General features: G+C 43.0%; 3 protein-coding genes across 3 annotated transcripts; 2 read left to right on the top strand and 1 right to left on the bottom strand.

Moving 5' to 3' along the window:
* The first annotated feature begins 10,766 nt into the window (after window positions 1-10,766).
* Window positions 10,767-22,921, top strand: LOC123241379 (membrane frizzled-related protein). Its single transcript, XM_044669035.1, has 13 exons — window positions 10,767-10,820; window positions 10,984-11,083; window positions 11,615-11,728; window positions 11,919-12,047; window positions 12,589-12,820; window positions 13,420-13,550; window positions 14,163-14,288; window positions 14,542-14,618; window positions 15,461-15,609; window positions 21,791-21,921; window positions 22,090-22,215; window positions 22,375-22,496; window positions 22,697-22,921. The coding sequence occupies exons 1-13, from the start codon at window positions 10,767-10,769 to the stop codon at window positions 22,919-22,921; spliced, it is 1,716 nt and encodes a 571-aa protein (XP_044524970.1).
* Window positions 22,922-23,661: 740 nt separating this feature from the next.
* Window positions 23,662-26,516, top strand: C1QTNF5 (C1q and TNF related 5). Its single transcript, XM_044666390.1, has 3 exons — window positions 23,662-23,774; window positions 24,237-24,517; window positions 25,556-26,516. Exons 2-3 carry the CDS (start codon window positions 24,304-24,306, stop codon window positions 26,071-26,073), a joined length of 732 nt encoding a protein of 243 aa, XP_044522325.1. The 5' UTR covers window positions 23,662-23,774; window positions 24,237-24,303; the 3' UTR covers window positions 26,074-26,516.
* Window positions 26,517-28,959: 2,443 nt separating this feature from the next.
* RNF26 (ring finger protein 26) lies at window positions 28,960-31,925 on the bottom strand. The gene has a single exon (XM_044666389.1). The coding sequence runs from the start codon at window positions 31,535-31,537 to the stop codon at window positions 30,218-30,220; it is 1,320 nt and encodes a 439-aa protein (XP_044522324.1). The 5' UTR covers window positions 31,538-31,925; the 3' UTR covers window positions 28,960-30,217.
* Between the last annotated feature and the right edge of the window lie 34,420 nt (window positions 31,926-66,345).

Here is a 66,345-nt window from a genome sequence, read left to right as displayed (position 1 = left end):
GGAAGGAAGGAAGGAAGGAAGGAAGGAAGGAAGGAAGGAAGGAAGGAAGGAAGGAAGGAAGGAAGGAAGGAAGGAAGGAAGAAACCTATGGGTACAAAAATATTTATAGTAGCTCTTTTTGTGGGGACAAAAAATTGGAAACAGAATTTTTCATCAAATGGGAAATGGCTAAACAAGTCATGGTATCTGATTGTGATGGAATACTATTGTGCTGTAAGAAGGGACAAACAAGATGCTTTCAGAAAAACCTGGAAAGATTTACATGAACTGATGCAAAGTGAAGTGAAAAGACTCTGGAGACTATAGTACAATGATCAACTGTGAATAGCTTAGTTATTCTCAGCAACAGAATGATCCAAGACTATTTATTCCAAAGGATTTATGATGAAAATGCTATCTTATCTCCTAAGAAAGAACTGATAGAATCTGAATACAGATTGAAGTATACTATTTTTTAACTTTCTTTACTTTTGTGGGGATTTTTTTGGTCTGTGTTTTCTTTCACAACATGACTAATATGGAAATATGTTTTGCATGACTGCACATGTATAATCTGTTTCAAATTGCTTGCCGACTCAGGGATGAGGGAAGGAAAGGGGAAAGGGAGAGAATTTGGAACTCAAAAACTTAAAAAATAAATGTTAAAAATTGTTTTTACATGTAATTGGAAGATAAAATATTTTAACTGAACCACAACTTGAAACGCCCCCAATGCCCAGCCTTCTTGTTCTCTAAGCCTGTAGAGTGCTGCCTGGGCTAAAAAAATCAGATGCTCTTAATTTCATATTTACCTTTTTTCCTTCTTCTTCAATCTAACAACATATTTTAGCGCCAGTTTCAGCACTTATGCTATTTTCCCTGCATTAAGTAAGACAATCTGGGGAATCCCAATTTCCCAACCAACTAAATAATATTAAAACTATGGGGTATGGAACTATTTGAATGACAGCTTGTTGATTTGCATAGTAATGCTTTACTGATTGGGCCTCAGAACATTACCTCTGGATAATTCCTTGACTGAGATTCATTCAAGATGGACTTTAATCACTGGAACTGCTTTTTTTATGGTATGGAAGAGAGAACTATGAAATATTTTACTCCTTTCCCCTTCTTTTTGTTATCTTTCTCTCTCTGGAACTTTCAGACTGCAGTGTACCAAGAGAGATAAAGGGAGAGGATCTCCCTCTCCCCACTCCAAGAATCAAAAATGGTGACTTAGGGGGCAGCTGGGTAGCTCAGTGGATTGAGAGTCAGGCCTAGAGAAAGGAGGTCCTGGGTTCAAATCTGAACTCAGACACTTCCTAGCTGTGTGACCCTGGGCAAGTCTCTTAACCCCATTGCCTAGCCTTTACTGCTCTTCTGCCTTGAAATCAATACACAGTATTGATTCTAAGAAGGAAGGTAAAGGTTTAAAAAATATTTTTTTAATGGTAACTTAACAGGAGAAGCACATGACAAGTGGCCTGGATTTAGAAAAATTCCCCCACCTCCAGTTCTCAGGTATTTTACCCTGCCTTTCTGTTTCCTTTTCCAAGAAGTCAGAGACATTGCAAAGGGATCAATTCAGTTTTGATATAAGAAATATTTTCCTAGTAATTACAGATATCCCAAAGTGCCTCAGGAGATTATAGTTGTGCCATGACTGGAAGACTTCCAAAAAAACGTGATAACTACTTTTTGCTTATGTTGTAGGGAATGAGCTAGAATTCTTGTTCAATTTATACAGATTAGGTTAAATGCCCTTTAAGGTCTCTTCTGGAAAAGAAAAAAAAAAAAAAGGCAAAGACTATGAAACCTGAAAATAGCCATTTTCAGCCTTGGCAGTTATCTTATAGATGTATGGAGTGCTCCCAGAAGACTAGCCATCTGGTGGGAGAGCTTGTCCCCAGGCCCTTTTCAGAGCTGCTCATCTACCTTTGGTGCCCGCCTGTCACCCAACTCTCAACTGTGGCTCCAAGAAGCTCTAAGATGGGGTCGCACCTAGTTAAAACTGTTTCAGCAGACAAGTTAAACCAGGTTAAGGATAACCAACAGGCGTCAGCCTGTCAGTGACTTAGGGGGATGTCTACCCCACGCATGTGAAGACTTCCCCCGGCAGAGGGGCAGAAGTGAAAAAAACTTGTCCCAGTGGCCATGAAGGTGGCCATGAAGGTGGCCGAAGCAGGTGCTGTGGAGTGCTTAGGGCTTGGCGTTGGACATTGAAGAAGCCCAAGTCATCCGCTACATCCTGGGCCATCGTTGTCTTGGTTTTTGTCTTGCTGCTGGTCTTGGATGACTCTGGAAGAAAGAGGGAGGCTGAGGACTTTGTGCAACTCTGCCTCAAGTCCAATTCACCCACAAGTTAAGACATCACCCTGTGATGTCATTGGTTCTCTCCCAAATGAAGGACAAATAGTAAATAATCTTAAAATCAAGAGCCCTAGACATGAGCCATACATCAACTCTATTTGGGTATGCCCAGAGTTTTTATGTGAGGCAGGGCAATGAGCCAAAGAGAAATACTGATGTGATGATTAAAATTCTCTGGAGACCACATCTTAATTTATAATTATTTATTAAACAATAAAAAGCAGGCCAGAGAAAGAAAGCCCCAGCCATGTGTGGCCAGCCCCTCTCTTAGCTATTTTCTTCCTAAAGCTGGCTATGCCAGCCTAAACCAGACCACGAGTCTCCTCAGTCAGCAATTCTAGCCCGGGAAGAGGGCAATTTCCTCCCCTTCCACCAATTTATGATCTTTATGACTTTCCTTTCCCAAGTCTCTTTGATTGGAAAACTCTGACCTCAGTCCAGACAAGAGGTCATCTTCTGGATGCCAGGAGTCACAACCACTCTATAAAGATAGTGCCCGCACAGCACAAAAGTGCACTATTCTTCTCCACCTGGCTCGGCCCAGCTCATTTAATTGCTTCCTCACTCAAGAGGCTTGTTTATAGATAAACAAAGACCTTTTTTCCACCCTGCTTCAGCAAGATTGGGGAGAAGCAAGTTCATAGCTTCATTCTCAAGATCAAACTTTTTTCTTTAAAATCCAAAAGTTGAGGGACAGCTAGGTGGCTCAGTGGGTTGAGAGCCAGGTCTAAAGACAGGAGGTCCTAGGTTCAAATTTAGCCTTGAGCACTTCCTAGCAGTGTGACCCTGGGCAAGCCACTTAACCCCTATTGCCTAGTCCTTGCTATTCTTCTGCCTTGGAACCAATACACAGTATTGATTCTAAGACAGAAGGTAAGAGTTTTTTAAAAAATAAAATAAAATCTGAAGGTTGTCGTGGGTGCCAAAAAGAGGGTCAGATTAATATTAATTTTCCAAACTGATCCTCTTGGAGGTTAGCCCCCAAGCCTGGAATCAGATCCATATGAGCCAAGATTCCTTGGGGAATCTCTGGGCCAGGAGTGACATCATCTTACCCTTGCTGCCACATACTCGATAGACTGGTGAAAACATATTCTGTATCATTCATAAGATCATAGTTCTAGAGTTGGAAGGGACCTCAGAGGCCAGCTAATCCAACTTCTTCATTTTATAGATGAGGAAACTGAGGCACAGAGAGGTTAAGTGAATTGCCCAGGGTCATATCTGTATTCACCATCAGAGGTAAAGCTTGAATCTTAGTCTTCTGACTTCAGAGCTTTTATTCTTTCCACTGTTCCATGAGTACAATATTCTACATTTTCCAATGGATTTGTGATCTTCTTGCTTTGGGTTCATCAGTAAGGGCCTAACCCTTCCAATCAGCCTGTTTCAATACAAAAAAGGATTCATTAAGTGCCTACACTTAAAAAAACGAGACACCATGTGAGCTTTGGGGAATACAAAGACAAAATGAAAAATTGTGTGCCTTCAAGGATCTAAAGTATACTGGAGGGGTATAATATGCCAACATGACAATTTGGGGAGAAAAGAGAAAGCACCAGCAACTGAGTCAAGAAAGGCTTCTCAGCCCATCCATGACTGTCCATCCTATACAACTCTCATCTACATCTTCCCATAAATTTACCACCAAGGACCTCTCCCATGTGCACCATTCTCTTCATATAATGTCTGGTTACCAATGGAGCTTATATTCTATACATCGGTTCTCAGTCTCTCTGTCTCTGTCTCTCCCTCCCTCTTCCCCTCCCTCTCTCTCTCTCTCTCCCTTCCTCTTCCTCTGTCTCTCTTTCTCCTCTTGCCCCCTCTCCCCTATCTCACTGGCCCATCATTTTTCTCCAATCACACAGCTCTCTGGAGATATCCTTTACACTGTTCCTTTGTAATGTTGTGTCCTAATCACACTCATCTGCCCCTACATAGATAAACATGTTAATCAGTGTAGAGAATAATGTAAAAGATTCTCTACAGCACAGGCTGGATGGTATCCAAGCCAACTAATAATGTATAATTTTTAGCTAAAGTTCCCCAAGCCTTCCAGGCCTCCTCTGGTTCATGATTCTCTTGGCCTGGAACCCTCACCACTTAGCCAGCAATGGCTAAGTGTACCAGGAGCCCACCACGCATACACACACACACACACACACACACACACACACACACACACACACACACACACACACACAGACCATCTCTAGGACTCCTCTTATTCCTCCCCTTACACACAAACCATCCCAGAATTCTGGAACTAGGTCCATCCCTTCTAAGATCCCAGGATCCCTCTGTGCCAATCAGGAAAGCTCAGGGTTGCTGGCCAGCTTTGGACGTTCCACCCACATTCCTGCTTAATCACTGGCTAACAAAACGTCTCTAATTCCTCCCTCATTCCCTAGGGCGACTAGGGGAAGCAGAAGAAAAAGTACCACATAGAACTGCAGTTTTTTCCCAGGATGAAGAAAAGAGAACTGTTCAGTGCAACAGCCATGAAGTTCATGACCGACAATTGCTTTCATTATAGCCCTCCTTCCCAGAATCACAAGTTTCCTGGACTTTATATGTGTAACTTCAGACGCAAAGGTTGGGAGGAGATGGGATGAAAGAGAAAAGGGCAGACGGGAGGCAAGAAAAATTCTTTCTGACCTCTGGAAACTGAAAAAAAAAAACAACCTATTTAAAAAAACAAATAAACAAACAAAAAACTCTTACCTGGTGTCTTGGAATCAGTTGATATTGTGTATTGATTCCAAGGCAGAAGAGGGGTAAAGGCTAGGCAGTGGGGTTGAGTGACTTGCCCAGGGTCACACAGCTAGGAAATGTCTGAGGCCAGATTTGAGCCCAGGACCTCCTCTGGCTCTCAATCCACTGAACCACTCAGCTGCCTTGCAAAAAAAAGAACAACTTTGAAGCAGGCTCTCCAGTGATGTGGGGACCTCAGTCAGTGGTGACCTCCATAAACTCAATTCTTCTCCATTTATAGACAGAGAACATGATTCTATATATCCCTGGATGCAAGATAGAGTGATGGATTTGGAATCAAAAGTCCTAGATTCGTGTTCTAGTTCTGTGTAACTTTAGGTAGGCCATTTAACTTCTCTAGACCCTTGGGTTCCTCATTTAGAAAAGAGGGAGGAGTTTGCTCTGGGGGTCCGGAGGGTGATCTGAGCAGCTTGTGAGGCTGATCTTTAGGATTGGAGATCATGGGGTTCTGTGAGAAAGGTTCTGTTCAAGGACAGTGTTCCCTGGCCAAGACAGTCAGTTGGTCTGACCCCAAGGATCCCCAGTGAAGAAGGAAGGAAGGAAGGGAAAGAGAAGATGGAGTAGAACAGTAAGGCCCCTTCCAGTCATTTAAGTAACTGAGCCTCTAAGCTTTACAGACAAGGTTAGTTGATGCCTTTGTCAACTTTATTTTTGGAACTCCAAGTTTGCCCCTGTCCCTTGGGAACTTACCTTAAGGGAGTCCCAGACTGACCTTGTCTCAGACTGAATAAACCTTAAATTGCTTAATGATCCCAGTTCATAATCAAACCTTAAGTATTCTTTTTATCTTAAAAGGATTTCCCATTGCCTCCAGATCTCTCCCAGGTAATCCAGCCCTGGACTCCTCATTTCCTTGTAGCCACTGTAAAGCTAATCAATCATACTTTCCTGTCCTTGGTTCCCCAAAAGGCATATAAGACCCCTATTTCTGTTATTCTTTGGACAATCATCTTTGGCAGTGTGTTCTCCCAGGGACCCTGTCCTCAGAGCCTCAGAGCTTTGTGGTGTTTAGCACTACTTGGCTCTGTGTGGCAGCTAGTTATTAAGGGCTTTGTCTCTTATCCTGATTAAAGATTTTGTTTTTATGACTACTTTAGTGGTTCTGTGTTTTTCTAAGTTGATACCTTCAAGGTAGAGTAGATAAAGAAAAGGCATTATTTTACAGTCTAATCTGGTGAAGGAGTATCGGTGAATGGCATTTCAAAAGGACTTCTGGGACCACAAAGCTACAGTCATTAACATGTCATTCAACTCACATTTCCCTCACAAGTGGAGCTTCCTGGGCCCCTTCTCCCCAGATACAGGGAGAATACAAATAGGGAGCATTCATTTACATGTCAAGGGTTCCTGCTATAAAATAGGGCTTCCCACAGCTTCCCTCCCTCCTTCTTCTTCCAACCATGCTTCTGGAGAGGAAAAAGGAGAAAAATAAACAGAAACAAAAACTGCCCATGGGATCATTTAACATTTTTCTGGCAGCTGAGGGAGGGGAAACTTTTCTAAATTCATAGTTTGAAGAATTCTCCCAACCCAAGCTATTTTCATAGACCAAACTAGTCCCTTCACCTCCAACAGTTGGTTTGACTCATTAAATGGAGGGAGCCCCCAATTTTGCTGGTTTTAGATTGTCCCACCCACCCATGACAACCCCAGGCTTCTGGCTTCTCCCAGAGTCTGGGTCAGCACCTGTGAATTTCTTTTCTTTTCTTTTTTTTTAAACCCTTCCAAATCCACTACTGGGGTATGTGTGTCTATGTATTGTGTTATTTAGAATTTCTGGGGTTCTATTTAGAAGTATTAAGCCTCAATATATGTAGATATATGACAACTTCCTGTGGACATGTGGGGGACTTTGAAACTACATTTTCCATGGTCCAACAGGTTTCCTGTTTTGGATGATGTCTTCAAGGTAAAGCCCAGCTTTAAATATTGGGAAGTCAGTTTTGACTTCCTCTTTGCTACCTGAGCATGCGCCTTGGGGGACATAGAGGAGTAGGGAAGGTATAGAAGGTAATGGCTGAGGCAGCGATTTAAATTTTTTACAGGTGCATGGTCGACATGGGCCTAAATAAAATATTAGTTTTCCTCATAATATCAGCCTTCAGCATTTTAAAAAATAACAGTATGTATATCTGTCTGTGTGTCTCTGTGTGTCTCTATGTGTGTATATCTGTGTGTAACCAACTTTTGCCTTTGACCTCATTTTATAGAACCCCAAAATTTACCTTTTTCCCTCAGGAACTTGCCTTCAAGGAATCCCAGACTGGCCTTTGTCTAAGACTGAACAATGGACCATCAAGTATCCATTCAGCACCAAGAATAGGAGTGACAGAGATACTCCCATCTTAAATACCCTTTTTAGCCTCTATTAAGCCACTCCCTGGTACCTCAGCCTTGGGCTACAGCCTCTTTGCCAAGCCTGCCAGTAACCAGTCCATATATATTTCCTTTCCTTCATTGTCTAGAGCAGTGATGATGAACCTTAGGCACATGTGCCAAAGACACACTCTCTGTGAGGACATAGCAGTCCCCTACCCCCCCCCCCCCAGTTAGTTCTAGAAAGGCAGAAGGACTTGGGCAGAGCTGCTCCCCTCCCCCTCTCACATATGCCCAGCAGCCAATGGGAGCACACAGGAGGTAAGGTGGATGGCTCACAGGTGGCAGAGCTGGAGGGGAGCAGAGCACTTAGGTGACTCCCCTCCCCCTCTCTACACTCACTGAGGACATTCCTTACTTCACCCACCCCTCTGCCTAGCAGCCCAATGGGAGTAACTCTGTCCTCCCCATGTGGGTGGGCAGAGCACTGGGTGGGGTGGGGTATGGGCACAGCACTTGGTCTGGGGATGGGGTGGGGGTGGGGCCCAACACTCCATCTCTAAAAGGTTAGCCATCCTCTGGGAGGGGGAGGGAGAAAGGGAAGGAAAGAACATGAACCAAAACCATGGAAAAATATTCTTGTTTGGCCCGGTTCTGATTTCCCAAATTAGAAGGCACACCAGATAATGTAAAAGCAAGACATACTGTTTCATTGCAAGCTCGAGCTTGGGTCCCACAGCCTCCAAGGCAAATGGAACCCTGAATGAGAGGCTCAGTTAGCTTATATAGTTTGAGCAGGAACTTGGTGGGGTTGGATGTTTATTCAACAAATGATTCCATTCAACAGATGTTACCTGTTGTGGGTTTTCCTTTCATTCATTAGGTGTTGCTGTTTTGGGGTTTTCCTGTTATTCAGTAAGTGTTGCTGTATTTATCAGCTCTCATACTCAGTCGGCTTCCCTGGCCTAACATTCTAAATCAATCAATCAATTAATTTTTAAAAAATAAATTAAAGGTTTGCTATCACTGGCCTAGAGTATATACAGGACCCCAAGTTTTTCAGTTCATTGGAAAATCCCTTTTGGAAGTGTGTTTTCCCTAAAACATTGTTCCCAGAGTCCCAGAGCTTGTCTGTGTAGTAGCTTGTGCCTGACTTGGTCCTTAGAGCATTGTCCCCCTCCTTGGGATTAAACACTTGTTCTTTCTGACTACTTTGGTGTGTTTTCAAGGTTGACACCCTCATGATGACTGGTCTCAGGAGCATCTCTGGATATATTCCTTATACTTGAGGGTCAGAGGATCAGAGAGCTAGACATGGGCCCTCATTTCAGAAAGGAGGAAACTAAGGCCCAACTAGGTTGAATGATTTTCCCCAGGTCATGCAGAAATGGTCAACTCTTTTTTTTTTTTTTTAAATATATGTAAGTTTACAAACTTACATTTTTTAGAGCTTACTATGTTGCTTTGGAATGGAGAAATGAGAGTTCAAGGAACAGTTAATAGTTCAGTTTGGCTGGGCAAGTGAGAATAATATGAACTAAGTCTGAAAAGGTTGCTTAGAGCCAGATCTTGGAGGGCCTTAAGTCCTGGGCCAAGGGGTTTGTATTTTTAACCAAGCAGCAATAACATTTTTAAAAAATCTTGAAGGTTTTCAGACCTAGAAGTAACAGGATCAGAACTCTACCACAGAAAGATCCTTCTGGCAGCAATTTGAAGGATTTATTGGGAGAGGTGCTTACCATAAGCCAAAGAAAAAAACAAAACCAATCTTTGCCCACAAGGAATATTCTAATGAATAGATAACATAAATCAGGACATTCAATTCAACTATTTTAATAGCCGGGGAGTAGAAATGGGGAGGATCTGAGAGATTCTCTGGAAGCAAAATGACAGATAAAAATACAAAGGCAAATGGGAGGGGTTCTCTGGGCCCACACAGCTGGAGGTGGGACTAGAATTCCAATAAAGATATCCTGCCCAGCTCATTTTCCCACTCTCTGCAGCTGTCTATTAAAAAACTCTGCTTCCCTTTCAGGTGTAGAGCAAGACAATCCTGTCTGTCTACATCTCTCCATTCTAGGGAAGTCTCCAATTTGTTCACTCTATCCAACTTGGTGGCAGCAAGGCAATTCAATGGATAACAGTGCCAGACCTGGAGTTTGGAAGACATGAGTTCAAATGTGACCTCAGATACTCACTAGCTGTGTGACCCTAGGCAAGTCACTTAATCTTATTTGCCTGTTTCCTCTTCTCTAAAATGAGCTGGAGAAGGAAATGGCAAAGCACCTCTTTGCCACAAAAAGTCTGACCCACTAAAACAAACAACTAGAGAAAAGTTGGCAGGGTTTAGAATGAAAAAGGCCTTCAATTCCGACTTTGAGTAGCATCAACTTGGAAAAACATAGAACCACTAGAGTAGTCATAAAACCAAATCTTTCATCAGGAAAGAGACAAGTCCTTAACATTCAGCCACCACACACTCTTCTATGAGAAAGCTCATATCCCCACATGACTTGTTTCTCCTTTTCTCTGGAATGCCTTCCTACAGCTTCTAATACCTTCTCAAACCTTCTTTTGCTGGTCTGGTTTTAGAATCTCCTGTTTATACCTCCTTTGAGACCCTTAAGATGCAGAACAAAACCGGTGGGATCCAAGGGTCTTCTTGAGATTGTTCCAAGCTGTCACAGAACCATTTCTGGTCCATAGGCACCTGGCCAAGTGCCAGCTTTTTCCTAGAACTATCTTTTTCCTGCTTGCTGCCCAAGGAACTAGGACCTGGGTTGAGTTTCTCACCGAACCCCCTTGAAGTCCTCAGTTCACCACTGTCGGTCTTCTTCAGGATATTAGATACTGGACTCAGCTTCTGGACTTTGACTTTCCTGGTCTTTCCAGCTCAGAAGGCTCCCTTTTCTGAGAGCAACATTCCACTTTTAGTAGCTATTTTTTCAGTGGCTTCTACTTGGCTATTTTTCATACCACAGCTAAAAGCCTCTGCAGGTGTTCCCAACCAGGTCACTGCCCCTTTAAGAACTGCTTGGATTGTTCCAGAGCCCTGGCCTCAGCATCCTCAGCTGAATTGGATTAAAGAGAGATTTGGTGCTTTTGCACATTCCTTGTGGGCTGTTGCCCCCTCTCCCCACCCAGAACCCCATAGCTAGTCAGTGCCTGGACTCCATCTGCTGAGGTCAGCCTGGGAGAAGAGTGAAGGAAAGAAGTCTTCCATTAAAGAGGATACCAGCTGCCTCCTGAACCTGACCCTCTGTCATCTCAGGGGGCCAGAGCACAAGGCTGCAGGGCACCAAGGGAGCTATGAGGGACACTGGGCCATGAAAGACTACGCAGATATTGCCCTCTGTGCCGAGACAGCAAAATGGAGCAAGGTAGGGGCAAGAGAACCTCTTAGCAAGAAGCCTCGGCTCAAGTTCAAAGATCCGTCTTGAGAGTGGGTAGCACCCGGGGGGAAACTTGTGCCAAGCAGCAGTGAATAGCACCGCCTTGGAGACATCAGCCTCACCTTTTGGTGTTTGCTTCTCTCCTCTGCAGCCTGAATTCTGTAATCCAGCTTTTGAACCTGAGGCTGGATTGCCTACCCTATCTCCAGTCCATCGGGAATCCAGGAGCAGCCCTAGAGCTCACTGCCATGGTAATAGAGCCAGAGGCAGGGTGGGAAACAACAGCTACAGGGTCCTGTAAAGAGCATTCAATTTGTGATTCGAGAAATGTAGGTTTAAATCCTGGCCCTATTAATTAACTATTCATTTCCTTACTGTCTTGGGCAAGTCACCTCTCCTCTCTGTGACTCAGTTTCCTCATCTGTAAAATGCAGGGGTTAGACTAGATGATTTCTAAGATTATAGAATCATTGAAGAGAGCTAGAAGGGATTTTTTTTTCCATCACTCAGCCCAATTCCCTCATTTTATAGATAAAGAAATGAATCTCTAAGCAGTTGAAATGACCTATCCATGATCAGTGACAGGAGTGTAAGCACTGGGGAGGCATTTTGATATAGTTCCTCTGGCACTTTCCAGCCTATTACACTATCACTCTCCCTGCAGGTCTGCATCTTATGCTCTTCTGGAGAAGGGGGAATTAGAATAAGCTAACGGGAAAAGCAGCAGAAGGGTCAATCACTCGTACCTTCCAGCTTTGCCCACTCCTGACTTCACCCCACAGGTGGTATGGCCTGGAGGTACCAGACAGACTGCCAGTTCTCCTGGCTGTGTGCGGCCCTTCTCTCTACCCTGCTGCTTTTGCTTCTGGGACTTCTCACCATCATCATCCTTACCCGTGAGTGTCTTCGGCTAGAAAGCAGAACAAGGGGCACGAGGCCTGCTCAGAATAGGGAGCAGAGAGATCGGACCTCGAACTCAGTGATCATAACCCCTCCCTTTGATCATTCTCCCTAATGTAAAGTACCTCCGGCTTCCTCAGGTGTGCAGATCCTCCATCACACCTTTCTCTGACTTCCTATTCCCAGAGCTAAAGCCTACTTCTCCACCTGAGACACCTCCCAGCCTTCTATCCCCTCAAGGACCCAGTAATGCCACAAATACCATCAGCCCTGGCATCCAAGGAGAGCCAGCCTCCAACCTTACCCCAGAACCCAGTGAGTGCCATTTTTCTTTTCCCTTGATTGTAAGATTCCCCTAGAAATCAGGCTGTCATGGCAAAGGTATAAACTTTAGAGCTAGGAGCCTGTAGGATGGGCCACTTGAAACAGAACAGAGCCCTCTAGAAAGAGGGAAAAAGTTCAGGATTACAGGCTCTTGGTGGCCATTTAATCCAACTTCTACTAGAAACAAAAATCTTTGACAAATAGTCACTTGGCTTCTGCTCAAACCACCAGTCCCCAGATGCTCACTACCCCAGAAGATGTCCATTGCATTTTTTTAGATAGCTCCAATTGTTAAAACACCCTTCTGTTTACTAAACTGAAATCTGCTTTCCTCTAATTCTCACCCATTGGTCTTAGGTTTGCCCTTTGGAGTTGTACAAAATAAGTCTAACTCCACTTCACAGGATAATCCTGTCTAAAGTTAGAGCAGAAGCTCTCTTCCCCGCCCCCTCGCCCCCTCACCCCCCTGTCCTCTGATACCCATCTTTGACCCCTGATCTCTCACCTGTGATTATCTGCCTACCATCTTCAGCCTGTGGGGGGCTCCTGCTTGGTCCAGAGGGCTCCTTCGCCTCTCCCAACTACCCAGACCCATACCCACCCAATGCCTACTGCACGTGGCATATCCAGGTGGCACCTGACCAGGTAGTACAACTCAGAATAGAGGCATTCAGCATGGATGATGTGGCCTCCTGCCTGTTTGATTGGCTAGAGATCTCCCTAGAACCAGAAGAACAAGGCAACCTGGGAAGTTCCATGGTCAGGTATATTCTCTCACCCTACGCTACCCTCTCAAAACATTTCCTCTTCTCCTATAATTGGACTGTGAGCTCTTTGAGAGCAGACTGTCTTTTGCCTTTCTTTGAAATCCCAGCACTTTAGCATATTGCCTGGCACATAGTAGGTGCTTAATAAATGATCATTGATTCACTTAATTGAAGTAGGGAACTAAGGAATAGAGGGAGGGCAGATCCACTATGGGACTTACTGGGGGAAAAAAAAAAACAATTACAAAGCAGCCAACAAGGAATGAGGAAGTCTAGGCTTGAGTCTTTACCACTAACCAGCTATGTGGCCTTCAGCAAGTCACTTAACTGTCCTGAGGTTCAATTTCCTCATTTGTTAAAAAACAAAACAAAACAAAACAAAAAAAAACAACTGTCCTGCCTTGCCTATCTCTCAAACTTGTTATATGGATAAAATGAGAGAAAAGTTATCCGCGTGATTTGAAAAAAGATAAAACATATCCAGGTTGGAGACCTTGCTGTCTTTATTCATGGCAGTCTAGAGTCAAAGATTAGCATCTCTGTTTTGGTCCTTCCCGTTCCTTTCCCCTCTGACCCTTTCGCCTGGCTCGCTACAGGGTTTGTGGGAAAGTGCCACCAGCCATACTCACCATCAATGCCAGCCGCCTCCGAGTCTCCTTCGTCTCTGACAGTAGTGTAGGCGGGATTGGATTCCATGCCTGGTACCAGGCTGTGACCCCTAGAGAGGGTGAGTGTTTTTCCTCTCTCCATAGAATTGGCAACAAAATGATTCATTCCATTCGTGGAGCAAGGTCAGTTTGTCTGTCCCCAACATTTTCAATAATTCTTAGCAGTGTTAGAATTACCCCTCTGTGTCTTTTCCCTCTACTAGATCGTGAATTCTATGAGGACAGAGCCTGTGTCTTATCCAACTATGTAGCTCTTCTAGCAGCTAGTATATTACCCTATACCCAGTAGGCACTTAATAAAAGTTTGACCATAGGGGGCAGCTGGGTGGCTCAGTGGATTGAGAACCAGGCCTAGAGATGGGAGGTCCTGGGTTCAAATGTGCTCTCAGATACTTCCTAGCTGTGTGACCCTGCGCAATTCACTTAATCCCCATTGCCTAGCCCTTACCACTCTTCTGCCTTGGAGCCAATACACAATATTGACTCCAAGACGGAAGGTAGTTAGGGTTTAAAAATAAATAAACATAAAATAAAAATAAAAGTCTGACCATATGGGCTGGGATAGTAAAAATTTAGATAGAGCAGAGGGCATTTCAGACAGGGAACTGGTATAACCAAAAAGGGGGAGGCAAGGAATGGTAGTCTCTGATCAAGGAATGTCCCTCTGGTAGGGGGATGCAATGAGGATGAGTTTCCCTGTGACCATCTCTTCTGCTTACTGCCCGATGTCGTGTGTGATGGTTTCACCAATTGCAAGGACTCCAGGGACGAAGCCAACTGCAGCAGGAAAAATCCAGGTTTAGGCAGCAGAGGGGAGGGCGAGCGGAGGCCTGGGAAGTTCTTGTGTCTGCTGAGCCCAGGCTCCTGCCCCTTGGTCACCTTCCACTCTCCCCTTCCCCAAAGACTCAGAGATGATGGCAAATAGCACCTCTCTGCCTGTCATGGCCCCGCTCCCCCACGCATTCCCAACTCCCTGGTTTGGGTAGACAATGAATAGTGTCTGAAGGCAGACAGTAACAACGCCTTGTGCTCTCTCCCTCCCTGCTGCAGACTGTGGAGGGTCTCTGAATGGACTCCAGGGCACCTTTTCCACCCCAAACTACCCAAAGCCCTACCCTCATCAGCAGGTGAGTCTGGAGCCAGATGGCCAAGGAGTCTGTAGGAAAAAAAAGAGAGAGAGAGAAGGCAACAGCTAAATGGAAAAGGAGAAGGTTGGGGAGGTTGGAGAGGCGATTCCCGACACGGAGGGGAGGTTGACTTGGTCAACCCTTAAATTTCTTTTCAACTCTGCCTCTAAAGAAGTGTTCCGGGGCAGCTGGGTAGCTCAGTGGATTGAGAGTCAGGCCTAGAGACGGGAGGTCCTGGGTTCAAATATGGCCTCAGACACTTCCCAGCTGTGTGACCCTGGGCAAGTCACTTGACCCCCATTGCCCACCCTTACCACTCTTCCACCTATGAGACAATACACAGAAGTTAAGGGTTTAAACAAAAAATAAATAAATAAAAATAAAGAAGTGTTCCTTGGGGGCAGCTGGGTGGCTCAATGGATAGAGAGCCAGGCCTAGAGACAGAAAGTCCTGGGTTCAAATCTGACCTCAGACACTTCCTAGCTGTGTGACCCTGGACAAGTCACTTAACCCCTGTTGCCTAGTCTTTATGGCTCTTTTTCGTTGAAAATCAGTATTGATTTTAAAATGAAAAGCAAGGGTTTTTTAAAAAAAATAAAGAAGTGTTCCTATTCCTACTAACACTAGACTGCTAATAATGATACTAAGGCTAGACAAGAACAAAGGATTCTTAAAGAGACCTCAGCTTTGATAAGGAAAGAGGAACCAGAAGCTTCTTGGGTGGTGTTCATGGTCCCTTGGCTTGGGATGCTCCCTAGGAGCTGCCCAGTCTAGATCCGAGGGAAGATGCCCCTGGCCTGGAGGTGGGGAATTCTTTAGTGCTTGGTGACTCCTTCCTACAGTTTTGCCTGTGGCAGATCTCTGTCCCCCCTGGACTTGGCATTGAGCTGCGCTTCCACAACTTCAGCCTGGAGGCCCATCAAGACTGCGGATTTGACTATGTGGAAGTCCATGAGAGCACGGACACGGGAGCCCTCAACCTGGTGGAAAGGTACAGGGAGAAGCCTAGGAGACAGAGTGGAAGCGTGGGTCTGCTAACAAAAACACCAACAAACATGGCGTGCCTACTATGGGCCAAGAGCCAGGCTAGGGCTTCCTGGTGGCCAAGAGGGAAACCCTGGGCAGCAAGGGAGGCCAAGGGGCAGATCTCATGCCATTCCCGTGCTTCAAAATTTTCACTAGCTATTACCAGCATCCTAGCATTTACACAACACGTTAAGGTTTACAAGGCACTTTACGAATATCATCTCATTCAATCCTCACCCTGGGAGGAAGGCGCTCTTCTTATCATCCCTATTTTGCAGATGAGCAAACTGAGGCACACAGAGCTTAAGTGACTTGTCCAGGGTCACTGAGTAACTGAGATCCCATTTGAAGTCTTCCTGATTCCAAGCCTAGTGCTTTATCCTTTGTGCCACCTAGCTGCCTCTTTTTGGAAAAGTAGGTTTGGATTGGGCTTTGAAGGACTTTCCATGGTAAAGAGAAGATTTTGTTTTTGACTCTAAAAATAATAGTGAGTTATTCAGTGATTGAATTGAAATGTATCTGCTGAGGAAATCTGCCTGAAGTCTCTGAGAGTTAGGAAGCTCATTTGGAAAGACTCTTAGAAGTGATTATAAATAATAATAGAGATAAGGGATGGGTAATTGTGATTTCATTTGCTCACTCACCTTTGGATGAAGAACCAGATGAAATTAATATAGGGAAATAGTTGACAAAAAAAAATAAAAATGCAATAGAACATTGATCATATTAAAATGTAGTTTTCTAAAGCAATATGCCAGTGGGGCAGCTGGGTAACTCAGTGGATGGAGTGTCAGGCCCAGAGGTGGGAGGTCCTGGGTTCAAATCTGGCCTCAGACACATCCTAGCAGTATGACCCTAGGTAAATCACTTAACCCTCATTGCCTAGCCCTTACCACACTCATGCCTTAGAACTAATACACAGTATTGATTCTAAGATGGAAGGTAAGGGATAAAGAAAAAAAGTATGTGTGGATAAAGCAATATGCTAGCAGCCCACAGGGATCTTTCTATAAGGTCTAGTGGCCTCTGTTTCTTTTTTTTTTTTAAACCCTTACCTTCTGGCTTAGTATCAATTCTAAAACAGAAGAATAACAAGAGTTAGGGTAATCAGGGTTAAGTGACTTGCCCAGGGTTGCACAGCTAGGAAGTATCTGAGGCTAGATTTGTTTTTTTGTTTTTTTTTTTAAACCCTTGTACTTCTGTGTATTGTCTCATAGGTGGAAGATTGGTAAGGGTGGGCAATGGGGGTCAAGTGACTTTCCCAGGGTCACACAGCTGGGAAATGTCTGAGGCCGGATTTGAACCTAGGACCTCCTTTCTCTAGGCCTGACTCTCACTCCAGTGAGCTACCCAGCTGCCCCCTTCTGAGGCTAGATTTGAACCCAGATCCTCCTGACTACAGGCCTGGCGCTCAATCCAGGTGCTCCCACTATGGGCTCTGTTTCTATTTGAATTTGATACCACAGATCTAGAACAAGGCAAGATTTGAACCCAGGTTTTCTTGGCTCCTAGACCTGCTTTCTACCCACTATGCAAAACCCTCTATAGTAATATCTACCATTTATATAGATCTTTAAGGTTTACCCAGGGCATATTGTTATGGCTCTCTTTTGAGCCTTACAATCCTATGAAATAATGACGCTAAGTAGCTAGATTTCACAGTAGATAAAGCACTGGGCTTGGAGTCAGATCTGAGATCAAATCTGGCCTTAGACGCTTTTTAAAAATTTTAACCCTTACCTTCTGTTTTAGAATCAACACTGTGTATTGGTTCCAAGGCAGAAGAGAGGTAAAGGCAAAATGGGGGTTAAGTGACTTGCCCAGGGTCACACAGCTAGGAAGTGTCTGAGGTCACATTTGAACCCAGGACCTCCTTCCTGTCTCTAGGCCCAGTTCACTACCCAGCTGCCCCCCTCAGTATCTCTTATATTTTCTCATGCAGCTTTGGGTACATAGTAGGTGTTAATAAACCCTTGATTAAGTGAATGATCAATATTTTTAAGCACTTGCTGTAAGATGCTATTTGGTTACTGTCTAGTTATAAAAATGGATGGCCTTGCTGATGGCATTAGCAGATATCTGATTTGGGATGGAGCTGCCCTCATCTCTAAGGGAAGTTGTGATTTCTGGGCATCAGGAGGCCAACTCTGGCTCCTTCCTTTGCTCATCTCCAGGAGGGATATTGGGCTAGAATTCTATTTTTCTCCCCTATCTCAAATACTGAGAGTTTCTGGCTAGGATGCTTTGGAGCTCAGTCAAGGCTGTTTTTCCTGATCACTCTCCAGGGGGAAGACATTGAGCTCAATCTCCCTCCCTCCAAAGCTGTTTATATAAACCACCATCACAAATGGGCAGTAAAGCTTTTTACTCTTAAAGTAGGGTAATGATGAGGTAGGCATAGGCAATGAGCAGACACTGGAGAAATTATACAGATGAGGGTAGATCACAAGGAAAATGAGCTCTTGGGTTGGAAACAGGATAAGGTCTCAGATCAGGCAAGGAGAGATCCCTCCTGGATGTGGTGGATGCTCTTAGTAACCTTGGATTGCAAGCTTCGGCAGGCATGAGTTGGTTAGGAGTCCAGGGAGAAGGGACCGCAAACAAGGCCTTTCCCACATGTCTGCCCCTCCAGGGAGACCTTCTGTCCAGCACTCACTCGGGAGTCATCCCTTTCATGACCTCCTCTTTCCATTTCTGACTCTCTGAAGTCACCTTTCCCATGTAGCACTGCACAGACACAAGGTGGAGGGGTTAGAGGTGTGCCAGGAGCAGTACGAGATGCTGGGGATTGGAGCCCCCCAGATAAAATGAGTCAGGATAATTCTATCAAAGGAAAAAACAGGGACATACATCATAATCACTATCATGGAATTCTGGCAGACCCAATCAATCTGCTCAAATGAAAATTAAAATCCACATCAGAATTCTAAGTAATAATAGTTGTCATTTTGTAGTGCTTTAAAATTTGTAAAGTGCTTTTCATATGCTGCCTCCTTTAGCACTTAACAACAGCTCTGTGAAGTGAGTGCCATTATTTCCCCATTTTAAAGATGAGAAAATTGAGGTTCACAGAAGGAACTTACTCAGGGTCACACAAATAGTATGTGTGAGAGGCAGGATTTGAATTCTAAAACTAGCACTTTGTCTACTTTGCTACCTTGCTGCTTATTGTTGTTCAGTCATTCTTCAGTCATGTCTAACTCTTCATGGACCCATTTGGTTGTTTTTTTTTTATATTTTATTTAATTGATTAATTAAGAAAATATTTCCATAGTTCCATGTTCATGTTCTTTCCCTCCTTTCCTCCCATTCCCCTCCCATAGCCAACACGCAATTCCGCTGAATTTTACATGTGTCATTGATCAAGACCTATTTCCATATTAATATTTGCACTAGAGTGATCATTTAGATTCTACATCCCCAAACATATCCCCATTGATCCATGTGATCAAGCAGTTATTTATCTTCTGTGTTTCTGCTCCCACAGTTCTTCCTCTGGATGTGGATAGCGTTCTTTCTCATAAGTTCCTCAGAATTGTCCTGGATCATTGCATTGCTGCTAGATTACAGTGGATTTTACCACAGTGCATCCATCTCTGTGTATAATGTTCTGGTTCTGCTCCTTTCACTCTGCATCAATTCCTGGAGGACATTCCAGTTCACATGGAATTCCTCCAGTTCGTTATTCCTTTGAGCACAATAGTATTCCATCACCAACAGATACCACGATTTGTTCAGCCATTCCCCAATCGAAGGACATCCCCTCATTTTCCAATTTTTTGCCACCACAAAAAGGGTGGCTATAACTATTTTTGTACAAGTCTTTTTCCTTATTATCTCTTTCAGGTACAAACCCAGCAATGTTATGGCTGGATCAAAGGGCAAGCAATCTTTTAGCACTCTTTGGGCATAGTTCCAAATTGCCATCCAGAATGGTTGGATCAATTCACAACTCCACCAGCAGGGCATTAATGTCCCATTTGGGGTTTTCTTGACAGAAATACTGGAGTGGTTTGCTATTTCCTTCTCTAGCTCATTTGACAGATGAGGAAACAGAGGCAAATAGGGTCAAGTGACTTACCCAGGGTCCCAGAGTCTCCACATTTGAACTCAGGTCTTCCTGACTCCAATCCTGTCACTCTATCCATGCGCCACCTAGCGCTCACCTAATCACTTACATATAAGTATATATAAAAGGGAGGGTGGATATTAGCTCTAGGTGGTCTGAGGAAAGATACAATGTAGAAGGGGGACAGTTGGGTGGCTTGGTGGATTGAGAGCCAGGCCCAGAGATGGGAAGTCTTGGATTCCAATGTGACCACAGACACTTCCTAGCTGTGTGACCCTGGGCAAGTCACTTAACCCCCTTACCACTAGCCCTTACCACTTCTGCTTTGGAGCCAATACACAATATTGATTATTGATTCTAAGACAGAAGGTGAGAGAGAGAGAGAGAGAGAGAGAGAGAATGAGAGAGAGAGAGAATGAGAGAGAGAATGAGAATGAGAGAGAATGAGAATGAATTGGCTCCTAAATGGACCTTTTTTTTTTAAACCCTTACCTTCTGTTTTAGAATCAATACTATTGGTTAGTATACTAACTAACTAACAAGGCAGAAGATTGGGAGGTAAGGAGTGACTTGCCCCAGAGTCACCCAGCTAGGAAGTATCTGAGGCCATTTTTGAACCCAGAACTCCCCATCTCTGGGCCTGGCTCTCAATCCACTGAGCCACCGAGCTGCCCCCCTTAGCAGAAAGTAGGAATTAGTTTTTTTTTTGTTTGTTTGTTTTAAGTTTAGCTATTTAGTTAATTAATTTAGAATATCTTTCCATGGTTACATGATCCATGTTCCTTCCCTCCCCTCCTCCCTCTCCCCTCCTGTAGCCATCGAGCAATTCCAATGGGTTTTACATGTGTAATATAGGTCAAGACCTATTTCCATATTATTAATATTTGCACTAGGGTAATGGTTTAGAGCAGTGATGGGCAAACCACAGCCTGCGGGCCAGATTGGGGGGGGGGGGGAGGGAAAGGGCCTGAAATGTTCTATCCAGCCTTGAGACATTATTCCTAATCTGATGAATACAATGAGTAGGTTACAATACAATGAAACTTCCAAAGAGTTGCCATAGAAACAGACTGACAGATGAGCATTTCCTTTTCTTTGGCCCTCACTTTAAAAAGTTTGCCCATCACTGGTTTGGAGTCTACATCCCCAATCATTGACCCATGTGATCAAGCAGTTGTTTTTCTTCTGTGTTTCTGCTCCCACAGTTCTTTCTCTGGATGTGGACAGCATTCTTTCTCATAAGTCCCTCAGAGTTGTCTTGGATCATTGCATTGTTGCTAGTACAGAAGTCTATTACATTCGATTTTACCACAGTGTATCCATCTCTGTGTATAATGTTCTTCTGGCTCTGCTCCTTTCACTCTACATCAATTCCTGGAGGTCGTTCCAGTTCACATGGAATTCCTCCAGTTTATTATTCCTTTGAGCACAACAGTATTCCATCACCAACAGATACCACTTTGTTCAGTCATTCCCCAATCGAAGGGCATACCCTCATTTTCCAGTTTTTTGCCACCACGAAGAATGCAGCTATAAATATTTTTGTACAAGCCTGAGAAAGTAGGCATTGTTGATCAATGATACACGTAAAACCCAGTGGAATTGTGTGTCGGCTATGGGGGGGGGAGGTTGGGGAGAGGGAAACAACATGAAACATGTAACATATAACTATGGGAAAATATTCAAAATAAAAAATTTAAATTAAAAAATAACAAAAACATAAAAAAAGAAATAAAACACTTGCAGATTAACTTAAAAAAAAAAAAAGAAAGAAAGTAGGCATTGCAAGAGGAGGAGAAACAGGGGAAGACATTTCCGGCTTGGGTCCAGAGATGTTATGCGCGTGTGCATGTGTGTGTGTGTGAAGTAATAAGATGAGCATGAAGTGGGGTGGAGAGAGTAAATGTCATAAACCTGAAAATGTCAATTTGGGCCAAGCTATGGAGGACTAGGGGCCAAAGGGGGTGCTTGTTTGATCCCAGAAGCAATGGGGAGCCCTTTGTTTACATAACTGAGTTGTATGTTCTGGAGAAAGCAGAGGTCCCCTCCACCCTCAGCTTCCACCTTGTCTGGGCAGGTTCTGCGGCAAGCAGCTGCCCCCACCCCTCATTTCCTCACATCATGAACTGACTGTGGTATTTGTGACGGATTACCAGATCAGCAGCACAGGATTTTCGGCAACCTACCAGGCCTTCAATACAACTGACAGTAGGTGTCACCTGGGCACAAGAGAGATGGGGGAGTCGAGGGGGCAGAGGTGAATGCTCTTAGGGGGCCAGTAGAAAGGTCTGTGCCCTGGCCTCATGGGTACAGGATAGGCATTGGGCAAGTTCTATGCTCAGGGTTGCTGGCTTTCCACAGTGTCCTTCCTCACAGATCTCTGTGGGCCTGGGAAGTTCTCCTGCCAGGATGGAGAGTGCAAGAACCTTCACTGGATGTGTGAAAACTGGAGGAACTGCAGTGACAAATTCAACTGCAGCAGCCTCCCCCAGCTGACCTTTGGTGAGGATGTTAGTAGGGCCAAGGCACCAAGGAAAGGCTGAGAAAAAGGACCTCTAAGCAGGGGATGGCCATCCCCTGGGCCACTGTGCCTGAGATGATGCCTGGAGCAGCAGTGATGTTAAGCTGCTTGCTTTTGACCCCTCTCCTCTGCAGAGCCAGTTTGCGAACCCATCTGGGTGGAAATGTGCCAGGGCCTCAGCTACAACAGCACAGCCTTCCCCAATACTTTGATGACTCTGGAGAGTCAACAGGAAGTGGAAGAGATGTTGAAAGGATACAAGGTGTCAAAGAGTCGGTCTTGGGGGTGAGGAGGGAGGGAAGAAGCTAGAACAAGAGTGGGAGCCCAAGCAAGCCCGGAATGGCTTAAAGTCAGCAGTTCTGAAACAGACATTTTGAAGGGGAGGCCAGCTGAGGGAGAAGGGGGAGAACCTGGAGTTGGGACGCTCAGCCTTGGTAACTTCCTTTAATTTATAAACTACAGACTCTGACAGACCTGCCCTGTTACCAACCTTTCCGGAGACTCTTGTGCGGGTTGCTCCTGCCTCACTGCACCCCCTCAGGAGGCATCCTGCCGCCCTGTCGCCCTGTCTGCCTAGAAGCAGAGCAACACTGCCAGCCTGATCTGGAGCCGCTGGGCATCTCCTGGTCCTTCAACTGTAAAAGTCTTCCCGATGCCTCTGACCCAGCAGGGTGCACCTGGCCCTGAGCCAGGGAGAAGGCCTCTCCCATCCCCACTACCCCCTCACCTTCACCTTTGATTTTCACCATTACCAAGTCTGGGAACCCAAGGATCTGGCCGTGCCAACCCCTTCTATAGTGTAGGGAAGCTAAGGGAGCGGGAAGATCCAGGGCAAGGGAATGCTGGGCAATCCTCTTTCCTTCTTTTCACGCCTCCCCTAAGGAGTCTCTCCTGGGCCGATATTCCACCTTCTTTCCCTAAAGCCCCACCCCCACCCCCAGCTATTTTATTACTCTTTCCTCCAGGGTGTTTTCCTGCTCTTTTGTTTATTTCTCCTCTTCTCTCCTTTTTTTAGGTCTGATCCTTGGCTATCTCCTGACTTTTCTTCTTCCTCCATGGGTTGCATTCCTCTTTCTTGGTGGCTCTCTTCCTATCTCTCTCTCGGTTTCGCTCTCCCCGCATCTCCCTCTCAAGCTTCCTGTTTCTCATTTCCATTACACAAAACGGATTAATTCCACACCTACCGTGCACTGGCTGTGGTCCAGAGCTCCATGCCTTTAGACTCCGTCCCTCTCTTCTTCCTTCCTTGTCACTCCATCTCTGGCTCTCTCTAGATCTCTTGCTCGTCCCTCCTTCCCTCCTCTGCTCTCCACCTCCCCCCCACCCCATCCCCACCCCAATCCTCTGCCCCGGAGCCCTGGAGACATAGCGAGTTATTTGCCAGTTATTTCCTAGCCCGTCTCTCTTGGCTGTCTGGACTGCTGGTTTCCTCTCCCAGTTTGGGAGGAGCGGCCGGGACTAGGGGTACGAGAGCCGGTGACCCGGAGGGGAGAAAGGGGCTACCGTGGGGTGGAAAGCACCGCCAGAGAGGGGAGAATAGGTGAGTTTGAGGGTCGAGGGAGGCCAGCCCCCCGAGGAGGCAGCAGAGAGAGCCAGCCTGTTTCAGGGGTAGAGAGGGGTGAGTCAGGGCAGAGGGTGGCAGTGGGACCGTAGGGGATTATAAAGGAGGGGCAGCGGTATCTAGGGATGGGGAGGAACTATGAGAAAAATCGGCTTGGGGCAGGGAGAGAAACGGCCTGGAAGAGAAGGAGAAATATGGCCCAAAGGGGAGTTTCAGTGGGAAGAGAGGGACAACATTCTGCTTTCCCTTCCTTTCTCTTTGGGCTGGGCTCCGGGATCTCTTAGGTCCTGCAGAAGAATTCCCCCCATAGTCCTAGGACAGCTCTCAATTCTCCGTTGTAGCCTGAAAGGCAGAGAGGGGCCAGGATTGGGAGAGAAGAGAGGCAGGACCCTAGATCAGGGGTCCTGACTCCCAGCCTGCACCTATTCCCCCTCCCCGTAGGCTGTGGGACTCAGTCAGCCCCTCCTCTAGGAGGGACCCAGCTGTCCTGGCGCCCAGCCCCAGTGCCATGAGGCCACTCCTGTCCCTCCTGCTGTTGGCCCTGGTAGCTGGCTCACCCCCATTGGAAGACAACAAGATCCCCAGTTTGTGCTCTGGGCATCCTGGCGTCCCGGGAACCCCTGGGCATCATGGCAACCAAGGCTTGCCTGGCCGAGATGGGCGCGATGGGCGAGATGGGACGCCTGGGACTCCGGGAGAGAAGGGTGTTGGCGGGCACCCTGGTAAGAAGACCTCACTCCATCGTTTACTCTTCTTTCTCCCTTCTCTGATGTCCCTCCCCATGATTCCTTTTCTTCCCCCATTCTCCTCCTCTCACTTTTCCTATCCCTTTCTCCCTCTCCCCACCCACTGGCTCATTGGCCCTAGCACAGCCCTTTAGAGGGTTGATGCTGGTTCCAGTATCCCTTGCCACAGCAGAGGGCGCAGGAATCCTTTAGCTTAACTCTGGGTTTTCTTCAGGGCTTACCCCCATCAACCCGAGTCCAACAGATCCCTTGAACTCTACTGGTCCTTGTGGAACTTTGACCCACTGCGGGGACTGGAGCCCAACCTATAGGTGATGACAAATTGGCTGGAAAAATATGATAGAGGGACCGAAAAGAGAAAAGATGCCAGGTGACCTGTCCCACAGATTCACAAAAAAAAAAAAAAAAAAAAAAAAAAAACTGGGAAAAATCTTGGAGATCATCTAGCCCAGTACTCTTTCCTCCCCTCATTTTACACATGAAAAAAAACAGAATTGCTTCACTTTTTGAGGTCTCAGCCTCTTATGTAAAATGAAGATTGGACTAGATCAGTGGTTCCCACTTTTTTGGCCTACCGTCCCCTTTCCAGAAAAAATATTACTTAGCCCCCTGGAAATTAATTTTTTAAAATTTTAATAGCAATTAATAGGAAAGATAAATGTACCTGTGGCCATCACCGCCTCCCTGGATCGCTGCAGCACCCACCAGGGGGTGGTGGCACCCACTTTGGGAATCACTGGACTAGATAAATACCCAAGGTTCCCTCTATGTCTAAACCCTGAAATTCTTAAGTAACATGCCCAAACTCAAGCAATTAGAAGAGGTAAGATTTGAACTCTGGTTCTCAGTGCCCATTCCATCACAGCATATCTCCTATTACTTCTCAGTCACATTTCCTGAGGATACCATGCCTGGTGAGGCATGGAGGAGATAGAGTTTAACTTGTGAAGGTCCTTCTGCCTTCACAGCAGTGACCACCATGCCCACTTCTAATACTGTCTTTTCCCCCCACAGGGCTGCCTGGGCCTCGGGGAGACCCAGGACCACCAGGAGAGTCAGGGCCAATGGGAGCAGCAGGGCCAGCGGGTGAGTGTGCAGTGCCTCCTCGGTCAGCCTTCAGTGCCAAACGCTCAGAAAGCAGGGTGCCTCCGCCTACTGACACACCGTTGCCATTCGACCGGGTACTGGTGAATGAGCAGGGGCACTATGATCCTGCCACGGGCAAGTTTACCTGCCAGGTGCCTGGCCTATACTACTTTGCTGTCCATGCCACCGTCTACCGCGCTAGTCTGCAGTTCGACCTTGTGAAGAATGGAGAGTCGGTGGCTTCTTTCTTCCAGTTCTTTGGAGGGTGGCCAAAGCCAGCCTCACTCTCTGGGGGAGCTCTAGTAAGGCTGGAGCCTGAGGACCAAGTCTGGGTACAAGTGGGTGTGGGTGACTACATTGGCATCTATGCCAGTGTCAAGACAGACAGTACCTTCTCTGGCTTCCTAGTTTATTCTGACTGGCACAGTTCCCCTGTCTTTGCCTGATGTTTCCCCCTCTCCAGGAAGGTTGCTCACTTCTTTCTTCCTGGGATGCTATAACCTCTTTTCTAAGAAGGGTGTCATTGCCCCCAGCTACATCTGCTCTGAGGAGGGCTGGCTCCCCCTGGTGTGGGTGAGTAGGGAGCTGGAGAAACAAGATCTCAGTCTTGCTGTTAGTAGGGATGGGAGGGCATTATTGACAGGAAAGAGACATAGTGAGGAAGTGGCCAGATTTCTCCCCAGAAGAAAGGGATATGAACTGCTCCTGGCAATCAGGTCTTAAGGGCACTGGTATTTTGGTTCCCTGGTCCTCAGGGCCCCTGGCTCCATTGGTAGTGGTGGGGAGACCCTCAACCTTTCTCCTCTGGGCACCTTCCCTTTGTAATCCCTAACCCCAGGACCAGGGTCTTATGCTTAGATATCACTCAATAAATTACAAAATCCTCCTAGTTCCAGCCTCTGATTGATTATCTGGGGAGTTCATCTGTTTTCAGTCTGTGTCTGACTCTTCATGGCCCCATTTGAGGTTTTCTTGGTAAAGAAACTAAAATTGTTTTCCATTTCCTTCTCTATCTCATTTTATAGATAAGAAACTGAGGTAAACAGGTTTAAGTAACTTGCCCAAGGTCACACAATAAGTGTAAGAGGCCAGATTTGAAGAGGAGTCTTCTTGACTCCAGACCTGGCACTCTATCCATTGTGCCACCTAGTCACCCATCTGAGGAGTAAGAATACTCTATATAGTTGGATGGCAGTGGGAGGCAAGCCAAAGAAAAGGAAATGGGATGGAATGGAAAGCTTCTAATTTCCTTCAGAACATAAGATGTAAGGTATAGTTGTAGAGTCAAAATAGATGGAAGGTAATCTTAGAGGTGAAATACTTGAGGAGGGAAGGCCTCTTGCAGGTGGCACTTGAACTAAGATTTGAAGGGAGGGAAAAAACCAAGGTGTGTGGTGGGGAGGGTGGGCAGAGAGCATTGTAAGCATGGGGTGTCACACCAGAGGCAGAGCAAGAAGGCCAATGTAACTAAAGCATAGATGTGGGAGAAAGTAAGAACTTTAAATGTCAGAGTACTTTATATCTGATCCTGGGGGTAATTTGGGGAGCCATTGGAGTTTACTGGGAGTGAAGGGGAGACGTGGTTAGAACTGTACTTTTGGAAAATCAGTTTAACAGCTGAGTGGATAAACTGAAGCTGGGAGATTCAGGAGGCAAGCAAACCAACCAGAAGGTCATTGTAATAGTCCAGAAGAGAGGTGATAAGGACTTGAACGTGGGTGCCAACTATGAGTTGAGAGATGGCACATATAGATCCTGGATCCATGAGAGAACCATCTCCCCTTCATCTTCTATTTCTGTGCAAAAAAGAATTCAGGAACTAGAATGTAACCCAGAATTCCCATTCCCAGTTAGTCATGGGTGGTTGGAAGATATTTATCTTTCTATCTGGGATGACAGCTTACCCATTTTTTTTTTGTACCACGCTATGGTAAGGAATGGGGTATTTTGCCCATTCAAATCATGTTGTCAAGAGAACCCAAAGTGAACAGAAGTAGAGGCTAACAGGATCCAGAGCTCAAAAAACAGCTGGTATAGGGAATAGTTTGCTGGGCAAGTCAGGAAGATCTGGGATTAGATCCTAACTCAAAACTGATCCTAGGCAAACCTCCTTCTTCCTGCAAAATGGGGATAATAACATTTAATTATAATAGTATAAATTAACCACCTACCTCACATGGTTGTTGTGAGAAGAGATAATCCATAGAAAGTAGGTTAAAAACTATACAGATATAAGCTATTAATATTAGTTATAGGAATACGGCACTAATTGCCTCCAGGATAGCACAGTGAACACAAGGACAGATGAGGTCTTCTCCTTTTCTTAGCCCAGAGCCAGAGCATGTATGGCTCTGAGGAGAGGAATGACAATACATCAGAGACAGAGCCATTATTAGACCCAGCCACCCAAGTTAAGTGTCCTGGGGTGTGTTCAGGATAGGGGGAAAATAGTGGAAGGGTCAGAGAACAAAATGAGGATTTTGTCTCCTATGTTGAATTTAAAGGACAATGACTGTACTTAAAAACCTTTAGGACTATGAGTTGAGCTCTTCTACCTGTTATCACTGCATATTCCCTGCAGTGGCCTCACTCTGGTATCCCAGGTTTTCTGTCTCCTGACATTCGGTTGGAATGATATCCCAACCCACCCACACTAAATCCCTCCTTAGGATTCTGGTTTTGGGCACAAAGCCCAGCAGTCCAGAAGCTGAAAGGATTTAAAAAGGGTCTTAGCTTCACACTCAGCTAGTTTATCTACTCCCATAAATATTTATCCTAAGATTAAACAAAAACTGGAGGGAAACCAGGCATCCCTCCCACCAGCAACCCCTCCCCTTCCCCAGGCTCCTTAAGTTCATCTTTGCCCAGGAATTAAGTTCCAGAAAAGACTAACTTCAATCTTAGAAGTACTATGCAGTGGGATAGGAATACTTCCCCTCCCTTAGCCAACCTCCTAGCGTTGCAGGTGGAGCCTGAATGCTCTCTTCTGCTCCCCTAACTCCCTCCCACCCACCTTTTCATTAATTATCAGTGGCTGAAATCCAGCTTTTCTCAAAATCCTCCAGACATTCTGGGAGGAAAATTAAAAGTCATGACAGTGATCTGGTTTTCCAGAGATACCCACAGGTCCCCTCCTTCTCCCTGTTCCAGGTGAGAGGAGTATCTCCCATCAACACGGTAAAAGGTGAGGACCAATTCTAAAGATTTAGAAGAAAGGAGTTTTCAAAACTTCTGGGAGAAAAGTAGAAGAGACTAATCAGTCAAGAGACTGGATTAAAGTAAAAAAGGGATCTTGGAATTTCTGTTCCTTGTAAAGTTTATTCTAAGCCAGATCAAAGACAATTTCCCAAAACTATTAAGGAAATAGGAATTTTTGTGGAAACAAGGAACAGATGCTATACCATGTCATACATGGGGTTTGAGGATGAGGGGGGAAAAAAAGGCTAGAAACCACAATCTAAGCCTAATTGCCCATCAGCCACTCTCTTCCAGCTCCAGGAGAAAAGTGCCAAAGGTGGAAGTTTCCAGTGCCAACAGAAACATCTTCACAATCTTAGCCACAAACAGAGGCAGAGGGGCTGTGGAACAAACTTTATTCACGAATAAACTGTAACAGTGTAAATGTTCAGGGAATATGCTATCAGCCCCTCCCTCCTTAAGTGCCTGGACCCAGAACTCAAGTGGAATGTGCAACCTGTGCTCCCCAGAAAGGGGAGAGAGGACTGGTGTGGGAATGTCATTTTCATAAGTGGAGTTAAGGGAATGGGCATGGGGACATAGGAGCTCTGACTGCTCCCCTCTGGACTCCCAATGGGGATGGGGTGCAAGAGGGACCAAAAGACACACATCAAAGGAATCTAGGATTATCCTCATCCTCTTTCTCCTTCCCCAGAGGATCATTGGTCTCAAGTTAGCTTTTGGACGTTGAAGAGGCCTTACTGAGAAAGCAGGGACAACTCTCTGCCATAGAGAGCAAATGAAAGAACCATGCCATATTTCCCCACTCTTGAATCTCCAGGAAGGCAGGAAATTGGTTGGTAACATAGGTCAAAGACCAACAAAAGTCAAAGATCTTCCCAATGACTTTCAGCTGCCAGGTAAATAGCAAGCAGATCTGCTCTGGCAGGAGGACCTAGGCAGGGGAGTAAGATAGGCCAAGATAACAGGCCCAAAAGGGAAAACCAGAAGGTCAGGGCCTCTTTGGCCCCATCACAAAAGCTGGCATCTGGGCAGGAGCCTCTAGGGTTCTAGCCTCAGGGGCACTTGCATAGGTGATTTAGATGCTCCAGTCCTCACCACCCTCAAATTTCCTGATCTTAGATGGCATAATCTATGCCATCATTCCCCACCAGACCCCTTCTTCCTGGCCTTGCTGAAGACTAACTGCTTCTCTGTTCCCTTAAACCTAAGGTGAAGGGGGAATCTTTGTGTCCTTATGGCTTCAAAGGCTTGGAATGTGAGCCCAGATGGCCTCTGGATCAATAGGGCTATAGAGGTACCCACCTGATCAGAGAAGGGCAGTGGGAAAGGCAGAATGAATCCCCAAGGGAAAAAACCATGGTGAGGGGAGCAGGGATGGGCACAGAGCCCTCAGAGGTAGACGTTGAGGGTCTGCAGGATACCCTGGCGGCACAGTGGGCAATTTCGCTGATAGGCTGGCTGGCGTAGCAGAATCTCTGTGCAGGCTTGGCACAGGCAAAGGTGCCGACATGGTAGCAAAAGCACAGTTTTGCTTTGGTCCTGACAGATGACACATTTCTTTCTTTCCTCTTGTTCCTTCAGTAGCTGCCATGGGTCATGCCCTGGCAGAGACTCCTCCTCATTGAGTCTTTCCCGGCCCCTGATAGCTGCCACCCGAGCTGCTGCTGCTCCTGCCCCTGCCCCTTCCTCTGGCCGAAAAATAAGCCTGGGCACTGGGTTAGGAGGCTGTTCATGTCCCCGGATTCTGACAGATGGCCCCCTCCTTTGCCCGCCTTGGGGAGCCCCAGGAGCTCCTCCTCCTCCAGTAGGCCAGCTTGCCAGCTGCAGGCTCCGGCTCCGTACCCTACGCCAAGACTGAGAACCCAGTGCCAAGCGATAAAGTCGTACCACATCCCCACAGACCCGGTGGTAAGAAGGCAGGGCATGAAGCTGTTCAGTTGCCCGGACTGCCAGCCGAATGGCAAGATGTGGGTGCAGAAGGGTTATAGTCACTGCCAATACTATCACCAGCAACACCAAGCCAAAGAGATTAGCTAGCATGAAACCAGCCAGAACCCTCATGGCAGAGGCTATTAACTCCAGTACCAATTGGCAGGGGGTCCAGAGGAGAATTGCCATGGCAACAGCACTGCTAGACACATGGGCAAAAAAAGCTCCTAACACATCAGTCACCCTCCACAGCGGACCCATCACTGAGTCCCAGAGGGCCAGTCCAAGGGCAAAGAGGTTCTGAGTCCCAATTAGGCAGATGTTAACCAGGCTGTTGACCACATAGGCGGCCAAGCTCATGGCGATGGCACAGACATCACAGGCCTGTCGCAGCAGGGCATGGCTGGAGGAGACCATGCTCAGGACTCCCCGATGAACTAGTTCCCGGCCCCTCGTGGCCACGTGCAAGGCTAGGTGCCCCACCACCTTCAGGCTCTCCAGACCGGGCCAGCAGCCCCGAAACAGGGCCCCCACTGCCTGTAAACCCCCCAGAAGCAGGCGGGTCAGGCCCTCCGCGGCAGCCACGAGGGAAAGCAGCGCCCCTCGGCCCAGGTGCAGGAGACTGGCCAGAACAGTGTGCGGGAGGTTGTAGATGAAGGTCACCATCCAGGTCAGGGCAGCCAGCAAGGAGGATACGAGGAGGAAGTTGAGGTCCAGCACAAAACTCAGTACATCCAAGGCCAGACTGATCCCGTTCAACACCAGGTACACCGTCTCCATGGCCGGCCAGGGGCGCCCCCGAAGGTCGTTGTTGGGGCCGGGGAGCAGAGTCGTGATTTCGGGGGCGCTGGGAGGCCCCAGGCAGGCAGGACTCGCAAAGACAGACGGGAGGTGGGGAGGATCGGGGAGGGCCGGGGCCCGGGGCGACTCGGCGAGAGGGAAGGCGGGGGGTCCCCGGGCCCCGAGGCTGGGAAGGGAAGGGTAGCCGAGCGCGAGGCGGCCGCAGAGAGGCTCCTGTCCCCGCCCGGCCCCCTTCCTCCGGGTTCGCGACCTCGCGGGAGGCAGGGGGGGATGGGCGGGGAGGGAGGAGGAGGAAAGGCGAGGAGACCTCTCTCTCAGACGGCCCCTGCTGATACCGCCACCGTGGCCGCCGCTGTAGCCGTCGCCGCCGCCGCCGCGGCCTCGGCTCCGCTGGGCGCCGCCATATTGGACCGGGGGAGGGGCCGGAGGCGTGGTACGTAGGTCACAGGAAAAGAAGAAACCCGGCTAATCGGGGCGGCCCAATCCCGGCGGTGGCCGAGAATTGATTGGCTTATTTGAACGGCGCTGGATCGTGTTTACATTCCAAAGGACAGGGCTGGGCCAAGACGAGGCTAGCTCCACCTCCTCCGGAAGCTGATTGGTTAAATCGTCTAGAGGGCGGTACAGTTCAGTTGGGGGCGACCTACAAAGACCCAGATTCAGACTTTAAAGGGAAGGAGCAAGCGTGCAGTTCTTCCACCACTGAGTGTCAGCCCTTCACGAGCTGTCTGTGTCTCTGAAAGTACCCCAAGTGCCTCCTCCCCAGCCAAAATCACCTCCTCCGACTCTTCCTAGCTCTCCTCTCCAGGTGTCCCCTTTTCTCTGCGTTCTTTGTGCAACATTTCATCAAAGACTTTTCTCTGCATCTGTTATAAAGTAATGTGGTTTAGAATGTCCACTCATTACAAACAGATTATTGCATTTTTTTGTCTTCCCATGTCTTATTTTTTTGTAAAGATATTTTCCAATTACGTATAATAATTTCCCTCGTAATTTTTCTGAAGTTATATGTTCCACATTGTCTCCTTCCCTTCCCTTCTCTTCCCCCTACCCAGAGATGGTAAGCAATTTTATCTGGATTATATATGTATCATCATGCAAAACGTTTCCGTATTGTTCGTTTTTGTAAGAATAATGACATAAAACTAAAACTCCAAAATAAAACCCCAAATAAACTATTAGGAAAAATACTATGCTTTGATCTGTATTCTGACTAAAAAAGTTCTTGCTCTTGAGGTGAATAGCATTCTTTATAAGTCCTTCAGAATTGTGTTTTGGATCATTGAGTAATTTTAATTGTATTTCTCTAATCCAGAATGATTTAAAACATTTTTATTATGATTATCAATAGCTTTGATTTCTTCATCTGAAAGCTGTTCATATCCTTTTATTTCAGTTGGGAAATGGCTTGTATTCTTATCAATTTGACTTTCCTTTCTATATATTTGAGAAATGAGTCCTTTATCAGAGAAATTTGTTAATAATTTTCCCCCCAATTTGTTGTTTCCCTTCTAATCTTGGCTTACATTGGTTTTTTTTGTACAAAACCTTTTTTAATTTAATATAGTCAAAATTGTTTATTTTACATCTTATAATGTTCTCTGGCTCTTGTTTGGTCATAAATTCTTCCCTTTTCTGTAGATCTGACAGGTAAACTATTCTATATTCCCCAAATTTACTTATGATATCACCCTTTATGACTAAATCATATACCCATTTTGACTTTATTTTGGTACAGGGTGTGAAATATTGGTCCTGTCAGTTTGGAATCTGGAGACCCCAAGTTTAGTCACCTTGAAAGCTGGAAACCCCAAGTTTGTCCTTTTCTGACTTGGCTATTTTCAGATTGAATAATAGACTTTAAGATACTTAGCAGATCTAAATCAAATGCTACCCTTTTTAGTCTTGGACCCCATTGTTATCAGAGATCTGTTCCCAAGAAGACCCACACCTGTGCATACTTTAAGCATATATTGTAGAGTAAACCACTCCCTCACACCTTAGCTTCCAACTATGGTTCCTTTCCCAAGCCTGACTGTATCTTGTCAGTATAGTTTGGGCACTCCCATTTCCTTGTAGCCATGGTAATATCAATCAATCATATTTCCCTGTCCTCAGTTCCCCAAAAGATATATGTTCCCCAAATTCTATCGTTCCTGGGAGCTATCATCTCGCACAGTGATTCTTCCCAGGGATACTGTTGCCAGAGTGCCAGAGACTTCAGCTCTCTGTGGTTTGGGGGCGTTTGACTCTGTGTGGAGACCTAAATATTGAACACTATCCCTCTCCTGATTAAAGACTTGGTTTTTCTGACTATTTAATAGTTATGTATTTTTTTCTAAGTTAACAATCTATACCTAATTTCTGTCATACTCTTTTCCAGTTTTCCCAGCAGTTTTTTGTCAAGTGTTGAGTTTTTATTCCAAAACCTGGGTTCTTTGGGTTTATCAAATCTAGATTGCTAAAAGTCTTTTACCCCTAATCTAGTTCACTAATCCATGATTCTATTTCTTAGTCAGTACCAGTTGTTTTGAGATCTTTATATTCTTTGTATTTGTATCTCAGGCACCCAACACAAAGTGAACACACAACAAATGCTCTTTTAAAATTGATTTTCATATTAATGTGATTACATTAATTATTTTCCTATTGTTGAACCATCCTTGCTTTTCTGGTTTCAAGCAACCACTCGAATATCTTTGCCAAGAAAACCCCAAATGGGGTCAGAAAGAGTCAGATATTACTGAACAGCAATGTCAACCTGAAAAAATACAACTACTTATGCAGTTATATCAGACAAGGAGATTATAACTTTGGAAATTACCTAGAGTCACATCAATTGTGTTCTCACTGAACTACAGTAAAAGGGTGATGATTAAATAGATTTTCAGAAATGGGAGGCTAAATACAGCCAGGTTACTGGGAGTTCACAAGACAATTGGGAAAAAGAACCAGAGGCCAAGGTAACTAGAGGCTTCTTTACCTTTAATTGTCCTTTTTTACTTCTGTCTTCAGATTCCTGGGAAAGAAGCAAGATCATTTCATGTTATTTCAATCATTACATCTGTCTTTTATATTATTTATTTTAACACTCTGGGAAAGAGTCAGTCTGGAGATTCTCTGAAGACAATATCTTCAGCAACTACATATGAATTTGTATTGGTGGGGGATGTGAGCGAAAAATATTTTTAAAACTCTTAGCAGTTGTCAACTTGGAAAAACACACAAGTGCTAAAGTAGTAATAAAACCAAATCTTTAATCAGGAAAAGAGTCTGTAGCCTGTAGATAAAAGCTAGGATTTCAGAGAGTGGCCTAACTTATAATGGATACCAAAAAGATGGTTCCTGCCTGGTGTTGGTCTTCTTGGGAATGGATCTCTGATACAGTGGGGGAAACTTCTAAGACAAAAAGGATGAGTGAGGATTTGAGCATTTCTATCACTCCTATTCAGGACACTTGATGGACTATTGTGATCCCTTGTTCACTCTAAGACTAGGTCAGTTTGGGACTTCCCCTAAAGTCAAGTTCCCAAGAGGCAAAGGCAAACTTGGGGCTCCCAAAAACTCAGTTGACACAGTATTAATATGTTTTCATCATTTTTTATTAGTACCTTGCCCTAGCTCTGCATTCCTCAGTTTTCCCCATATATACTTTTCTGTCAGTCAATCTCTTCCCTTCATGGAAAATGTTTTCTATCAACTCTAGAAGCTTTTTGAAGATTATCCTTCATTATCTGTCTTGACTCCAGCGACATCCACATTTCTTTTCAGAAAGACTTCTGGCTTTGACTTTACAGGCTGCAGTGTTCAGAAAGCCAGTTTCTTTCTTGTGCATTAGAAGGAATGAGTAGATTTCCAAATACTTGTCAATCAATCAACAAACATTTTTTAAGTGCCTATTATGTGCCAGGTACAATACTAAGAGCCAGGGATATCAAAAGATGTAAATGATGGTCCCTGCCTACAAGAGTTTATAATCTAATGGGGAAGTCAACATGCAAACAAATCTATATGAAGCAAGTTATATACAAGATGAATAGAAAATAAGGATCCCTAGGAAGGGACAGGAATTGAAAGAGATTAAAGAAAGCTTCCTATAGAAAGTGAGGTTTTAGTTGGAACTTTAAGAAAGCCAGGGAGGTTAGTAATCAGAGCAGAGAATGGAGAGCATTGGGAAACAACCAGAGAAAATGCCTAGAACTGAGAGATGATCTTCTTCCGGGGAACTGCCAGACAGCCAGTGTCAATGGATTGGAAGAATAGGTTTTGGGGTGTAAGGTGTAACAGTGGTAGGGGGGTTAGGTTTGAAGGGCTTTGAATGTCAGACTGAGCATTTTGTATTTTCTCCTGGAGACAATAGTAAACCACTGGAGTTTTTTTTTTTTTTGACTAGGGGAATGATATGATCAGACTTGCACTTTAGGAAAAACACTTTAGTGCTCTTGCCTACCTGATGAAACCTCAAGCTTATTTTGTTCCTAGTCTTGTTTTATCCCCCAACCTATCCAATGTTCCTTAATCTCTTTCTTTTTATTTGTGTTCCTCAATCCCCCATCTCTGTGTCCCTCAGGCTTCCCCTATCCAACCCCATGTCCTTTAGTCTCTCCTATCTCCTCATCTCCCTCAGTGTCCTCACCAATTCTGTGTACCTCACTCCCCACTTTTCTGTGTCTTCTCTCTGTTCCTCAGTTTTCCCCCTCACCTTGTATCTTTTTTTTTTAAACCCTTAACTTCTGTGTATTGGCTCTTAGGTGGAAGAGTGGTAAGGGTGGGCAATGGGGGTCAAGAGACTTGCCCAGAGTCACACAACTGGGAAGTGTCTGAGGTCAGATTTGAACCTAGGACCTCCTGTCTCTAGGCCTGGCTCTCAATCCACTGAGCTACCCAGCTGCCTCCTCACCTAGTATCTTTTATTGTCTCTATTTCTTTCCCTTCCTTTCCTTCCATATTCACTTCCTTCATTTTCTTATTCTTTTTTGTAAATCCCTCTTTCTCATTACTTTCCCAATTTACCCCATCTATCTTCGTATCTCTCCTCCCTTTTTCTTTCCTCTCTTCAAAAGCATTATAGGATGCTAGCTGGAAATCTAGTTTAGCTCCATTTTACAGATAAAGAAACGGAGGCCCAGAATGACTTGTTCAGGAAATGAATTGTCTCAGGCCACATTGGTAGTGATAGTGGGCTTGGATTAGTGTTAAGGAATCCAGAGGATTCCTTGTTTCTTCACTTCAATTCCTTTCTTCCTTTGCTACAATTCTATATCTCTACTACGGTACATTTTGGAGAGGAGTGAAGAAAATGAATATTATGCTGTATCAATTATTAATATTACCCTGTAATCCATCCTTTTCCCCATTTTGTCAGACCCCATTTATCAGTCTAACTCATGATAGTGGAGGAGTAATGTGATCCTCCCCGGCCCCCAGGCTCTCAATAACTAACCAGTTTAAGTCAAACCTTCACCCCTATTTATTTATTTTATCTATTGAGTGTTGGGAGTCTTAAGTTTCCTACTCGACAAGCTGGAATTGTATCAAGGTGCGCAGCACATGAGATAACCACTAGGGGGTGACAAAGAGCCAGCAAGGACTAAAGTGGTAAGCAGAAACTTCTTTGCTTCTTGCCACTTTCTTGCTCTAGAACCTACAATGACTCCCCCTTTTCCTTCCTATTGCATCAAGTTCAAACTTGCAAGCATTTAAAGTCCGTCTATAACCTGACCCTGTTCTACTCGTCCAACCTTATCTCCCACAGTTCCAACATTCAACTTTTGCTCTCAACAAGCCAGTTCTTGACTATCACATAATGTTGTTCATCCTTTGTTTTGAAGAGGACCTTCATCATCTTATGGGGGGATCAAGGGATGATGTCTTAACTCGCGAGTGAATCGGATTGAAGTGAGGCAGTTGTACAGAATCTTCCGCCTCACTCTCTCTTCCAGAGTCATCCAAGTCCAAGCAAGACAAAAAGTCAAGGAGACTGGTGATGGCTCTGGATGCAGTGGATGACCTTGGCTTCCATGTCTGACCAAGGTCTAGGTGCTCTATAGCACCTGCTTCACTCGTTTTCATGGCTTTGGGGAACAAACCATTCTCATTCACCCATTTCTCCCAGGGAAGTCTTCACATGCTTAGGAGAGACATTTCCCCAACTTACCATGGCTTTAAGTCCTGTTGGTTTCCCTCAATCTGCTGATTGTACATGCTATGGCTTCTTGGAGCCATCAGTGAAAGTTGGATGACAGGTGAACACCAAAAGGGAATGCTTAAGCAGCGCTGAAAAGAGCCAGTAAGCCCTCACTCCAGAGGGGCTAGTCCTTCCTGAATACCCCATATACCCCAAATACGAATAAGAAAATACAGTCCCTGTGGCATGGGGGTTGTAACTCCAAAACCATAGAAGTGTTTCAGGCAAACTATAAGGAGGGAAATTCCTTTGCTGCCTCCTATCCTTGTGACTCCTAACCCCAAAACATCTAACTCCTATAAGACCCTGAGAGGATTTTCCTCCTTGGATCATCCTTTAGATTCCAGAAGGACAGAGAGATACACCTCCAGGCTATGCCATCAGGTTGTATCTAAGACATCTATCTGTTATGTCCCCTAAACTATGAGGGTCACCCCCCATGTCTTCAGGCAGGCCCCGATCAGATGGCCAACCCCTCCCCCCATGCCTCAGTGCATATCACTCTAAAGTCACATCTTCAGCATGGTACAAAGTCACATCTTCACTGTTGTAAAGAGGATAAAGACCCCAGAAATCATGTCATCTGGGAACAGCTTTCCATCTATGCTGTCCCCCTAGGAGGCAGCCTACCTGGCCAGATTTAACATTACCTTGTAAACTAATAAATTTCTCTTTTATTTTTAAGCTAAGTTTTGGAGTATTGTATCCTTGCAAAAGGTACCCTTCCCAAACCTGGGAGTTCACCTCAAACCCCCCACAACACCTGCTCTCAGGGAGCTCACATAATCTAATAGGGAAAGATAACACTGAAGAAGCTGGAAAATAGTGGAAGTGGGATGACAACTTTGTTTCAGGAACTCCAAATACCCTTGACCAATGGGAACTTGCCTTCAAGAAACTCCCAGACTGACTTTTGTCCCCTTGAACAATAACCATCGAGTACCATTGAGCAGCCTGGAGAAGAGTGACAAATATAGTCAAACCTCATGTATGCTTTTTGTCTTCTTAGTTACTCTTATTGTATCTAGGCTGCTTCTAGGTACTCTAGCTTCAGTCTACAACCTCTTTCCCAAGCCTCTATGTAACCAGTCAGTTGTCCTTCCTTTCATATATTCCCTGAGGTATAACCTTGAGTTTTTTAGTTCTATGGAAACTCCCATTATTGGTGTTTTTCTGGGAGACCCGTTCCCAGAGGCCCAGAGCCAGACTCTGTATGGTGGCCATGAGAGCATTGTCTCCCTTGTCCTAAGCAGACATGTTCTGTTAACCACTTGGTAGTGCTGTGTTTTTCCAGGTTGACAGGTAGTCAACACTTTGGGGGCATCCTGTTCCCTGAAGGTGAAACTAAGCAGGGCTTGCAGATACAAAGCAGAGTGATCTAGAAAGTCCAATTTCTGCCACCTATAATAGAAAGCTTTGGGTGGAGTTGAGTATCCTATCCTCTGGCCATCCAATCTGAGAGCAGAAGAAGCTAAGGGAGTTGGAAAGTGATGAGTACAAGTTGAGTTAAACAGCTTGATGAGGAGATTTCTGACGATCAGTGTAACCTGGAAGAGACATTTTGTTCCTTGGGGCTGAGACTATGCTATGCTGCAAAGGTAAAGTGACATCAGTGTTGTATTATTTAGTTTTGCCAAACTGCTTTTTTTTTCTCTTTATTTCTTTGTTACAAAGGATGATTTTCTGGGCAGGGGCAAGTAGTATATTCAGAAGCAAAGGTGACATAAAAATAAATGGCATCCATAAGAACAGTTTTTTTAATCTGATCTGTAAATTCATCCGTGTAGGGGCTCCTAGTCAGGAACATACTCAAAGTACCTTTTCTAAAATGGCTATCTTAAAGAGTAAACTGTCTGGGGGCACTGAGAGGTTTAAGTGAATTTCCTAGAGTCCTAGAGCCAATATTTCAGAAAAGGTACTTGAATCCCAGTGCAATAAGACCAGGGTTCCCCCTAGTCCCAGCAACAGAAGTCTGTTTTCCCTAAAAAAGCAACAAAGCTATTCCTGGGACCTAATTGGTTCCTCACTTCCTTAATGAAGCTTCCTTAATGGCTTCCTAATGAAATCACTCAGTCTACAAAAGTTGCTCATTTGTGGAATCTATGTGGAGTCCACCCTCAAACTTGGTGGATGTCTAATGACCACATGAGTCAGTGCACCATACCTACTATCCTGGTGAACAGAAAGATAAGTTTCCACATTGAGGAAAGAGTGGCATAAATACCAAAGCTAAATACCCCTGTATCCTTGTGGGTTTCTTTCCTATGTTGGAGCTAAGTAAATCTTTTATCAACTATTCAATGACTTGCAAGCTCTTTATTTAGTTCCAAAATCTAATATGAAGTAGCAGAACACCAGTGTGAGTCCAGTCCCTACGATTGGGCATAGTCCGTAATTTGGTTGAAATGAGATGAGAAGGCCTCATGGCTCACAATCAAGACTGAGTTGGCAAGGGCACTGCAAATATGGAGGGTGAGGCAATCAGAGAATGGTATCACCAACTGGTGAAATTTGAACAGGCAATAGGGACAGTCAGTGGTTTAGGGAAATACTGATATCATTGTGAATGACTGTGAACTCTGCTATTGTGAATAGCATTGTGCCTATTTGTTAAGTGGGCAAAGGAGAATGACATCATCTCCTGGAGGGAATTTTGGGGGTTGCTCCCCCAAAATGGAGTTGATAGGAAATTAATTGATGGCTAATCTATCCAACTGCTAGTAAAATTGATAACACCAGAGCAATAACCCCTGAGCCTCACCAAAGCCCAAGACATTCTCTAAGGAACCTGCCCAATTTGGACTTTTCAGGGAAGGCTACAGAAACCAGACCATGAAGGGAAGAGATGTTATGGGTGCTTGGTAGTCATTTTCTGTGCATGGTTAGGGAGAGAGCATTCACCAGCAGAGAAGGCCTCTTGATTTCAAGGTCCACCTGTAGTGAGGGCTTTTGTGTGGCCCAAAGGGAGGGAGAATAAACATCTCTATCCCTATTTTCCCCTCACCCTTTCCACAGGAGACTTTCATTCCTGCCAGGAATTGGGGCCCTGAGGACTCAACTCTACTTTCCTCAAAGAGAAGGGATACTGGCCTATGATTACGTCTATCTGCTCCTTAAAATATTGTTAATCTAGTGGAGATGATATAGAGGTTTTCTCTAACTTCTCTTCACTTTGACATCATTGTTGGGGGAGGTGGACCCCAAGCTTTATATCTAAAGCTTGACCCTTTCCCCAACTAATACTAATTCCACAATGAACACACATATCAAATAGTAAAGGAAGCCATTTATCTAAATTGTAGTGTGAAGAGTGAATCAAACTCTCTTTGTCTATCAATCAGCATTTTTAAGTTAATCAATCAAAACTTAAGTACCCCTACTTATTACTGTCCTGAGGAAGAGATAATTAGAGTAAGAGAGATGAAGGTTTGCAGAGGACAGATACATGAGACCTGAAGATGAAAGATCTTGGAATGCTGAAAGGAAACGTTAAGCTGGAACTCGGGGGCTGTTAGCTCTCTCTCAGGATGTGAACCTGGAGGGAGTGACTGCCAGGTCCTGAGGTTTGGGATCCTGTCCTTGTTGCTGTGGCCTGTGTTTCCTTGAAAGAAGATCCTGTGAACCTAATGCTAGCCTGAACCAACACCCAGCTATCGGCACTGTCTGTAAGCAGAGATCTGGGTCCATTTGGATCTGGGACCTTCCCTTGGGTCTCTGTCTAATCTGCCACAGACCAGCACCTCTATTAATAATCAAGAGAGGTTTGGATAGTTCAGGTTAGCTAGAATAGGGTCTGGGTTGCGTTTCAGGTTAGAGAGGAGAGGGTGAAAAGTGCAGAACATCAAAATCTCTGAAGACTCTTCTTGCAAAGGTTTACTTTGGGGGGTTATTAGTTAGTGAACTAGTGACAGGGAATCCCCTTCCCTCCAAACCTCTCTGTGGAAATAAACTACACCTTCCATTGACTTTACCTGCTCTGTGACTGAGTAATCTGTGTGCTGAACCCAGATCAGGCTCTAGCCTGGTCAGGGCTAACTGCTGGGCACCTTCAACCCCACAGTATGTAAAACCCTAGTATTGGTCCAAATAATCAGTTAGTCACTTATCTGACTTTGCCCCCAAACTGGGTGAGTAGCTGGCCTTCTTTTCCTGGCTTTTGGAGAGATTGGTTCCTGAGATCCCTGCCTTGGCTTTGGAGGAGGCTGCATTGGTGGAACCCTGGCTGAAGACACTACCAGGACTTCTGGCTAAGCATTACCAGGAAAATCCACATGGAGACAAAGTCTTGGGGAAGCCCTACTGGGGCTGAGCCTGGCTTCTCAGGAGAAGGGCTGGTAGGCTTATTAGAATTGGTCTCTTTATCTACATTTTTCCACTTTCACTCTTTCCACCTTTTTGTAAATAAAGCTGCTAAAAGTCAATTTGACTTAAGTTGTAATATTTTTAAATTGGTGACTACAATATTACTTTAGAATTCTCATATTTAGCATAAAACCTAATTTTAAATTCTTACAGTAGCAAAACAGAAATTGGAAAAGATAAACATAGGAGAATATATAACAGATAATACAGAGTGAAAGAGCTCTTCTATGGGGAGAAAAGTAAGCTCAGCTAGGAGGGGGTCCTTGATCTTAGTCAAGGGAAACTCCCTGGAGTCTCTAAAGGAATTAGCTAGATAGGGACAGGATGGAGACTGACAGCTCCTCCCATATTTTCCCAGGCTTTTTTTCTTCAGCAACCTAAAGTGGAATCTTCCTGCTTGCTAAGTGGGCAAAGGAGAATGACATCATCTCCTGGAGGGAATTTTGGGGGTTGCTCCCCCAAAATAGAGTTGATAAGAAAGCAATTGTTGGCTATAATCACATCTATCTGTTCCTTAAAATATTGTTAATCTTCTCTTTTAAAGCTAGAAGCCAGAAGCACCTAAATTGACCAACTTCTTGGAGAGTCCCCAAGAAGACTTGAAACTTGAAGAATTCCATATGAAGGAAAGTGAAAAGGGTGAGGGTTTTACACAGTAACAATAGTATATGAAAATCAACTATGAATGACTTAACGGATATCAACAATGTGCAGGAAAACACCAAAGGACTCAGGATGGAAAAGGCTATAGATATCCATATCCATATATATATCCATCTATATATCCATTGCTATAGAAGGAGTCTGAAAGCAAATAGAAGCATACCATTCTTTATTTCCTCTATGAATTTTTCTCTAATGCAAGCAATATTTGTCTTGTTTCACAACATGCTGAACAAAGAAACATGTATTATATGATAACCTATACCTATACAACCTATACCAGTGATGGTGACCCTTTGGCACAGGTGCCAAAAGGAACATGCAAAGCCCTCTCTGTAGGTACACCTGCCATTGCCCACCAGAGTTCTTTACTAGAAAGCCAGAGAGACTCCAGGTGGAGCTGTTCCCCTCCCCATTTCCATGTGCCTGAGGACATTCCTCATTTCCCCCTCCCCTCTGCCCAGCAGCCCAATGGGAGTACTTCTTCCCTCCCCTATCTGGAGTAAGATGGGAAGGGGGCTGAGAAATGAGGGTAGGGAGGCACTCAGTTCAGGGGTTGGTGTGGAGGGGGGCCCAATACTAGAGTGGTCCAACCCTCTCTAAATGGCTTACCATCACTGACATATTACCTGCTATCTTGGGGAGGTGGGGGAAGGAGGGAGAGAACACAGGTATATTATTAAATATATTTATAATATAAATTAAAATAAATTATAATATAAATTAAAATATATTATTATTAAAATTTTTAAATTGTATTGACATGTAACCTGGGGAAATTTTTTAATTTAAAATAGAAATAAAGAAACTTGAAGAGCCTTAAAGAGGACTAACCTTGAACTGAAAGGTTCTCACCTCTCACCAACTCTGCCCCTCCCTTCAGACAGGGCAAGGAGTCCATCTCCCCCAATAAGAAGAGAATCCCATTTCAATGGGTCTTGAGATAAGGTCTGATGAAAACCCTTAGCCATAGAATCCAACCCATCCTTGAATAGGAGTCTTTGCCTTGAAAATCTCTGAAAAGTGGTCATTCAACTTGGGCTTGAAGACATACAGGGAAATCTACCTTCTAATATCATCCATTCCAATTCTACCTTTCATGAGTAGTTACTTCTGCCCTCTGGGACCAGCAAAATAAGTCTAATCCCCTTCCTATGTAACTGTGGAAAATTAATATTGAATTGTAATGATTTTTATGTGAAGCCTTTCTTAAACCTCAGGTTTTCAAGGTCAACCAGCTTCCATGTAATTTACTCCCAGGCTTCTAGGCATCTCACCAGGTTGGCTTTTGTTACTGGCAGGGTGGAGACCTGCTGCTTATTTATCTGAAAACAAGAACTCTATTGGGTAATGTGAAGATGGGGTTAACTCTCCCATGCCCATTTTTTAGATTTAATCACTAGAAGTGTATACACCCCACTTAACCTTAAGTGGGAGAGGTCTGACCCACATTTGTGATAGTGGGTGATGAATCAGAATCAAATGACTGCCCCCTGAGCAGTCCTAAGCAAAGCTTTAGCTGTAATTGGTCCACGTAAAGTGGAAGGAAGGCACAGGAAGTGACTAAAGGAGTGGTCTTTAAAAGTAGCAAGAACTTCCTGTGAGGAGGTCTTTCACCTTCAACTTGATCTTGAAGGAGCTTGGCTGGGGATCTCAGACTGTTCTTGAATTTTCCTTAGAACTTCCATGTGGGTGAGTGAAAAAGGCTGACTTCCTTTTCCTGGTTTTACTGGAGGTACTAGCCTCCCAAGAGGCCTCTCATCTTGGAGGAGGCCTTGTGGCTAAAACCCTTGTTTAATTTACCTCTGGGTCCCCTTTGCTGGGGCCTCTTAAGCCCTGCCTGGTTTGGACCAGGCCATAGTAAATATCTACTCTCTCTGATTTTCTTACTTTCATTCTTTCTCCTTTTATAAATAAATTACCATAAAAAGTCATTTGGAATGGAGTCATAATTCCAGGTGACCACACTCTTATAAATTTAGTCCAACCCTTTCATTCTGGCTCTTATAGAGAAAAAGTTGGCAAGTTCTAGACACTAAATTGTCCTTCAGTGGCCCAGCCATGTGGCCAAGAGGAAAGAACTTTCTTGGCATCCTTAAGAACTGCCTCTTCCTGTGATGTAGTAGTGAGGGATGAGTTGGGGGAGGGGGGTTTCAAAGTCCACCTCCTCAGTGGCCATTTACCAATTAGAGATGCTATGGGATGTCCAAGGGAAGACTGAGTGATAAGGTCAAAAAAGTTATATATTGTCATGCCCAGGAAGTTTCTGCTCTCTTATCTGGCCACTTCGGCTCTTTTGCCCCACTTTTTTGGGTCCCCACTCCTTTTTTACGTTTTTTGCTCTCTTTGGCACTGTTCCTATTGACCAGGTTAGGTTGTTTTGAGTGGTCCATTAATAAATTAACTAGAGCAATGGTAGAAATTACAGACAGGCAGATTTAGACTGGACACAAAGAAAACCTTTCCAATGATTGGAGGCATCCAAAAGTTGCCTTTTAAGGCATCACTAGTGGTCTTCAAGCAAAAGCTGGATAACTACTTGTTAGGTATGTTGTAGAGGGGATTCTCACGTAGGTATCACTTTGGCTTCCAAATTGTTACAACTTAGAGATTTCTCCAACTAATCTATCTAACTATCTAATGGATAACCATTCTCTCCTTCTTACCCTCCCAACTCAAGTTTCCTATTCTACAGATTAAACTTTCCTAGTTCCCTTACCCTCCTCATGGCCTACAATCCTTTTAACTATCCTGCTTGCCTTCTTGATGTGGTGCCCAAAACTGAACAGAATATTCCAAATGTGTGCTAGCAGAGTCTCTCTTGTCTTGGACACTATGATTCTTTACACAACTAAAGGTCATATTCCCCTTGTTGGAAGTAAGGTCACACTGTTGGCTCATATTCCATGTATATTTTCTAAAATCCCCAAAGCTTTTTGGCAGACCTTTTTGGGAGACCTAAATATTTTTTCCCCATGACTAATAATATTTAAAGGAACAGGTAGATAAATTTTCCTCTGGTACTCCCTCTTTCTGAAGAGAACAGAGTGATCAACCTTTGGCCCCAACCTTCTGCTTCTCTTTCTGGAAGGAATCAAGGTCGCCCTAGGAAAAAGGTGGGAAGAGGAGACTCTTGAGATAACTATTCTCACCTCCCTAGGAACCACATCTAGACAGACCTACGTGGACATACATAATCTACATGGTTAAAAAACAAAATGGTACCCCCCAAAAAAATACATACACCATATCCTACATACAGAAATACTTTATTGATTGTCCCTCATACTTGGGATTCTCCCTATCCTCATCTCTGCCTTCTGGCTTTCCTGGCTTCCTTCAAGTCTCAGCTAAAAATCTACTTTCTGTAGGCAGCATTTCCCAATGTTTAATGCTAGTGGTATCCCTCTGAAATTATCTCCAATGCATCCTGTATCTAGCTCATTTGCACCTAGTTGTTTGTGTATTGTTTCTCCCATCACCTCTTGAGTTCTTAAGGGTCAGAATTGAGTTTTTGTTTGTTTGTTTGTTTGGCCTTCCTATGTATCCACAGTGCTTAGCACTCTCTCATCACATAGTAGGTGCTTATTAAGAGCTTGCTGACTTGATTTGAGCTCTGCAGATTTATTTTGTGTCCTGATAGTTTGCTTAAGGAAACAGTTGATGGCACAGTGGACAGAGGGAGTCTAGCCTGGAGTCTAGAAGACCTGATTTCAAATCCACTCTCAAATACTTACTAGCTATATGACCAAGTTACTTAACCTCTGTTTGCCTCAGTTTCCTCAATTGTAAAATGGGAATAATAATAACACCTACCTTGCAGGGTTTTTTATGAGGATCAAATGAAATTCTATTTATAGAAATTGCTTAGCACAGGAGGCATCGAGGTAGCTCAGAAGATTGAGACCCAGGTCCAGAGGTGGGTGATACTGGGGTCAAATCTGGCCTCACATACTTCCTAGCTCTATGACTCTGGGCAAACCATTTAATCCCCATTGTCTAACCCTTACTGTTCTTCTGCCTTGGAACCAATGTACAGTATTGATTCTAAGATGGAAAGTAAGGGTTTAAAAAAGAAATGCTTAGCACAATACTTCCCACATAGTAGACCCTATATAAATGCCTATTTCTGCCCCACCCTCAAGAGATTAATTATTTTGATTAACTCTTTGTCAAGTATTTTAAAATTTTGTTTCTCCTTTGCCAATGCTATTTCCCTCCACTTTCTTCTACCCCACCTACCTTCTAGCCTTGACACACAGAAGCCCCTAGAATCTTTTTACAAGATGATACATTTCTTTTTCTTGTCATTATTAGAGGTATACTATATTCTAGCAATATGTTATAACAATGGACATTTTTGCCTCATTCTTGATTATATTGGGGAAGTTTTCAGTGTTTCTCAATTACAAATAAGGCTAATTCTTGGATTTAATTAATTATTCTAGATCATGTTGAGGAGATTTTTGTGCTCTTTAGAGTTTTTTTTTTTAACTCTTACCTTCTGTCTTGGAGTCAATTCTGTGTAATGGCTCCAAGGCAGAAGAGCAGTAAGGGCTAGGCAATGGGAGTTAAGTGACTTGCCCAGGGTCACACAGCTAGGAAGTGTCTGAGTTCAGATTTGAACCTAAGACCTCCCTTCTCTAGACCCAGCAAGGGAGTATAATATTTTATTTGTACACCAGGTGGCGCTATATCCAAACCATCAACCAAGTGGTTTCACCTGAGACTGGCATGTGCCATCTCTGTAGTGCACATTAGTCAGATGGCACTGGGAGAAAAGTTAAAACCTTTGCCTGCTAGATTCTTAATCTAGACTACAGGATGATGAAATATGACTTGGGATTATTAAGAATTTTTTTTTTTAATCTTTTGTTTTTCCCTTATAGGCTACAGTCAGAAAAAACCATAAATTTCTAAGCAGACCTGAGGGTAAATTAGCTCAATTTTTCCCCAAACCAGGGCTTGGATTAGGATGGGGGAAAACCAGGTATTAGTGAATAGTATGAAGAGCAGTCCTCCCTTTCCTCAATTTACCAATTGATAACGTTCTCAAAAACTGTTCATTCTTGGCAACCAGTTTTGCTGCTGGGAAATTGAAAACTGTGCCTGCCCACTCACACGGAGGGCAAGGAGCCCTAATTCAGCTGCCCTTTGCCTCTGTTCCCTGTACCCTGAAAAAAATAGCTGATGAGAAAAGTCTCTTAAAGGGAAAAGAAATGGAAGTGAACAACTCTAATCCCACAGGCCTCCACACTGATGTAGTCTTTCTGTGTCCTCTCTCTGCTTCTCCCAGATTTCTGAGGCAAAGAAAATGGTAAGCAGAGGGTAGGCTGCTGATAAGAAGCAACAGGGCAATCTTCAGAAACTGAGCGACTTGCCACTCTCTCTCTCCCCAAATTATCAATAATAGTATCCTTCCCAAGGCTACTTGTGGCTACTTATTACTTAAAGAACATTTCTTTGTATTTTGAAAGTTTATGAAGCCTAAGGAGTATTTGTTCTTTAATGTTCATAGAAGTTCTCTTGTGAATCCATCTAAATTCTGTGCTTTTTATTCCTTGGGAATTTGATTATGGCTCGCTCCATTTCTCTTTCTGAGATAAGCTTATTTAGATGATCTATTTCCTGTTTTGTTAGTTTGGTTATTTTATATTTTTGTTGTAGGTATGAACCTATCTTATTTTGGCTTTAAATCTTGATTTCACATAATTTAACTTAACAAATTCTGATAAAGTTCTTTACTTCCTTTCCACTCATTATGAATTCTATCTTTTTTATTTTATTAATTTGATTCTGCTCTCTTTTTAAAAATCAACCAAACCAATGGTTTGTCAATTTTGTTAATCTTTTCAGAAAAACAGATCTTGGCTCTTTATTTCTTATTTTTTTAATTCTTTTTATCTTGTCTTTAATTTTCAAAATTTTTTTCTTGCACCAATTTTAGAATTCTTAATTTGCTAGTTTTTAATTTTTTTCCTTTTTTTATTTTAATTTTGAATATTTTCCCATAGTTACATGTTTCATGTTCTTTCCCTCTCCCCCACGCCTCCTCATCCCTATCCCCCCAATTCCACTGGGTTTTACATGTATCATTGATTAAGACCTAATTCCATATTATTGATAGTTGGACTAGTCAGTGATGGGCAAACTTTTTAAAGAGGGGGCCAAAAGAAAGGAAATGCTCATCTGTCAGTCTGTTTCTAAGGCAACTCTTTCAAAGTTTCATTGTATTATATCCTATTCATTGTATTAGTCAGATTAGGAATAATGTGCAGCTGGATAGAACATTTCAGGGGGCCGCATCTGGCCCGTGGGCCATAGTTTGCCCATCACTTGGGCTAGAGTTATCATTTAGCATCTACATCCCTAATAATATCCCCATCAGCCCATGTGTTCAAGCAGTTGTTTTCCTTCTGTGTTTCTCCTCCCACAGTTCTTCCTCTGAATGTGACTAGTTTTCTTTCTCATAAGTCCTTCAGCCTTACTCTGGATTCTTGCATTGCTTCTAGTACAGAAGTCTGTTATGTTCAATTTTACCACAGTGTATCAGTCTCTGTGTACAATGTTCTCCTGGATCTGCTCCTTTCATTCTGTATCAATTCCTGGAGGCCTTTCCAGTTCACATGGAATTCCTCCAGTTCATTATTCCTTTGAGCACAATAGTATTCCATCACCAATAGATACCACAATTTGTTCAGCCATTCCCCAATTGAAGGGCATCCCCTCATTTTCCAATTTTTTGCCACCACAAAGAGTGCAGCTATAAATATTTTTGTACAAGCCTTTTTCCTTATAGTTTTTAAAATTTTTAATTAAAAAAAACCTTACCTTCCTTCTTAGAATCAATACTATGTATTGGTTCCAAGGCAGAAGAGCAGTAAGGGCTAGGCAATGGGGGTTAAGTGACTTGCCCAGGGTCACACAGCTAGTAAGTATCTGAAGCCAGATTTAAATCCAGGACCTCCTGCCACTAGACCTGACTCTTAATCTACTAAACTACTAAACTGCCCCCTTGCTAGTTTTTTTAGTAGTTGTTGTTTTGTTTTTTTTTAGCCCTTATCTTCTGTCTAAAATGGATGCTAAGTATCTGTTCCAAGACAAAAGAAGAGTAAGGGCTAGGCATTTGGGGTTAAGTGACTTGCCTAGTCACACAACTAGGAAGTGTCTGAGGTCAAATTTGAACCCAGAACTTCTCCAGATCTAGCTCTCTATCCACTAAGCCACCCTGCTGCCCCTAATTTTTTAGGTGTTTTTTTTTAAATTATATGCTCAATTCATTAATCCATCTTTTCTCTTTTGTCAATGTGAATAATCATAGATATAAATTTTATTCTAAAGACTGCTTTACCTGCTTCCCAGATATCTGGCATGTTGCCTCATTATTATAATTTTCCTTCATGTAATTTTTTTATTGTTTATGGGATTTAATGTTTGACCTACTCATTATTTAGGGTGTTTTGTTTCATCTCTATGTCTTTAAGAGGCAGTCAACATAATGGATGGATAGAGCCATCCCCCAATTAAACAAAATGTTATCCCCCCCAAAAGAATTCCATTCTTCTCATTAGTAGATATGTGTTATTTTTAAATTTTTGATATTTACTTCATATTCTAGGTTTTCAGTCTGGTCTTTAAACTTTTGGTTAATGATAAGCCAAATTATGATAATTTTTTAACATTAAAAATTTTTTTTGAGTTTCAAATTCCATCCTTCCCACTCTCTTTCACTCTTTCCTCCCTCCCTCTTCCCAGACACAGTAAGTAATATGATATAGCTATAGATGTGTTTTTTAAAAAATTTGTATATTGCTATTATATTTTTAATTTTGTCAAAACATTTGTGGATTTTTTCTCTCTTGTTCTTTAAATATCAAATAACATGTTTGATTTTGTAAAATATTTACTCCCTGGCTCTTTATAGAAAATGTTTCCTGACCTTTGATACAGGCTACCAATGCCCTACCCACTCTATCTCTTCTCATTTGATATCTCTTTATTTCTTCACTTCTGCCTTGCCCTTCTGGGGCACAGCTCTTTCTATATTTAGAATCTTCTATGTCTAGCCTCTCCTGAGCTAGTAATTTCCATCCTCCTAGCAAATTTGGTGTCTCCCTACTTGTAATCTGAGAAGACATACCCAGAAGGAGCCCACCTCTTCCCTATAGAGCACAAGACCTTCAGCTTCCCTGGCTCTGATGCATGAGATGGACAGAGGACACCCATCTATCAAGCTGCTGAGAGCTTGGTATAACAACAGGAAAGTCCTGGATGTAGCTTCTCACCAGGCAAAACTCTCATGGATTGCATCCTCCTGCTGTGAACTGAAGCCCATCATGCCAAAGTTCTCTAGGGCTCTCCCTGGTTCCATCCTTTCCCAACCTTTCCTCTTACTATTTTGGAGGTAAAAATCTCTGCTGCGGAGGGAGAGAGGGTCGGTGGCTGTCCTAGGTTGGAGGGGTTAGCTGCTGACCTAATTTGGGGGACAGAGTCAATGCTGCCCTAGTTCCCTTTGCTGGTGCCCCTGACATCATCTCTCAAGTCTCTTGGGCATTAAACCATGTAACTATCCCTTACATTTTTCAGGTAAAAGGATTGAGTGCTTTCAGCTTTGACTAGCTTATCTGATTCTGCTGAAAGCCCATTGTAAGTTCCAGGAATGGACTCCAAAAAGTGGGTCAGTAATGAATATGTTTGAGATTTCTGGACTTCTAGAACTGGACTACTGGCTTGTTGTGCCTTAATGTAGGATTGATTTTTGTGTAAACCCCATGGGACCCCAAGGAATACTTATATTCCCTAAGACCCATTTTCCAATTGATGAACAGTCAAAGAATGCGAACAATTTTCAGGGGAAGAAACTCAGACCATCAATAATTATATGAAAACATGCTCTAAATCATTACTATTTAGAGAAATGCACATTAAAGCAACTCTGCACATTTCCACTCCACATCTATTGGATTGGTAAAACTGACAATGGAAAATAGCAAATGTGGGAGAGGCTACTGCAAGACTGGCAGATTAATGCACTGCTGGTAGAACTGTGAACTGATCTGCCCATTCTGGAAAGCAATTACAAACTGTGCCTGAAAAACTACTAAGCTGTGCATACCTTTGACCCAGCAACACCACTGTTAGGGCTATACCACATGGAGATCAAAAAGAGGAAAAGAATCCATGTGAACAGAAACACAGTTACTTTTTGTAGTGGTAAAGAACTACTGGACACTAAGGGGGTGCCCTTCCATTGGGAAGCCGTAGACACGATATTGTATATGAATATAATGGAATACTACTGCACTGCAAAAAAATGGGGGAAAGGGAGGTTTTCAGAGAAAGCAGGGAAGACAATCTGAACTGACACAAAGTGAAGGGAACAGAACCAAGAAAGCAATTTACACAAAAACAACATTGTGAAAATGAGTGATTTTGAAAGACGTTAAGAATTTGGATCAACACAATAATCAACCATGATTTCTGAAGATCAATGACAAAGTATGCTCTATCCCCTGACAGAAGAACATCAGTCTCCATACACTGAATAACGCATACCTTTTTGGACGTGATGAATGTGGGAATTGGTTTTGCTTTACTATGCATATTTATATTACAAATGTTTTCCTTTTCTTTTTTCTTTCTAATGGGAGCAGGGAGAGATGAGAGGAAGAGAAAATAAGTTTTAATTGAAAATAAATCAGTTAAAATACTCAAATTCTCTAATATGCCCATTCAGTTGTTTTTATAGGTCTATTAAATCCAATTTTCCAATATTTTGTTTGTATCTTTTTTCCCTTTGGATTAGTCAAGCTCTGACAGAAGAATGTTAGTGATTTTTCTCTATAGGTACTTCAGCTTAATTATTTTTTCCTTTAAGAATCCAATTATTAAAGAAAAAAAATTTAAAGAACTATATCATCTGGTACATATATACTTAATGTTGATATTTTTTTCTTTTCTTTTTTTTTTTAAACCCTTCTCTTTCATCTTAGAATCAATACTACATATTGGTTCCAAGGCAAAAGAGCACTAAAGGCTTTTATTTATTTATTTTTTTAAGTGAGGATTAAGTGACTTGCCCAGGATCACATATATAAGAAGTATCTGCTATTAGATTTGAATCCAGGACCTCCCATCTCCAGGCTGGCTCTTTATTCACTGAACCACCTAGTTTCCCCCTTGATATTATTTCTTTATCTATTGTGCCTTTAATCATACTATAGCTTTCCTGTATATCTTGCTTAATCAAAAATCTTAAATTGCAACTTCTGTTTTTTAGATTCACCTGATGCTAATAATACATTTTATTTCAAAGCTGTTTCCTGTAAGTGGCAAATGTTTGGGTTTTGTTTTCTCATCTACTTTGCAATCAGAGAATTCAGTCAATTAACAGACTGGGTTTGATTTTCTCTCCTTGATTCAATTTTATTCATCAATCAATATTTTTTTGGTGTCATCTATGTGTTAGACACTGTGCCAGGGTCTGGGGAATACAAGGACAAAGAATAAAACAATATCTACTCACAGAGAGTTTATATTCTAATGGAGGAGAAAAGGATAGTATACAATATATAATATATACACATACATGTATGCATATAGTGTATAATGTGTATATGCATGTATAAGCATACACACATGCATGTGTAGCACACTGGCTAGTGAGATGAACAAGAGCATATTTGCTCTATATAGTTAAGATATACATATATATATATACACATGTTTATGCATATATTTCATTTTCTTTCTCTTCCAGCTGGATTTTGTTGATGTCATGAACAAAGGCAGATAATTAGTGTTCTTTTATTTTATATCCTGCAATTTTGCCAAAGTTGTTAATTGTTTCAATTAGTTTTTTAGTTGAATATCCAGAGTGCTCTAAATAAACCATCATATCATCTATAAAAAGTGATAGTTTTTATTTGTGCTTATTGCATCAACTGCTTTTTCTTGTCTTGTTGCTAAAACTAATATTTCTAGTAAAATTTTAAATAGTAATGGTGATAATGAACATACTTACTTATACCAAGATTTTATTGGAAAGGTTTCTAGCTTATCTCCATTATAAATAATGCTCCCTATTGATTTTAGATAGATACTACTTTATGATTTTAGGGCAGCTAGATGGTACAGTGCCCTGGGCCTGGAGTCAGGAAGACTTGAATTCAAATTCAGCCTTGGACACTAGTTGTGTGACCCTAGACAAGTCACACCTTTATTTTTTGCTTCAGTTCCTCATTTATAAAATGAGCTGGAGAAGGAAATGGCAAACCACTCCAGTATCTTTGCCAAGAAAATCCTAAATGGGGTCACAAAGAATTGCACATGTTTGAACAGCAACAACTTATCATTTTAAGAAAAGCTCTATTCATTCCTTTGCTTTCTAGATTTTTTTTTTTAACCCTTAACTTCTGTGTGGCTCCTAGATGGAAGAGTGGTAAGGGTAGGCAATGGGGGTCAAGTGACTTGCCCAGGGTCACAGAGCTGGGAAGTATCTGAGGTCAGATTTGAACCTAGGACCTCCTGTCTCTAGGTCTGACTCTCAATCCACTGAGCTACCCAGCTGCCACCTGCTTTCTAGATTTTTTAACAGGAATGAGTATTGTATTTTGTAGAAAGTTTTTTCTATGCCTATTGGACTAATCATATGATGTTTATTGTTTTTGTTATTAATATGGTCAATTATGCTTATAATTTTCCTAATATTGAGTCAGTACTACACTCCTGGTTTAACTCTAGCCTGGACATTGTGTATTACCCTTGTGATATATTTCTGAAGTCTCCTTTCTAATATTTCATTTTTTTGCATCAATATTCATTAGGGGAATTAATCTGCAGTTTTCTTTCTCTATTTTGCTCTCCTTGGTTTGGGTATTAACACCATATTTGTGTTATAGAAAGAATTTGGTAGGATCCTTTTTTAACTGCTCTTCAAATAGTTTATGTAGTATTAGAATTAATTGTTCTTTAAATATTTGCTAGCTTTTGCTTGTAAAACCATTTGTTTTCTGTTGTTTCTCCTAGCTTGTTCAATTTCTCTTATCCACGATAGGGTTATTTAAGTATTCTATTTCCTCTTGTGTTAATATGGATGATCTGCATTTTTCTAAGTAATCATACATTTCATTCAGAGTGTCAGGTTTATTGACATATATTTGAACAAAATAGCTCCTAATAATTATTTTTATATCTTCTTCAATGGCTATTTCATTTTTGATGCTGGTAATTTGTTTTTCTTTCTTTTTAAAAAATCAAATTAGCAGGGGCAGCTGGGTAGCTCAGTGGATTGAGAGTCAGGCCTAGAGATGGGAGGTCCTAGGTTCAAATCTGGCCTCAGACACTTTCCAGCTGTGTGACCCTGGGAAAGTCACTTGACCCCCATTGCGTAGCCCTTACCAGTCTTCTACCTTAGAGCCAGTACATAGTATTGACTCCAAGATGGAAGGTAAGAGTTTTTTTTTTTTTTAAATCAAATTAACTAATGGCTTATCTATTTTATTATTTTTTTAAAAATCAGCTCCTAGTTTAGTAGTTAAGTTTTTTAAATTTTCAACAGTTTTGATTTTTAGAATTTCTATTTTGGAGTTTAACTGGATTTTTTGTGTGTTTGTTTTCTAGGGTTTTTTTTAGTTTAGTTTTAGTTGCATACCCAACTGATATTTCTTTCTTTAGAGATATGCTTTCCCCTAAGTACTGTTCTGCCCCCTCCATTGTATAAATTCTTCCATGTGTGCCCCATTTATGTAATATGTGTAATATAATACCTCCCACTTTTTCTCTCTCTTCATCCCTCTTCCAGTGAATTGCTCTTTCTGATCCTTCCATTTTTCTTTTGAGACTATCAAAACATAATAAAATTACATTCAGACCTTTTCTCTAATAAGACTCTATGATCACTGGTGATGATAAAGTTCTGAAGAGTTATATGTTTCATATTCCAATATAGGAATATAAACAGTTTAATCTTATTTAGTCCCTTATGATTTCACATTCATGTTTACTTTTTTAGGTTTCTTTTGAGGTCAGTAATTGCATATCTGATTTACAATACAGCTTTTGTCTTTTCATCAGGAATGCTGGGAAGTTCTCTATTTCATTAAATATCCCTTATTTTCTCTTGTAGGATTATACCTGATTTTACTGAGTAAATTATTCTTGGTTATAGGCCTAGATCCTTTGCCTTTTCTAATGTATTCTAAGTTCTCTCTTTATAGGGGTAAGTGCTAAATCATATATGATCCTGTCTGTCTCTTTAATTGCTTTAATTATTTTCTCCTTGACCTGGGTGCTCAGGATTCTGTTCATAATTATTCTTGGGGGTTTCTATCTTAGGATTTCTTTCAGAAAATGACTAGCAAGCAGATTATTTCTATCTCTGCTTTGTTCTTTGGTTCTAAGATATTTAAATAGTTTTCCTTATTAGTTTCCTGAAATATGGTATTTATACTTTTCCCTCCTAAAATTATCTCTCCTCAATCTATTTTCCCAGGAGAGTTGTTTTTCCCAAGACATAATTCACATTTTCTTCTAGTTTTTCAGTCATTTAACTTTGTTTTATTATTTCTTGGTATTTTATGGGATTATTGGCTTCCATTTGGTCAATTTTAATTTTCAAGGAGTTCTTTTCTTCATTAAGGTTTTGTATCTCTTTCACCAAGATGTTAATTCTCTTGTCATAACTCACTTGCACTTCCCTACCCCACCCCAGCCCATTTTTTCCTCTCATTCTTATTTAGTTTTTAAAATATTCTTTTATTTTTAATCTCTTTAAAACTTCTAGAAATCCTTATTGGGCTCACATCCAATTTTCTTTTTCTTTGAGGCTTTGCTAATAGATTTTTTTTTAACCCTTAACTTCTGTGTATTGGCTCCTAGGTAGAAGAGTGGTAAGGGTGGGCAGTGGGGGTCAAGTGACTTGCCCAGGGTCACATAGCTGGGAAGTGTCTGAGGCCAGATTTGAACCTAGGACCTCCCATCTCTAGGCCTGGCTCTCAATCCACTGAGCTATCCAGCTGCCCCTACTATATATTGTTTCTAAGGCAGAAGAGTAGTAAGGGCTAGGCCCCACTATTAGATGTTTTTAATTCATTCTTTTCTTTTACCTGTCTTTAGCTTTCCTATCACCATAGTAGCTTTTTTTTATGGTTGAGTTCTTTTTTTATTTGTTTCTTCTTCCAGTCCATTTCTTTATTTGAGTTTTTACATTAGCTTTGGGCTTTTTAAATTCTGGGGGCTAGGAGGGAGATGTCAGGCCTGAGTTTCTATTTCTTTATATGCTTATACTGTTTTCACAGTTTATTTGGGGTGCTGAAAGTTGTCAGTGCTTTTGAAGTGGTATGATCCAAGGAGAGGCACGTACACTGCCTTCCTGTTCTAAGATCTGTAAAGTCTTCGCTTCACTGTAAATTCAACAGGTTTGAGTCTGTTGTCTAATATGTGGTTGAGTTTCAACCAACTGTATATTGTTGATGGATTCAGTCACTATTAGCCAACTTAGAGGTTCTGTAGGCTTATTATGACTGAATTGCTAGCCCTCCTTTGATCTTGGTCTTCTGCTCCAATTATTCCACTGCAGGCTTATGGCTGAGCTAAAAGCTAGAACTGAGTTGCTTCCCTGCTCCTGTGCTCAGTACCCCACAGCTCAGATTTTGTTTTGTGCTCAGGATTGTGCTCAGCTAGGCTCCTTCATTTGTTCTGAGCTGCTCCTCTCCACCCTGGGAAAGATTTCTCACAGAAGGTGAAATTTTAGCTGATCCTTAAAGAAAGGAAGGCAGCAAGTAGAGGTGAAAAAGGAGAGCACTGTAGACCTGGGAAATAGCCAGTGAAAAATCTCATATTTGAGAAGCAGAGTCACTAGATCATATACTAGATAGAGTGGGGTGAGATATAAGAAGACTGAAAAGGTAGGAAGGGACCAGGTTACAAAAGATTTTAAAAACCAAACAGAGAAATAGGAACAGAGAAGAACAATGGTGAGGGTAACACAGGGTCAGGATTTAGCAAGATATGAGCAGCAATACTATAGGGAGCAAGAGATTAGAGGTTTAAAAATTGTGTCAAGATGTAAAGTGGAAGGGTACTATAAATTAGGATCAGTGACATCTTTGGCTCCTACTGTCTGAAGACCAGTTTTGTTATATCTTATCCCTCCCCTAGGATTCTTTAGTATCTTCAAGGGGATTGGATGAGTGAGGAAGCTAGAATCTCTGCTACTACTAGCTCCAGTGCCCAACAATGATGTTCCCTCAAATGTAGGGTAGAGTCCCCTGCACCCCATTTTCATTTAACCCCTTACAGTCAGACTAGCTTTTGTTGTTTAGTCATTTTTCCGTCTTGACTGACTCTTTGTGACCCCATTTAGGGTTTTCTTGGCAAAGATTCTGGAGTGGTTTGCCATTTCCTTCTGCAGCTCATTTGACAGATGAAGAAACTGAGGCAAACAGAGTAAGTGACTTGCTCAGGATCACACAGCTGGTAAATGTCTAAGACAAGATTTGAACTTGGGAAGATGTGTTTTTCTGACTCCAGATCTGGCACTCTATCCACTGCACCACCTTTTACGGAGGAACAGTTATTTCAAAAGATGTTATAACAAATATAGAAAAAGCTTAGCTCAGTTCTTGTAGAGCACAGTCCAAGTTCTAAGCCTAAAAGCTCCCTCAAGCCTGAGTCCCAGATTGGCTGGCTACAAACATCCTTGCCTGCATTCTTAGTTCCGAGGTCATCTGGGGTTCCCCATGGCACCTAAAATCAAAAAGGATGAAAACTGAACAGAAAGAAACACCTACAGGCCCATTTCTCAGAAAAGGGAAGGGGAAATAGCCCCCACCAACCAGGTTTCAGTCACTAATACCCTCACTGTGGATGAATTAGGATCTTCACCCTCTGGACACAAAAGGAAACAGAAAGACTCTCTCAGTCTGGGCAGTTTTTTTTTTCTTTTTTCTTTTTTCTTTTTTTTTTAAACCCTTGTACTTTGGTGTATTGTCTCATAGGTGGAAGATTGGTAAGGGTGGGCAATGGGGGTCAAGTGACTTGCCCAGGGTCACACAGCTGGGAAGTGTCTGAGGCCGGGTTTGAACCTAGGACCTCCTGTCTCTAGGCCTGACTCTCACTCCACTGAGCTACCCAGCTGCCCCTAGTCTGGGCAGTTTTAACAAGTCAGCCTGTTTCTGCCACGTGGTCAGTCAAAGGAGGCAATGCCCACCCATGTGGGAGGATAATTCAGTAAAGCAGGGTACCTCCATGTTAGGAGATCTGGGCATGAACAGGCAAGTCCTTTTACATATCTCCCTGTTTGAAATTTGCCATGCCCTGAAAATAATCAAGAGTATTTGGTGTTTTTTGTTTCTTTTTTTAAACACAAGCCTTGTCCCAAATTTAGAACAGTTTTCTGTGGTCTCTGGGGAGGCATAAGCAATGTTCATTCACTTTCTTCCCCGGTATCCTCCAATAAGGTCTTAAAATAGCCCGTGTTGCGTGATCATATACAATCACCACATGTACAGATGAAAATCACAATTATCCATCAATATAAAGTTTTTCAGATTCACCAAAACAAGAAACACAACACAAAGTTTGCCAATATTTCTGCTTGCTTAGCCTTACCCCTGAAGGACATGCCTCAATCCACAAGCAAAAGAAGCATTAGAGTCGGATGAAGAAAGTTGACTTTCCATCTCAGATGGAAACCTGGTCTACACCAAGCTTTCCAAACTAAATGGAATTTTTCCCATAGGGATTTGGGGAATGGGGTCAACTTAGAGTCACATCTTTCTCATATGAGAAATCTCAGATGGAAACTCTTCCACTGATTCCTTCAACTGGAGTATAGACGAAAAACTGTCTCTTTCCACGCAGAGTACAGTAAAATTCTCTAAGGAGCTCCCTCAGTATGATAGTTGGTCCCCATCAAGGTCCAGGCAATTTCTTTGGGATCCTTATTCCAAAGGGCACCCAAAATTTCCCCCAGGGATCTTTGCTCCTGCTAGGGAAAACCAGGTGTGCCAACCCATCCGTTAAGATAAGAGGAGTTAGACAAGACTCAGTAGGAAAGTCTGTAAACTCCTTACAGATTTTAGGCATACGTATCTCACCTGTGTAAATGGAATTAGCTCGAGCCCATTAATAGTCAAAAATCTACCCATCCTAGGCGTAGAAATGATGTCACCCTAACCTCCCTTAGTGGGGAGGGGAGACGAGTTACCCACACGTGACAATAAGTAACAAATCAAGAATAAGGGACTGCCCTTTGGGCAGTCCAAATCAATGTAGAACCTGCCATTTGTCCATTTGAATTAGAGGTGGACCACAGGAAGTGATGAAAGACACGATCTCTTTAAGTAAGTGAGTGAACTTCCTGTGGGGGCAGTTGCCGTCTGGAACTGGAGGAAGAAGCATCTCCTGAGACCACAGAACGCTTACACTCTGTATTGTCATGTGGGTAAGTTAGGCTGGCTTCCTTGGCCTAGCTGGGCCAATTTTAAACTCTGCCTATCTGGCTGCTGGGCCTTGTGGCTTACAGCTTCATTTATTAAGCCCTTTAACCTTCTCTCTCAGTCCAGGCCCTGGACTAGCCTCTCCCTTTCTCTTTATTCCTACTTTTTACCTACCAGACTGTAAATAAACTCCTCAACCCGATGCTGACTTGGGTCTGATTTAATTACGGAATCAACCTAAATTGTTGATTCCTGGCGGCCACATATTCTAATACATATATCTATAAATACTTAAATTTTCCTTTTTACACACCCTAAGAACTTATAGGTCATAGATCAGTTTACACACTAAAAGAACAATGTGAACATTTTGTCTAGGCAATAGCAGTTGAATGATTCCAGATTTCTTATATCACACTGAATATCAGTAGTTATACAAGAACTCAGTGCTGCAGAATGTATCAATATAGCAATACTTATTAAAACTCAATAATACAAAAATATCAGTATTTAAATGGTCAAACAATCAACAAATGAAAAGTTTACAAAACTGTACCACTAGGACTGTCTTATAAGGAAATATACAACGGGGAGGGGGGGGAATTCTAGAAAATATTTATAGCCTAAAATAAATTTTAAAAACTTTTTTCTCTAGAATTTTATGATCTAAGATATCTAAAATTTAAAAATCTCAGGCAGAGCATCTCTCCGGGGATCTCCTCCAAAGCAAAGGGCTAAATTTAATCCCGGACAAAGCTCCACTTGTAACACTGACCTGACCACCCTGGCGCCAAGCAGCAGCAGGTCAGGTATGTTACATTTCAGTCCTCCCTCAGGCTTCTTTCTGAAGCGGGTTCGGAGGTGTGTGTTTTGGCTCTTTGCCATTGGCCCCAGCACCCATTGGGTCCAGCGATGTCTCCTTCACCACAGTACCATTTAACTTCTATTAGATTAGTTTTCATAAAAGAATATTTGTTTTAATAATAACAAATATACAAGCCACTCAGCTCCATTCCTAGAGCGTAGTCCTAAATCCCAAGGCCGAATTTCTGGTTCCAAGAGCAGACTCATGCCACAAGCACTCTGGTTTCTCAGGGTTTTCCCACCAGGCTGGCTGCCTTCAGCATCCCGCCTGCAAGCCTGGCTCCAGGGCCACCAAGGCTCAAAATCCTGGGATCACTCAGAACCGAGAAGGACAATGGAAGCAGAAGAGAACACATCAAGCACATTTCTCTGTATATGAATGGCTTTAGGACAAAATAAGCAGAACCAAAAGAGCCCTGTGTGTAATGGCTATAACAGCGCAAATGAAAAGTCACCGAGGGCCGTGATCTTCACACACTGGCTGGAGGAGGAAGAAGAGAAACGATCCCATTTGGGTCAGTTCTAAAGATGCAGCCCACTCCTGTCAAAAGAGGAAACATGCATTTGCTCAGCTGGCAGGGAGGAATTCAGGGAAGCAGGACACCTCTAGGAGAAGATCCCGGCATGGACCGGAGAGCCCCTCTGCAACTCTAAAGCCAAGATTGAGTAGAAGAAAGTAAGACTGGAGGAGGTGTAATGAGCTGGGAGACCAGGAGAGCAGCGCCTGGACCGTATAGATGGTGACAGGGAAGACTAGTAAGCTGACATGTCTATCACCCAGTTTCATGTTGGATCCCCTCAGTCTACCCACTCCCTACCCCCCACTCTGGGAATGTAAGCTTGAGGAAAGAATTACTTTTTGTTTTGTTTTCATATCCTCATCACCCAGCACAATGCGTTGGATGGGATAACTGCTTAATAAATATTTGTTATATGGTAGAAATTTTTTTTTACATCATCAACATAAGGTACTTATTCTTCCTAGTTTGTTTTTCATCAGGCCACCCTAATTCTTTACACGAATACCCAACAGCCTCCCTAGGTGCCATCTATCACATACAGATAAAGCTTACTTTATCTTGTAAGGACACACTCCTTAGAATTTCCTTCTAGAGGCAGCTGGGTAGCTCAGTGGATTGAGAGTCAGGCCTAGAGACAGGAGGTCCTAGGTTCAAATCTGGCCTCAGACACTTCCCAGCTGTGTGACCCTGGGCAAGTCACTTGACCCTCATTGCCCACCCTTACCACTCTTCCACCAAGGAGCCAATACACTGAAGTTAAGGGTTAAAAAAAAAAAAAAAAAAAAGAATTTCCTTCTCTGTGGATGGAGTCCCAGGCCTGGAGTCAGAAGGATGTTGATTCAAATGTGGCCTCAGACACTTCCCAGCTGTGTGACCCTGAGCAAGTCACTTAACCCCAATTGCCTAGCCCTTACTGCTCTTCTGCCTTGATACTAAGACAGAAAGTAAAGGCTTAAAACTACAACAACAAAACTTCCTTCTCTCTTCTCTCCTACCCATAACGGAAGGATTCATCTTTAGCATACCATGTTTTATTTTATTTATTTTTATTTTTTTGATTAATTATGAAAAATTTTCCATGGTTACATGATTCATATTCTTTCCCTCCTCTCCTCTCTCCCCTCTCCCATAGCCAACTCACAATTCCACTCATACCATGTCTTATTGATGCCTTTTGTCTATGAAATAGTCATTTGGGGGTGCTGGGGGAGAAAACCTGCCCTTTTCCCAGCTTGCACTCTTCCTTGGGACAAAGACAATTAAACAAAAGCATCCCCCCAGTGAATTATTCAACCTTCTGCCCAGAGCTCCTCCAGCTCTTTGCCACAAGGAGGGTATATTTTATTTTCTGTGCCCACAGGCCCTTCACTAGTGTTTAAAATTACTGAGGAGACTTCCCCTCAGTGACTTTTCATTTGCACTGTTATAGCCATTACACACAGGGCTCTTTTGGTTCTGCTTATTTTGTCCTAAAGCCATTCATATACATTTCTCCATTTTTCTCTAATTTGTTATATTCTTAATCTCTTTTTTTTTCTTAAAACTCTTATTTTCTGTCTTAGAATCCATACTGTGTATTGGTTCCAAAGCAGAAGGGTGACAAGCATAGGGGTTAAGAGACTTGCCCAGGGCCACACAGCTAGGAAGCTAGGTTGGTTTGAGCTCGGATCTCTGGGCCTGGCTCTCCATCCGATCCCATCCGATCAGTTGAGCCACTTTGCTGCCCCCAGATTTGTTTAAAACAGCATCTCCTCAGGGCTTCTCTTCTTCATTCTCCCTCTCTCTTCCTCCTTAATCCAGGCTTTCTCGAAGGGCTGCAAGAATCTGAACTTTCTTATTTGGATCCTCCCCAATTTCTTCTACTTTTTCTATGTCCTTCATCTCTTGGGGGTCGGGTTCGGTTTGCTCTTTGTTAATGTCTGCCATGTTGTAAGACCTCCGAGTGCAGGATATCTGTGGTGGCCCCCACCACGCTGACGCTGCCTGCTTCTCATTCCAACAGCAGTCATGGATACCAAATATTTAAACACAGAAGTGTGAATAAAGCCTCATATTTTCGGGGAGAAAAAACTATTCATATAATTTGACAACTTATCTCTGATATTCATATATATATTTTTAATTTTGTTTATCCTTCTAGATAGAACAGATCAAAAAGTGAATCACCCTCTTTCCACTAACTCTGACTTCCTTGTTAGATCAGCCTTCTGATCTGGCACATGATTTCAACATTTTTCTCCTTTTCTGTTTCTCTTTAGTTTTCCAGATGATCTTCTTTACCATATTTCCTTTTATTTTTAATTTAAAAAACCCTTACCTCCTGGGACAGCTAGGTGACTCAGTGGATAGAAAGCTAGGCCTAGAGAGGGGAAGTCCTGAGTTCAAATACAGCCTCAGACACTTCCTAGCTGTGTGACCCTGAGCAAGTCACTTAACTGATTGCCTAGCCCTTACACTCTTCTTCTGCCTTGGAGCCAATCTCAGGATCCATTCTAAGCCAGAGGGTAAAGGACTGCAAAATCCCACTGTCTTTATTTTTTGTTGACTAAATAAAAGTAAAATGTATTTTTTAAAAGTTTCAAAATGGTCAGAAAAATGTAAATCTTCAAATGGACTTCTGAAAATCCTGTATTTTTTTTTTTACATTATATAACAGTCCCAGCTATTGCCTGCAGATCTAATGATTGTGTATTCTGTAGCATAGAAACCGTGCCTTGATGACTCATTTCTTTTTCATGTAAGTCAGCATCTGACAGATGTTCTTTCAAAGCAGAGTTTTAGAGGTGATCTGGCAGATTATCACTTAGAATAAAGGCAAAGTCAACGAAGCTTGAAATAAAAGAGATGCAGCCAGAGTTAGCTTTGTTCACCGATTATTGGTTACCAATATCAAGCAAGGCATGGCCCGGGGAATCCATGCTTGCCCAAGGCATCGCTGCCATTGATGGTGTTCTCTGCAGAGTCCATATGGAAGAAGGATTAAATTAAGTCCTCCTGATATAACTTTTTGCTGATGATATTGTGCTGATTCTATGAGGCCCCAGAATTCAACTGGGACTTCTTAACAAAATCTATGGCTGCTCAAAGGTGGCCTGACAACTCATTCAAGAAAAACCAAGTGGATGAAAATTGCCCAAGTTCAATCCACTTCCACTTGGATGGGCATTGATTTAAATTGTCAGTATTTATCATGGACAGGCATTCAAAATGGGAAGGAGATCCAGAATTGAAAATGAAAACTATATAGCATGCTGATTTGCATGAATAAATCTGTACGCTATTTTCTTTTTCTGACATTCTTTTTTCAAAATTTAATTTAATTTTAAAATTTTTCCCCATGGTTACATGATTCTTTGTTGTTTTTAAAAAACCCTTACCAATACTATGTATTGTTTCTTTTCTTTTCTTTTTTTAAACCCTTACCTTCCATCTTGGAGTCAATGCTGTGTATTGTTTCTAAGGCAGAAGAGTAGTAAGGGCTAGGCAATGAGGGTCAAGTGACTTGCCCAGGACCACACAGCTAGGAAGTGTCTGAGGTCAGATTTGAACCCAGGACCTCCTGTCTCTAGGCCAGGCTCTCAATCCACTGAGCTACCCAGCTGCCCCCTGGTTACATGATTCTTGTTGTCTCCCTTTCCTCTTCCCTTGTTCACTATTTTCAAGAATAACCAAAGTTTCTCCTTGATTCAAAACAAGAAATCTTAGCACCCAGTGATAAGCCTGAACAAGGTATTCTCAGTGCCCCAGGTAACTCTAGAATCCCAAGTCTGCAAAGAGGCAGAGAAAAAATTCCCAAGTGGAAAATGAAATTACAGATTCACCCCAAACTTAAAAAAAAATTCCCAGTGATGGCTATGAAACATGGAATACCACAAGTTCCAAAGATTCTAAATAGAAAGACTAAGGGGCATAGAGAGAGTTAGCTAGAAGTAAGAAGGCTGCAGTCTATTTCAAATAATTCATGCACAAGAAGTGGTGCAAAAGATATCACCCAACAAATGTATGATTAGAAAAGGGGTGGGCCAGTCATGTGGATAGGTCATGCATTAACAGATGGACAGCACACACGATGTACTGATATTCACAGAATCTTAAAAAGACCAAAAGAAAGGCTGCCTGAACCATCGATCCTTATGGAAGATTTGTGGGAATAAATGGAAAAGATGGATTTTATTTTTATTTCTTTCGACCATTACCTTCTGTCTTAAAATCAATACTGTGTACTGGTTCCAAGGCAGAAGAGAGGTAAAGGCTAAATGGGGGTGAAGTGACTTGCCCAAGGTCACACAGCAAGGAAGGATCTGAGGCCAGATCTGTACCCAAGATCTCCCATTTCCAGGCCTGAATCTCCATCTCCTGACCCACCCAGCTGCCCCCTAGTCATAGATTTTATTGCTGGCTTCCTTATTGAATATTGTCTGCTGTGAATTATTGGTCCTGTCTCATGCAATTCTTCACCTCTTTTACCTAATACAATTTATGGTATCTGGCTTGGCAAGCATTATGGAAGCAGATTTCTTCTTTCCACTCCTCTTTCAGCACAAAGTCCTCTTGATGCGATGTGCAGGGTTCCAGCAAATACTGTGCCAGACCTGTCGTGTGCCCTGCCTCCCTGGTCCATCATTCCTCTGTTTTAAATTAGGTTTCAGAAATTCAAACCCCTTGTCACAAGTCATCTCCTTAAGCCGCCGTTTCCTTCTCAGAGGGGTCCTTCCTTGGCAAAGCCCCAGCGCTACTTAGCAATAGGGA

The sequence above is a fragment of the Gracilinanus agilis genome, chromosome 3, assembly GCF_016433145.1.
Source record: "Gracilinanus agilis isolate LMUSP501 chromosome 3, AgileGrace, whole genome shotgun sequence".
Taxonomy (NCBI): Eukaryota; Metazoa; Chordata; class Mammalia; order Didelphimorphia; family Didelphidae; genus Gracilinanus; species Gracilinanus agilis.
The sequence above is the reverse complement of the archived record's forward strand: the minus strand, read 5'-3'. Positions and strand labels throughout refer to the sequence as shown.

Coding starts and splice junctions, on each gene's coding strand:
- RNF26 (XM_044666389.1), bottom strand. CDS start 31,537: ATGGAGACGGTGTACCTGGTGTTGAACGGGATCAGTCTGGCCTTGGAT.
- C1QTNF5 (XM_044666390.1), top strand. CDS start 24,304: ATGAGGCCACTCCTGTCCCTCCTGCTGTTGGCCCTGGTAGCTGGCTCA. Junction 24,518..25,555: donor GGGTGTTGGCGGGCACCCTG/GTAAGAAGACCT, acceptor TTCCCCCCACAG/GGCTGCCTGGGCCTCGGGGA.
- LOC123241379 (XM_044669035.1), top strand. CDS start 10,767: ATGAAAGACTACGCAGATATTGCCCTCTGTGCCGAGACAGCAAAATGG. Junction 11,729..11,918: donor CACCATCATCATCCTTACCC/GTGAGTGTCTTC, acceptor TCCTATTCCCAG/AGCTAAAGCCTACTTCTCCA. Junction 12,821..13,419: donor CTGGGAAGTTCCATGGTCAG/GTATATTCTCTC, acceptor GGCTCGCTACAG/GGTTTGTGGGAAAGTGCCAC.